The sequence below is a fragment of the Arachis stenosperma genome, chromosome 4 (genome assembly GCF_014773155.1).
Source record: "Arachis stenosperma cultivar V10309 chromosome 4, arast.V10309.gnm1.PFL2, whole genome shotgun sequence".
Lineage (NCBI taxonomy): Eukaryota > Viridiplantae > Streptophyta > Magnoliopsida > Fabales > Fabaceae > Arachis > Arachis stenosperma.
In genome coordinates this window covers 3,020,336-3,092,424 of record NC_080380.1, presented here as the reverse complement: position 1 = coordinate 3,092,424, position 72,089 = coordinate 3,020,336, and the positions used below count along the sequence as shown (strand labels likewise).

General features: G+C 34.9%; 3 protein-coding genes across 3 annotated transcripts; 1 reads left to right on the top strand and 2 right to left on the bottom strand.

The window, feature by feature from the left end:
- Positions 1 to 6,411: 6,411 nt before the first annotated feature.
- Positions 6,412 to 7,278, bottom strand: LOC130974407 (uncharacterized). Its single transcript, XM_057899295.1, has one exon. It carries the CDS (start codon positions 7,276 to 7,278, stop codon positions 6,412 to 6,414), a length of 867 nt encoding a protein of 288 aa, XP_057755278.1.
- Positions 7,279 to 32,699: 25,421 nt separating this feature from the next.
- On the bottom strand, positions 32,700 to 33,602 carry LOC130973985 (uncharacterized). Its single transcript, XM_057898685.1, has one exon. It carries the CDS (start codon positions 33,600 to 33,602, stop codon positions 32,700 to 32,702), a length of 903 nt encoding a protein of 300 aa, XP_057754668.1.
- A 12,035-nt stretch (positions 33,603 to 45,637) lies between these two features.
- LOC130973983 (protein DETOXIFICATION 16-like) lies at positions 45,638 to 48,742 on the top strand. Its single transcript, XM_057898682.1, has 7 exons — positions 45,638 to 45,706; positions 46,058 to 46,118; positions 47,266 to 47,334; positions 48,072 to 48,174; positions 48,232 to 48,318; positions 48,428 to 48,484; positions 48,592 to 48,742. Exons 1-7 carry the CDS (start codon positions 45,638 to 45,640, stop codon positions 48,740 to 48,742), a joined length of 597 nt encoding a protein of 198 aa, XP_057754665.1.
- The last annotated feature ends 23,347 nt before the right edge of the window (positions 48,743 to 72,089 follow it).

The following is a 72,089-nucleotide window of genomic DNA, read 5'->3' as shown; positions in this document are numbered from 1 at the left end:
TCGGGTGTTGGAAATCGACCCGTCAGACTCTTCCTGTCGTGAGGGATGGCTTGGGCCTAGGTCAGGGGTGGCGCCCCGACCCGACGACTAGTTGGGCTGGACTCTGGTCCGTAACAGTGTCCCCAACGCACCAGCCTTGAGGTTTGGGGCTCGTGGCTGGGCGCATTTGTCCTACTCGCCGAGATGGAATGTGCTCTTCTTCTCGGGAGCTCGTTGATAGCGTTTCATGTTTCTCACGCGTGGTCATCTCGTCTCTGACGCTGCCTCCTTGGCGTCTGCGCTGGGCATTAAATGCCCATCATTTCGTGATTTGAAATTTGCGTGAAATGACTGGTATGCCCCTGCCTTTTGGCGCTTCTTCCTTGACGGTTACACTCTTCGCCCCCTTTTTTATTTTCACAACCTCCTCATTTCCCCATTCTTCTTTTTTCCCTTTTCTGTTTCTTTGAACTGCTGCTGTTTCTACTCTCTTCTTTTGCTGCTGCTTCGATTCCATTCGCGCTTCCAGATTTCTTCATTTCTTTCGGATTCCTTCCTCAACTTCTGCACTTTCCTGGTATGTTTTTTATAGTTTTCATTGCTTTTTGGTTTTCTTTTGGTATTCCTTTTGTGCTTTTTTCGTGCGTTTTTTCCTATGCATGCTTGGGTTTTTGTTTGCTTTTGCTGCTTCTTCTTTTAGAGGGGGTGCCACTGGGTTTTCTTAGGTTTTGCTTGAGTTCTGGGTTAGTGTAGGGGTACCTAGGGGTGGTTTAGGGAGTTGTAGTTTGTTTATACTGATTTTAGGGTTCCCGACCTCGCGTTCTAACTAAGTGGTGCCCCCCGCTGTAGGTATGGCTGACCGCCGTGTGCTCCCGAACATGGCTCAGCGGCCGCTAGCCGATTTTGTCGATCACTACGCCTGGGTTACTTCCGATGTAAAGGACGCCCCTTCTAAGGTCACCCGTGAGAGCCTCCAGGATCTTCGCCAGGCCGGGCTCTTGTGCGGAGGAGAACCCGAGGAGGCGTTGTACCAGGTTTACGTTCCTGTCGATCAGGAGCGTGTTTGTCAAAAGAACCTGGCCTCCCCTCGAGTTGTTGATTGGTTGTGGGTTTATAAACCCATGTTCACAACCTTGGAAGTTCGCCTTCCCTTCTCTTCCTTCGTCATGGGTTTGCTAAATCGGTGCGATGTTGCTCCATCACAGCTGCACCCGAATAGCTGGGCTGCTATTCGTTGTTTTGAAATGGTCTGCGAATATCTGGAGATCTCGGTATCTGCAACCTTGCGAGGTGGATCTATCGTAGTCTTCTCCGTGCTGCTGCTATCGCTAAAAAGGTGGAGCCTGTCTTGGGAAATATTCATTCTATAGAAGGGAAGCTTCGGAACTCCCAGAAGGATTTGACTGATTCGAGGTCCCAGGAGGAGTCTCTGAAGAAGAAGTTATCTGAGCAGGAGGAGAAGGTCAAGGAAGATGCCAAGGAAATCAATAGGTTGGTGGAGCGAGACATCACCTTGATGAAGGATTTGAATACTTCCCGTGGTGAGACCGCTGCTGCCGAGAAGAAGATCAAAGACTTGGAGAAAAAGCTGAAACTGGCGGAGAGCTCGGCAACGGCTGCCCGAAAGAAAGCAGCCGCTCTGAAGAAGAAAAATAAGGAGATCGCTAAGGGGTCCCGGGAGGCCGTGAAGCTGACTGAGGAGGGGATTAAGCTTCAGGTTGCTGTGCTAGCTCCCGACCTCGACCTTTCTCAAGTGGGCGCTCTCAAGACTGTTGAGGACGGGAAGATTGTTGACATCCTCAAGATTTGAGATGGATTCTTCTTCTTTTCAGCTTTTATACTCCTTGCCTTTGTTCTTGTAATTTTGCTTTTTTTCTTTTGGGCCTTTTAAGGCACCTTTGGTTGTAATGAATATTTTGATACTTCGTTTTAATTAAGCCATTTTATGATAATTGTTCGCTTGCTCGGGCCGTCGTGGATTTTGCCTACTTTATTGATTTTGCTTATCCAGGCCGTCGTGGCCTTTTAATTAAGCCGTTTTATGATAATTGTTTCGCTTGCTCGGGCCATCGTGGCTTTTGCCTACTTTATTGATTTTGCTTATCCGGGCCGTCGTTGCCTTTTGGTTTACCGCTTTTATGGTATTTACCGTTTTAATTGCTTGTTGCTTTTTTACATTTGGGTCCCTTTGGTTCCTGGGGTGATCAGTTTCGGGTTTCCGTTAGATCGACCGCTCGTAGTTTTTGTCGTTTCGTCGTATTTGGCGAAAATCTTGCAAAAGACAGAGTTGTTATATATGTATATGTAGAACTTAAAATAAAGGGGTAATGTGATACATAATTAAAGAAAATGGAAACGAAGGAAAATGGAAAAAATTAAAGTGGATGTGAAGGGGTCGTCAGCCCGTCAGGTCGCTTTTTCCTACGAGTAAAATCTTTTTAGGTTTGCCATGTTCCATGTCCTCGACACCTCACTTCCATCTAGATTTTCTAGCTTATATGCGCCTTTTCCGAGGACTTATCTGACCCTGTAAGGTCTTTCCCAATTTGCGTCCAACTTGCCTTCTCCTGGGGTTGGCGGTCCTATGTCGTTACGTCGTAAGACCAGGTCGCCTTCCCCGAGACTTCTCCTTAGCACTTTGCCGTTGTATCTTAGGGCTATCCTTTGCTTGATTGTTGTCTCTATCAGGTGTGCCATCTGTCTTGTTTCGTCAACTAGGTCTTTCTCGATTGTCTCGTTTCCTCCCCCCAAGAAGTAATCTTGGACTCGGCTCCCCTATTTCGACTGGGATGACCGCGTCGACCCCGTATGTGAGTCGAAATGGGGTTTTGCCGGTAGATGACTGGGGAGAGGTTCTGTAAGACCATAAGACTGAGGCTAGCTTGTCTGCCCATGAGCCCTTCTTCCATACGAGTCGCTTCTTTAGCCTTTTTAGGATAACTTTGTTGGCTGCTTCTACTTGTCCGTTGCTTTGAGGGTGCTCGACTGAGGAGAAACTTTGCTTGATCCCTAGTCCTGAGAGGAATTCTTTAAATTTCTTGTCAGTGAATTGTGCCCCATTATCTGATATGACAAGACTCCGGGATTCCGAACCTGGTGACCACTTGCCTCCACATGAATTTTTGACAATTTGCTGAGGATATGCTGGCTAGTGATTATGCCTCTACCCATTTAGTGTAGTAGTCTATAGCTACTATCAAGTATTTCACTTGTCCTGGCCCGGGTGGGAATGGACCCAAGATGTCGACTCTCCATTGAGCGAAAGGTCGGGGTGCCATCATCAAACTAAGTTCCTCAGGTGGAGCTTTGTGGAAGTTGGCATTTTCTTGGCATTTCTTGCGAACCCCTGAGCGTCCGACATCATCGTGGGCCAGTAATACCCTGCTTGGATGATCTTTCTTGCCGGCGACCTTCCTCTAATATGGTGACCACAACACCCCTCATGGACTTTGCTTAGGACGTAGTCCGTCTGGTCGAGGTGTAGGCATTTGAGCAAGGGTTGGTGGAGCCCTCGCTTGTACAACTGCCCTTGTATGATCATATATTTTGGGACTTCCCTCCTGGTGGCTTATGCTTCCTTCTCGTCTTGGGGTATTTCGCCGTGTTCCAGGTATCGGAAGATAGGGTCTATCCATCAGGTGGGACTTGGGGTCTGGGTTGCACATAAGATGATTGCTGGTTCAGTTGCCAGTCCTTGGATTAGAGACCTGTTCCCTGTCCCAGGCTTGGTGCTCACTAGCTTGGAGAGGAGGTCTGCTCGGGCGTTCCTTTCCCTAGGAACATGCTGGATTATGACTTTCTCGAAGTTTTTGCACAACTCTTTTACCTTTTCTAGGTATTTTTGTAGTAGTGTGTCCCTGGCCTGGTAGCTGCCGTTTATCTGGGATGTGACGATCTGGGAGTCGCTACTAACTTTTACCCTGGATGCTCTGACTTCTTTAGCTAGGATTAGCCCTCCTATCAGTGCTTCGTATTCTGCTTGGTTGTTGGAGACGGGAAAATCGAACTTGATTGACTGTTCGTAAGCTACCCCTGCCGAGTTCTCGAGAATGATCTCGGCCCCTCCGGACGTTTGGTTGGATGCTCCATCAACGTGGAGCTTCCACCGTGTGTTCGATATGTCGGGTGCCTCTCCTGTGACCTCTACCAGGAAATCTGCCATTGCTTGGGCTTTGATTGCTTGTCTGGGCTCGTATTGCAAATCATATTGGGACAGCTCTATTGCCCATGCCATCATCCTCCCTGCGAGGTTGGGTTTCTGGAGAGCTTGTCGAATGTCCTGGTTGGTTCTTAGGATGATAACATGCCCTTGGAAGTACTGTTTGAGTCTTCTTGATGAGGTTAGCAGGGCATAAGCCAGCTTTTCCAGCTTGGTGTACTTCAACTCCACTTCTTGGAGTCCTTTGCTGATGAAGTATATTGGGCACTGGGTCTTATCTTCTTCTCTGACAAGAACTGCCGCCATGGCCTGTGTGGTCACTGCTAGGTATAGGTACAGAGGTTCTCCTTCTCTTGGTTTGCTGAGCACGGGTGGTTCTGAAAGTATCTTTTTGAAATGGCTAAACGCTTCTTCGCATACCGGGGTCCACTCGAAGGCGATTTCTTTCTTCATTAGGTTGAAGAATGGGAGGGCCTTTTCCGCCGAAGCTCCGAGGAACCAGGATAGAGCCGTAAGCTTCCCGGTGAGTCGCTGCACATCTTTGACACACCCTGGGCTTGTCATTTTGAGGACGGCTTCACACTTGTTTGGGTTAGCTTCTACCCCCCGTTGTGTTATCATGAAACCTAGGAACTTTCCGGCCTCCATAGCAAACGCGCACTTGAGTGGATTGAGCCTCATTTTGAATTTCCTTAGCGCTTCGAAGACAGCTTGGAGGTCGTCTATAAGGCTGCTTGGCTCTGTTGTTTTTACCAAGATGTCGTTAACGTAAACCTCTAGTATCTTGCTGATGAGGTCATGGAAGACTCTGCTCATTAGTCTTTGGTAGGTGGCCCTCGCGTTCTTCAATCCAAATGGCATTACCTTGTAACAATAAGTGCCTCATGGTGTTATGAACGCCGTCTTCTCCTCATCAGGCCGGTGCATCGGGATCTGATTATAGCCGGAGTACGCGTCCATGAAGCTAAGAAAACGATATCCTGCCGCCGAGTCTACCAAGGCGTCGATGTTGGGGAGGGGGAAAGAGTCTTTAGGACATGCTTTGTTTAGGTCGGAATAATTGACACACATTCTCCATCTTTCACTAGCTTTTTTTACCAGGACGACGTTGGATAGCCATGTCGAGTATTCGAGCTCTTTGATGAACTCGGCTTCAAGTAGCCCGGCTGTTTGTTTGGCGACCTCATTGGCCCTTTCTTGGGACATTTTCCTTCGTCGCTGTGCTACTGGCTTTGCGTTTGGTTTAACGGCTAGTCGGTGGGATATGACCTCGGGATCCAAGCTCGACATGTCTGATGGTGTCCATGCGAAGAGGTCGCGTTTGCCCTTACGACCTCCATGAGGGGGCCCTTGAGTTCAAGGGACAGATTTTTGTTTACGAAGGTAAACTGTTCTGCCGACTTCCCTATCTGGAACTTCTCCATGTCCCCCACTGGTTTTGGTCTCGGCTTGTCTTCTATCCTTACATCCAGGTCTGCCAAAAACACGCCAGCTGCCTTTTTAGACTCTTTTCTTAGGGAGAGACTGGCGTTGTCGCAGGCAACCGCCGCTTCCAAGTCTCCCCTAATGGAGCCAACAGCTCCTTTGTCCGTCACGAACTTCATTGCTAGGAATTTAGTACATTTCACAGCTGAAAATTCGTTGATAGTCTTTCTTCCTAGAAAGATGTTGTAGGCCGTGGAGTCTCTGAGGACTACGAAGTCTGCCATAACCGACCTCCTAGTGTCACCGGCTCCGAGGCAGATTGGGAGAGAGATCGTCTCGTCGGGTTTTATATAGTTGTCGCCTAACCCCATGACCCCGTGTTGATGGCTCTTGAGGTCAGATTCCCTGAGTCCCATGGCGTCAAACACGTTCCTGAATAGGATGTTGTAGTCAGCTCCAGTATCGACAAGGATTCGCCTGACTAACCCGGTCCCGACCATTGCCGTGATCACCATGGGGATTTTCAGGGAGATCGTGAAACCACTGATCTTCTGGGCTAAAGGATATCACGGGAGGTCTTCCTCTTGAGGCGATGGGGTCTCCTGTCGAGATTGAAAGGATCCGAGTATCCTTTTTTACTGCCGACTTGGATTTTGGGGGGGGGGGGTTGGGGTATCGCATCCGACCACAACATTAACCATAAAAGTTGGGGGGTTGTTGGTGTTCCCTGTGGGCTCTTGTCTAGCCTTGACGGTTTGGCTACGGTCTTCTTCTGAGCACTCGCGTTCCCGTCTCCTTGGTTCTCGAATAAGTCAGGAGAACTCACTCAATTTTCCTTCCCGGATGGCCTACTCTAGAGCATCTTTGAGGTCAAAACAATCTTGTGTCTTGTGACCAAAGCCCTTATGATAATCGTAGTAGAGGCTTTTGTTACACCCCGTTCTCTCTTTCAGAGGTCTGCGTCTGGATAGGTTTCCCTTGTCCGCAATTTGTTGGTAGACTTCCACTATGGGCGCCGTGAGTGGCGTGTAGTCGGTGAATCTTCCTACCCGTGGGGGTTGCTTGGGTTGCTTGGCTAGGATGCCGTCCCTGGGAGTTTCTCTGTATCTGTCGACCTGGGGGGCCTGCCGAGCTGGGGGGTTAGCGAGCTGCCGTTTATTAGTTGCTACAACCTGATTAACTTCCTCATCATTGATGTATTCCTTGGCCACTCTTTGAATTTCCTGCATGGTCCATACAGGCTTAGTTGTGAGGTGCTTCCTAAAGTCCTCGTTTAGCAGGCCGTTTGTTAGGCAAAGACTGGCGACCGAGTCCGTAAGGCCGTCGATCTCTAAGCATTCATCGTTGAATCTGTCCAGGAACTTCTTGGTCGGCTCTCCGGGTTTCTGTGTAACCCCTAATAGGTTAATCGGGTGCTTTGCCTTGGCTATGCGTGTCGTGAACCAAGCTAGAAAGCTTTGGGAGATGTCCGCGAAGGCCACGATGGACCCCTGTGGGAGTGCGTTGAACCATCGGATCGCTGGGCCGGCCAGCGTCATAGGGAATGCTCGGCATCTGACCGCGTCGCCTACTCTTTCCAGATTCATTGTTGCTTCCAAAGCCGTGAGGTGCTCCTGGGGATCCTTGGTCCCGTCGTACCTCATGTCTATTGGCTTGTCGAAATTCTTCGGAAGCTGGGCCTTGAGGATCGAGGGGTGGAAGGGGGTGGCTCCCATGATGACGGGTTCCTGCTGTCTCTTGGCCTTCCCTCTTTGGGACTCCCCGTGGCTCTCGGACTTGTCCTGGTGAGGTCAAGAGGTCGCCTGAGCACGTGTCTCATCGCACTTTGTTGGGCTCCTTTCTCGGCTCTCATGTCTTCAGGACGGGGAGCGGGTGCGAGATCGGCTGGCGTCGCCGCGGGAGTGGCTGACGTCTCCGGGGGATCGGCTCCTCGGTGCCAGCTCCCATTCAAGGTTTTATACTCTGTGTCTGAGTTCCTGCATGATCTTGGCGCTATCGGCTCCCGTCCCCCCGAAGGGACGCCTTTCGGGAGTTTTGGTGTAGATCTGTTGGTTAGGTTGAACGGAGGACTGCGGGTGTTCGGTGGCACGAGCCGTCGAACTCGCCCTACTCAGGCAGGTCCCTCCTCCTTCGCGAAGCTCTTCCGACGTGGGAAGTCGCTCCATGTCTACTCCAGGGTCCCCACAGATGGCGCCAATGTTCGTTACCGTGGGATCTCGAGTGCTCGATGGATCGGGTGGTGATGAGAAGGTTAGAGATGGAAACCCCGGGTTGATCTGGAACGGGCTGAGGTGTGCTCAGTGAGTTGATGGTGCCGGAGGAGAGGAGCACGAGGGGGGTGGCCGCCTGCAAAGACACTCCGACGGTCAAGTTAGTGTCCGTACGAGGGGATGACCAAATTAGGTAAGATGTGACGTACCTTGGGGGGAGAGGACAGCTCTCCCCTTATATACTGTGCAGGGCGGGCCCATGGATGACCTAGCCCACTGGCCAAGGAGCTTCTATGAGCTGTCCTAGTCCACGTGGGAGAAAAAGGTCGTTCCGGACTTTGGATCGGGGACTCGGGGGCGGCCCCAAGGATACCGACTTGACTGGTGACCTGGGTCGTACGGAGTGTAAGCCGGGCGTGCCCCCGGTCGGGTGTCGGAAACCGACCCGTCGGACTCTTCTTGTTGTTAGGGATGGCTTGGACCTGGGTCAGAGGTGGCGCCCCGACCCGTCGGACTCTTCTTGTCGTTAGGGATGGCTTGGGCCTGGGTCAGAGGTGGCGCCCCGACTCGACGACTAGTGGGGTTGGACTCTAGTCCGTAACAATACTAATTTGGCATAAGGACAATCACGTAACACAGGAAGGACGTCCTCTATGAGGTAGTTGCAGCGCAGGCAGCTAGTAGAGGCAGATAAATGTCTTCTTCTACTGATTGACATTTGTTAAAATAACATCATTGGCGACTAACCAAAGGAAGGAGCGAATTCGCTCCGAACCGCTCCACTTCCAAATCAGTTTGAAGACTCGATCTGGCGTGCTTTGATCCTCACGAGGCGAGTTGTTGGCTGATTTAAGGTTGAAGCCTTCTTTCTTTCTTTTTTTTCTCCTCCTCCCTCTACTGGAAAGTTTAGTTTTTTTTTTTAAAGTATTATTGAAAGACTCTCATTGTAAGGGTGTGACCAAAGTTTCTTAAAGCCCTAAAGATTAAAGAAACAAAGGCCTTCTTTTATTTGTTTGCCCATACTCCTATCTCTATAAGTGTATGTAATGACAATGACAATGAAATAATGATCAATTGCCCTAATACCCAAAAAAAAAGATCAATTTCCTTCATTTTTCCTGATGTCATTTCTCTGATTTACTCCAACAATTAGTTACTAATCTTGTTCCTTGATTTTTTTTGGTGACAGTATGAAATGAAACCAAAGCCATGAAATTAAGATTCAATTAATTTGTTTGGCAGAATTTCAATTATTATTAATTAAGTTAAAGCTGAGTTGTGCTGACCAAATGCAAATGAACAATGAAGAAAAATAAAATGTTCATTAATTTAATTTGTGAGTGGTTGACAGTACTTCCTCCTCTTTTTTTCTTCCCTTTTTCCATTCGTTTCTTCTTCTTATTCCTAATCTAAGTTGGAGATGGAGGTTATAAAGTTTATGTACTCACTAAGGCAGAGGATGTCATTATACCTGATGGCTCTAACCTTCAAGGGAGTCATCGCAGTGGAGCAATGCCAGCGGTGGTGGTCGGGTTATGGCGGTGGTGGTCGGGTTATGTTTTATCCAAATTTTTATTTAATTTTTGAAAAATATACATGAGAATTAGGTTAGATTAAGTGATTAACTTCGTTGTCCAATCCTTAAATATCACATATCACAAAAATGTAAAAGTGATGATTTTTATCTTATACTACAGGTCAGTAAAAGTCAACAGAAAATTTAACTTTGTTAATATTTAAATATATCTTTAATTAGAAAAAAATTAAACATTAAATATTTAAAAAATTAAGTTAAATTATATGTGTTTAAAGACCACTTTAAATATTAATCTCTAAAAATATTAAGAGATCATATATATAATATGTACATATTTTTTAAAGGATATATACGATTCATATAAAACTGAGTTAAAGGTGTAAAGTATAATTTTTATTCATTGCTCTTCTTGTTAAACAAAACGGTTTTTTCAAATTATTTTTAATGCCTTTTATAATTATATAATGTATTTAAAATATTTTTTGTTTTAATAAATAATAATATATACTATTTTAAAATTCAAATATCCAAATCAAAACGACGCCGTTTACCAAAAAAAAAAAAAAAAAACCAGCGCATAACACCTCCCACCCTACCCCTTTCTCTCTCTCACCCAGCGCATAACACCTCCCCCCACAATACCCTCATTCAGTAGAAGGTGAGAAAACCCTAATCTTCTCTTGGAATCGAAGAACAGCCACCACCCATAATTCTCTCTTCTCCTTGAAGAATAGCCACTTCCCACCATTCCACTTCAGAGCTAAAACTCATCGCCGAACCCTTCTCTCCCTCCTCTCTCTCTCTCTCTCGCCATCTCTGTCCGAGCTCTCTCTGTCGCTGCTCCTCGCCGTGGGTCGTCGCTGCTTCTCTGCTCCTCGCCGTGGGCCGTGGGTCGCCGCTTTTCTGCTCCTCGCCGTGGGTCGTTGCTGCTTCTCCCCTCCTCCCCGTGCGTCGTTTCTGCTTCTCCCCTCCTCTTCGTTTCTGCTTCTCTGCTCCGCACTGTGTCTCGCCGTCGTTGCTTCTCTTCGCGTGGAGTTTCTAGTCTCTGCTACAACCCTCTCAGGTCTCAAGTCTCTTCTTCTCTGCTTCAAGCCTTCAACCCTCTCAGGTCCCAAGTTTCAGTCTCTAACTCTCCCTGATTCTATCTCCCTGACTCTATAACTTTGAAATTTGAAATTTATTCTGAACATGCATATGATGTATTATTGATGATTCTGCTGGATTTTTGAGATATTAATATTTTGAATTTTTATTTGAATTCAGTCCGTTGATCTTGAATTAATTCTGCTGAGATTGATTTATAAATTCAATTGTATAATTTATTTATTCTGCTGAGATTGATTTTTAAATCCAATATTTTATATTTGTTTTGGTGAATTGTTGTTTTGCTGTTATTGATTCAAAATCAAAACAGTGCCACAATTCTGCATTGAAATTACTATATGGCTTCCTATGATTTGGTTGAGTATGATTCTTAGGTTGGGTACCTGTTTTGGATGTTCTGAAGAGTGACTTGATTGATTTACAGAAGTTCACATATGGGGGAGTTAATTTTTTAAAAAAAATATTTTATATTTAATTAAACCGGTTGAACCCCGGTTGAACCAGTAAACCATTAAACCAGTTACTTAACCGGTTCAATGACCGGTCCGGATCTCGCAACCTTGGTTTTTATTTGTTGTGCATCTGTTATACTGAGTTACATATTTTTTAAACACATCTATATTTGGATAATCCCTCAACTACCTTTAGTTATTTCATTGTTAGATCACACATAATATGCTCAACTACCTGTATCTATGATAAAATAGTGTTAAAGTTTCTGGTGTTTTCATGATAGGTTGAATGGTTAATCTAAATAGAGCAGGGCACCTTTGCTTGAGATAGTTTCCAAGCCTTATATAAAAACTGGTATTGAAGCAGGAGAGCATGCAACAGAAATACGTTGATCAATGGCAATATGTAAGAAGGATCTCTTTGTTTTGATCTCTTTGTTACATTATTATACTCCTTGCAATTGAAATAAATTTTGTGATCTTAGCCATCGTGATTTTTTTTAAATAAATTGGTTTGGGGTGCAAAGTGGAGGAGCAACTTGGATCCGTTGATTTCAAAGTATAAACATGATGGTATTCTTCATTTACCATCTAATTAAGTTTTATTTATTTTAAAAGATGACAGTCTATATTTACATAGACTTTTTATTCAAATTTTATGTTTTCTTAGAGTTTAAGGATAGACATGGGATGCACCCTATACATGTAGTCAACTTATATGTTAACCATGCATTGGACATCAATTTATATAGTATTAATGATAATAGAGTTGAAGACTTAAATTCAGCCGAGTATGTTTTCTTATTTTAGTTCACTCTTTTTCTTTTAGGAAAACTTTTTCTATACTAACAGTTCGTGGGTGTCTTCAGTATCTAAATCTACTACCAGCAAAAGTACATAATTCAAGGTGTAAATTTCAATTCACTTCTTAATTATTTTACTAATGTCAATCTTAGTACATGTACTATCTAAATATCTTACTAGATATAGCAAATTTCTCTTCTCTATATAAGGATCTAATTAAATAAGAAGCTAATTTATTTTTTTATTTCAATCCAGTCCCCCAAACATATATCACCAACGTAGAAAGTGCAAATGTATGGACCACTCGCAAATTAACTTTTTCATACTAAGTATAATATGTATTTGTGTGGACTTGGCATTTATACATATATTTTTTCCCTCTAATTTTGGTTAACTTAATTATGACTTGATGCCTAAAAGATTGAAAGTCTCAATATTTATTCTTAAGTTTTTGAATATCACAAATTGTATTGCAGGGTCAGCAGGTAGTACACTAAAATTTTGGGATTTAGAATCCTTTGAACTGATTGGATCTACTAAACAAGAGGTTTCTCATTTAGTGTCGTGTGAGTCATGGTGTTAGCAATAGCAATTATTGGTGGGTTTGGATTGTGCAGTTTCTCTCTTTTAAATGTTCTTATTGTGCATTATTTTCTTTTTTCAGGTTCACCCCATCATGTACAAGCACACATATAGTAGAGGTCATGGTTCTCTATGAATTTTGGTAGATATTTTTGCTTAATGTTTCCTTTATGGTTCCTTTTTTATATGTTGATTTTACTAAAATTATTTGAGATCTGATTTCTAACAACCAGAACTTACCAACAATAGAAATGGGCACATTACCAGACAGCAAAGCTGCAAAGGCTTCTCGATAGTGCAATATGAAGACAAGATCCATGGGTGTGAAGAATTCCACTAAGAAAACTATTAGAAGGAATCACAAATAAGTGGTAATTCGTTTTTCCAATTAATCTACTGATAGTTGTCATTTACTTATGGGGTTTTTCTTAGGCTTTAGTATGAGATTGGGTTCTATTTTGATATGAAGTATTTCGAGCACATCGCTTGATAGTAAATTTGATGATGTTGATAAGTTCCTTTCTGCATTCGCAAGGATTGATGAGAATGAACATTAAACCTATATCTACATTAATTTGAATAAACAAGTAAGTTTCCATAAGATTCCTTAGTGATGTCACTTTGTGAATGTTCTATTATGTTGTCATTAATTATTCATTTTAATTATCCCGGTCTAAATATTTTATATCTGATTTGGTTAGTAACCATGGTACCAAGACTATAAATGTCCTCATGAAGGAACCGTAGATCATTCTAGATTATCAAGGGAAAAAAAAAGAAGAAAAATTGCTTTCTTTAGTGTGCATGCAGAAAATCTTTTAATATCTCATTCATACGTAAGCAAGATTCTACTTTTTAAAGAGGAAAATAAAACAGAACGAAGAACAAATAAAACACAAAATTTAACAGTCTTTAGTTTCTTTTTCCTCACTTGAGAGCAGATGCATGAAACAGGACATAGTTGAACTTATTAATAAAATTAACAGATCCTCCATTACCATTCAGTTTATTAATAAGATTTGAAAAATCACCAATGGGGCCACTATTTTATTTGTGGGTGAGTTCGTTCTGGTTTGTTTCCTTTTTAGATTAATGGTATGTATCAATTGCTTCGCAACATTAGTATTTGATATTCTTCTTTCAGTGGTTATGTTTTAGTTCGATTAGGTGGATTTAACTGGCGCAAAGTTTGAATATTTATGGTTTGGAGTAAATATTTATGGTTTGTTGAGATGGTAAATTTGTCTCTTTGTCTTGAAAAATTTATATGTTTGGCAAATATATGCATTTAAACCATTTTTAGAATTTTTCTTTCTAAAGTCTCTGTTCCTATAGAATTAAGATAGTTCTTTCTTAGACTTTTTCATTTATGAGAATCTATTGTTCTACATAATAAGAGTTTAGAGATTAACTATTTTGCATTGCATGCATTGTGCATCCTGTTTTCTAGAAAAATAACTATTTATATTTCTTAAATGATTTAGGGTCATGAAGTTCTCAAAAAACTTGCTTATGTGATTGATAAATTTGATAGGAAATCCCTCGAACAATTACGTGAGTAAGAAGATTCAGTACTTCGTTGTACTTAATGTTCTAGCTCTTGTTTTTCCTTTGTACTTAGTGTTCAATGCTTTTTTTCTTTTTCATTTTCGTTGATGTGCCTTCTCCTGCTTATTTGCTTTTCAAATAGTTGGGTACTGATTTGCCTATATATTATGACTTATTTTTTTCTATTTGAGGGATATAATTTTGCTTTTAAAATATTGGGTTGCCATTGTTTGATTGAGTTCTTTGTTTGTTACAGAGGATTCTGCACCACAATTCCTAATGATTTTAGATTCAGAAAAATTAAGCTCTCTTTCCCACACGTTTTTTTATCCACTTAGTCATTTATCAATTTATTCTATGGTTGAAATCATAATTGTGAATTTCTGACACCTGATAGTGGATCTTGTATACTTTATTCTCCAATTGGTTTCCTTTTATATTAATGGTATGTATCAATTGCTTCACAACATTAGTATTTGGTATTCTTCTTTCAGTTGTTATGTTTTAGTTGGATGAGGTGGATCTGGCTGGTGCAAAGTTTGAATATTTATGGTTTGGAGTGCATATTTTTTATTTTAAAAAAAAATCATGAAGCTTTTTAAATAAATAAGTGTGATATCTCACCTTTAATTCTATAAGTGGGACCAGAAATAAATAAGAGAGAGAACAATGAACCGTAAGATTAAATATTGGATACCATCTAGTTTTTTTCACGGGAGCGGATCCACTCCCATCTTGTTGAGTCTGATTTTTATTTATTGGACCAAAATATGAACAGTTAGTTAAAGTTAAAAACTTAAAATTCACGTATAATTGTCTTGATGTGAAATTGATAATTAAAAATGATTAGATCATAATTTAATTAAATCTATCAAATTATTTAACGATTCTAAACTATCCATTTTATATAACGATAATTACATATTAGTTTTTGTCATTAGCTAAACCCATTATAAACAATAATCTTATTTTTTACTAAAAAAATACTTTGCAATATGATTTTAGTACTTACATTAGGGCCATTTCATGGCACATTCCTTTTTTTTTTCCAGGAACAATTACTTTACAGAAATAATATAATTATTATTATATAGGTTTTTCATAAAGCGGAAAGAGAAAACATTTTGAAAAAGTTCCCTTTTTTTTCCCTTGAAGAGTAAAAGAAAGCAAGCATTGTTTGCTCATTGGAATTTTTTCTCACGGTCAAACCCATTGCCTTCAATCGTTTAACTCGTCACCTCCATTCTCTTTTTTTTGTTGTTGTAGTATCACTTGTATGTAGTATTGTGTAATTTATTTATAAATGATCTTTTTGTCTTGTTAACAATTTTTTGTACTTGATTCATCGTCTTCCTAATTAAGTATTTATTTGGCTATGAGATCAAATAAATGTCAATTAAGTGCTTCGATTCACTCTTTTTGGTATGGGTATAAGACATGTCTTGAGATGATTGTGATTCTAGCGAAAACTTTACATTTCACATTTCTTTTGAAAAATAAATACACCAGATTAAACAGGGCTATGTAGCCTCTTTTGTCAAATGCCATCACATCTGAATATCTAATCTAATGGCCCTATGAGTCTATGACTCCACTCACTAGCTTATCTCCTCCTCCTGTCCTGCTCGCTGTTTTAAACTCTTATTTTTATTCTATGATGGCCTCTTCTTTGTAGGGGTGGCAAGCGGGGAAGCCCGTCCCGCCAGAAGCCCGTCCTTTGGCGGGTTGGTCCGTCCCGCTCCGCCTAGTGAGGCGGTCTCAGAATTCCAGCCCGCCCCGCCTAATGGCGGGCTGGCGGGTCCGCGGGCTAAGCCCGCCAAATATCCTCCTTTTTTTTTTACTTTTTACTATTAAATAATATATATAAAGGCATAAAAAAACTCTTCTATTTTTTATTTTTAACTATTATAATTTCTAAAAATATAAATAAATTATAATTTTTATATTCACAAACATTAAAGTCTTTGTAATTATAAATATTATTCCCAAAGCAAAATAAACATAATCCAAAACATAATTATAAATATTGTCTCTAAAACAAAATAAACATAATCTAAAATATTCAATTTTCATCTTCATTCTCTTGTAAGTTGGGTTGGAGGCAAAAAAAATTATAAAAATACCCCTCGCCAAAAAATACTAAACCCAGCGGGGAAGCCTGCCCCGCCAATGCCCACCAAAGCCTGTGGTTTAGGCGGATTTTTGCTATTTGGCGGTCCTAATTTTTTAGCCCAGCCCACTTTTTTTGGCGGGTTACGCGGGCCGGCTCGACGGATTTAGGCCCGTTTGTCACCCCTACTTCTATGCCTTCAATTGAAATTGAATTAGAAATTGGATATGCAAATTTCACCCTTTCACTTCATAGATGCGCAATTTCATCCTCTTTGCATACAGGATATAAATTGAAAATGAGTTACGCAAACATATATTAATTAATTTGGTAGATGATTTTTATTGGGTACATAGCTTTTTTTTCTCTAATTAAAAATATTAAAATAAACTACTAAAATTGTCTTTAATTTTTAAAGAGCTCAACAAAAATAATTAGATCATTATTTAAAAAATACATTAAAAAATTAAACCAAAATTCGATCTCAATAATTTTTCATCTTTTTAAAGTATTTTTTATTAACAAAAAAATTGTAAAAAAAAATTATTTGGTGTAATCACTTAATTTTAAGTATAAAATGTGATTTTTTGAATCATATTTGTAAAAAACATATTAAAATAAATTTTCTTTAATTAATAAATTTTATTAAATTTAAATTTTTATTCTTTTAACCCAATGATATTTGTAGAAAAACCAATAAAAACCATTTACAAACATACGCATAAAATCATACAATTTTGTTTGATGGTAATCAGTGGCTAAAAAAAAGAGGGTTGAATCTTAGCCCTTTTTCGTTTAATATTGATTTCTGATTTTTCAAGGAATTTTACGAGATATTTCTACTTTTTGGTCTCGTGTCGAGTTGAGAGACACTTTTGTTTTGTCTCGTACCGAATTGAGAGATATTTTTGTTTTTGTCTCTTGATAAACAGAAACAGAAAAATGAGTAGGGAAGAAGACACCAATTTTTTTCTAGGAATTACCCATTTCTATTTGGGACAAATCCAAATTCTACACCCAATCTGAATTTGACTAGGACTCAAAACTGCAAGGGAATTCCCATAGGATCATGGCACACAACAGAAAGATGTACAAAGAAACTCTGAGACATCTATAACTTTTTCTATAATATTGATCACTGTCTTTTTTCTCTCAGTGGCTTTTTCTTACAAACTTCACCATGTTTGCCTTTTACCATGAGACTCAGACAGATAATACTAAGAAAAAGAAAATAAAATAAACACCATTGAAGGAGAAGAACTCATAAAGCTTCAGGGTAGCTATGAGAACTCTGTGCTTACTCTCCTTGATCTCAACCCTTGGCCGTTCACCCTTATTATAGAAGGGGAAGCTTTCAAGGTTGAAACCGGTTCAATCAAGCAACTTCTTCTCTAACCAAAAACAGCAGCGGTTCGGACAAAGAGAAGAGAGAGAAAAAACCAAAAATTAACATGCATGTATCTCTCTCAACCCTTTTTATCAAGCTCCTTCCATCTGTACCCTTGATCTTGTCTCTGGCTCCAAGAAAGAATTTGGAATCCTTGATGATCTTCTGACCCAGGACAACTTCTTGCCTTCCATTTTTGCTTCTTCTTACGTGTAGCTCAACGGCTATCTTCTTTCTTTAATGAACAAAAATAGAACTAAACTTCTTTACCTCATATTTGCTTCTTCACCGAGGCAGATTGTTTCTTTTCTTGGCATCAAAATCTTGAGGCCATCTTCCAAAATCTTTCCTTCTGAAGTAAAGATCTTTCTTTCTTCTTCATAACTTTTTTTCTGTAAGCTTTTTCTGATAACTTCTACAATCTTTTTCTCTGATGGATGTGTCGAAAGACAAAGAGAGGAGAGAGAGAGAAGCTTTCAATGCACATAAACTCAATTTAATTTTGAGTTTCGGTTACCAAGGAGTGCATTTAACCAAATTGAATTTTGAATTCCAATCACAATGGGAGTAAGTAACCGAGGCTTGCTTTGAGAACCTTTGGATTCCTTTCCTTGATCCTTCAATATTGGTCTAGAGCTTGTGATATGGGCCACTTTCATTTCAACATAAAGCCACTTATGTTTAAATTAATTTTTGCACAAAGTTTAAATTCAAATACAGTTGGGCTTATGTTACTTCTCGCCCAATAGAAAATCTGCACAATAACAAATATATCAACCAACAATTAAAATAATATTACATAAAATTAAAATTGCTGAGACTGAAAATTAATGTATTATGTATAAATATATGCTAACATGCTTAATTCATTTTTTTGGTAATTATCAGTGTAAAAATAATTGAAATCAAATTAGTAAAGATAAATTGCCAATAAGTAATGCTTTATTTTTTTTTTATCTTTTTTTTTATTTGTCACAACTCTTTCACTTTATTAGTATTCTTAAAACTAATTTTCTTTTTTATTATGCATTTCTAAATTGTGATTTCAATATATATATATTGGTGTCTAAACATGGAAAGAAACAAAGCAAACACTATCTTATATCCGAGCGGATATTTGCTGGAGATCACACAAAGCTCAGATCAATAACATGATTAGAGTTACTCTTGGCACCATATCTAGCCATCCAATCCGCAGCTCTATTTGCTTCTCGGGACACCCACTCAACGTGAACAAGCCAAGGATGAGATAAAAGCTCCTGAATCTTGTGAACCAAATCTGTTACTTCAGATGAATACCCACTTGTAAGCTCATGCATGATGGGCATAATGTCAAGGCAATCCGTTCACATATATCCCTCAAACCGCAATCCCAAGCTAAAACCAGCCCCCTCCAAGCAGCCAATAAATCACATCTGATAATAGACCACGGAGATGCTTCCAGAACAGCCCGAGATCCAATCTCCCTTAGAATCTCTAATAATACCCCCAAATTCCGCTAAATTTGAATCTAGATACAAGCTTGAATCACAATTAACTTTAAAACTATTGCCTACCGGTGTTTCCCAACACAGGTAATTTCGGAGAGACCTAAAGGCATTGTTTCGATTCCTGTAAACCTGTAAGTCCTTGGCGGTAATTCTGGCCAAGCAACAACCTTGTGGTCTGTCCAAGGTTGTCAGTAATAATATGTCATTGCACCTATGTCTCCATACCCACCAAAGCCCTGCACCAAAAGACGCCTCATTATTAGCCAAGGCCTTCCGAAACCACTCTTCGAGCAGTACCCGCCGTCGAGTCCAGAATACTAGGATCCATATGCCAAATTGCTTTTGATCGTTCACAGTCTCTAAGGCAATGCTCCATATCTCCTGTGCCTTGTTACATTTCTTACACATATCTGAAGAAGCTAATGCCGTTTGAATTGAAAGGTCTCGGTTGGTAGAGCATCATGTAAGCCAAGCCACATAGTATGTGAACTTCTCCGGAATTTGTATTCCACAACCAATTCCACTTACTATTGGCATTCCAATTTAATGTTTTCTCTAATAACCATCTATAACCCTCCTTTGCACTATACTTTTTTGTTGCTGCAGGCCACCACTCCCATTGTGGCTCTCGTCGAACTAGGATATCTCGGACCACAATAACTGCTTAATCTCATGCGGAATAGGTGTGGTAACTATCAACCTTCCAAGACACTCATTTCCACAAGTCAGCCACTATGAAATCTGATTCAAAATATGTACATAAGGAACAAGTTGCAAAGCTTACCAAAGGACTATTATTGATATTTATACTTTATAGGCACTAAAACACATAAAACTCTCGAACTTTAAATTTCGCACAAAAAATTCAATAAAATACTAAATAAAAATATTTCTACAAATATAATTGGTCAAAAGAATAAAATTTTTTAAATATAAAATTCAATAATTACAAAAATTTCTTATTTAACATAATAAAAAAACATCCAAGTGAAATTCAAATTTTAAAATACCATATGTATAAAATTGTGATTTAATTTGATAATATTTGAAAATTTTATTAAATTTTAATGATTATTTTTAATTATGTCAACGATAGATTTTGAAGCCAATGAGCTATAATATTCAAATGGCATAGTCTCTTCATGCTCATTTAGAGGTCATCTCAAATTCTCAATCCTATCTTTGGTATAAAAAATAGATTTTGAAAAAAAATATTTCAAACAGGGGATTAACCTAATGTCATCCACTCATCCTTAGCCACCATTTGTTACAACTTACACACACTCTTCATAAGTTCTATCATCTGACACTGACTTGTTCTTCCTTATAAACTTCTTAACTCCACAACTTATGTAAGAATATATAAATTAGTCCTTAGAGGGAGAATACAAAAATACCCGTGTCTCTATTGAGCCTAATGTATCCAAGCAAAATAAGTTAAGATCTGACTAAAGAAGTGAGAAAGCAAATATGTCTGACAGAACATTTAATTATGGTGAATATATAAAATTCAATAATTACAGAAAATTTTTTATTTAACAATAATTAAAAAATCAAAATGAAATTCAAATTTTAAAACAAAAAAATTATTTTTAACAGGGGATTAATCTAATGTCATGTTTAGCCACCATTTTTTTTACCTCTATAAAACTCAACTAAATATAAACCTAATCTACAATGTTACAACACATTCTTCATAAGTTCTATCATCTGAGACTAACTTGTTCTTCCTTATAAACTTCTTTATTCTACAACTTATGTAAGAATATATAAATTAGTCCATGGAGGGAGAATACAAGAATAATACCGTGTCTCTATTGAGCCTAATGTATCCAAGCAAAATAAGTTAAGATCATGGTTAAAGAAGTGAGAAAGCAAATATGTCTGGCAGGACCTTTAATTATGATGAACCTTCTTAATTTTGCCATTGAGCTTATTTTCGTAATGTTTGTGGGTCATGTCAGCGAGTTGGCTCTCTCCGGCGTTTTCATGGCCACCTTCTTTTCTTCTGTCATTGGCATTGGTTTAGTGGTCAGTTCCTTTTATATCTCTTAACATTCTTTTTACGGTTTCACTAATCGGATTTTTCTCTTCTTTTTTTCCTTTATAATTTGAATTTATTAAAAAATATCAAATAAATATAATCCGAACTGAACCATCCCAACATTTTGTTCGGTGTTAGTTATGAAAATATTTCAACACCAAACCCGATTATTCCCCTCCATTGCATGGAAACTAGAAGCGATTACTAATTCATTGCCAACTGTTTCTATTGAATCGACTAACCTTGTGTTTCAACTCTTTGTTGGTTTCATATAATGACAGATGGGAATGGTAGGGTGCCTTTACCTTTTATGACCAATCATATGGAGTAGGACAGCAGGCATGTTACTCTACACGTTCAAAAAGCCATGCTTAATAAATTTCTTAATGGTGACGCTAAAATATTTAATTTTAATACAAAAATTTCTTAATTTTGCTATTAAAATTTTTTAAGATTCTAAATTTGATGAGCATTTTTATACTTAATAGTTGAATTTTTAATTAATAAATTTAATTAATACTTTCTTAAATTAATTAAATTGTCATTTATTTTATTTTGTTTTGTTTATTTCTTTGAAAAAAAATTACATAAAATTAAAATTGCTGAGACTGAAAATTAATGTATTATGTTTAAATATATGCTAACGTGCTTCTTAATTCGTTTTTTTTTGTAATTATCAGTATAAAAATAATTGAAATCAAATTAGTAAAAAAAAATTTGCCAATAATAGTAATGCTTTATTTTTTTATTTATCTTTTTTTTTTAATTTTATTTGTCACAACTCTTTCACTTTATTAATATTCTTAAAAACTAACTTTCTTTTTTATTATGCAATTTCAATCTAAATATTGTGATTACATTTTAATATTATATTTAAAATAGACTATTATTGATATTTATACTTTTATAGACACTAAAACACATAAAACTCTCAAACTTTAAATTCTGCACAAAAAATTCAACAAAATGCTAAATAAAATATTTCTACAAATATAATTGGGTCAAAAGAATAATTTTTTAAATATTATAAATTCAATAATTACAGAAACTTTTTATTTAACAATAATAAAAAAAGCATCCAAATGAAATTTAAATTTTAAAACACAATATATATATATATATATATATATAATTTTTGATTTAATTCGAGTCTCATCCTATCTTTGATTAAAAAAAAAGAAGAAGAAGAGAGTAGATTTTGAAAAAAAATTATTTCAAACAGGGGATTAACCTAATGTCATCCTTATTTACTATTTTTATGCCTCCATAAACTCAACTAATTAAACCCAATCTATTGTGTTACACACTCTTCATAAGCTCTATCATCTGAGACTAACTTGTTCTTCTTTATAAGCTTTTTAATTCCACAACCTATGTAAGAATATAAATTAGTCCATGGAGGGAGAATACAAGACTAATACCCGTCTCTGTTGAACCTAATGTATCCAAGAAAATAAGTTAAGATCAATGGTTAAAGAAGTGAGAAGCAATATGTTTGGCAGTACCTTTAATTATGGTGAATCTTCTTAATTTCTCCATTGAGCTTATTTCCATAATATTTGTGGATCATATCAGTGAGTTGGCTCTCTCCGGCTCTCCATGACCACCTCCTTTCTTCTGTCACTGGCATTGGTTTAGTAGTCAGTTCTTTTTATATCTCTCAACACTCTTTTTACAGTTTTACTATTCGGATTTTTCTCCTCTTCTTTTCTTTTATAATTTGAATTTATTAAAAATATCAAAAATGCAATCCGAACTGAACCATCCCAATATTTTGTTCGTGTTAGTTATGAAAATATTTAAACACCAAATCCGATTACTCCCCTTCATGGCATGGAAACTAGAAATGATTACTAATTCATTGCCAATTGTTTCTATTGAATCGACTAACCTTGTGTTCAACTACTTGTTAGACGGGCTGCAAGGTGTTGTTTCAGAAATTGTCAGAGAACAGTTTGCAAAAATGGGTACTTTTATTAACTTAGGGTCATATTATGTAGTTGGAGTTTCGTCAGCTATTGTGTTAACTTTCTCCTTACATCTTGAAGTAAAGGTATATAAATATCAAATTGAAATCTATTGTTTTTATTTGTGGACGGTCTTAATTATTTTAGATTGAGATATGTCAGATACACAAAAAGGTAAATTAATTATATTATAGTGTGTTTTTAATAAGTATTATATTATTTAAAAATTAATTAATAATATAAATTAATGTTAAATTTAAATTATTTTATATTAAAATATTTTATAGAATATTTATTAATAATTTGTATATAATTTTATATAATTATTCAATTAAATATAATATAAATTAAATATAATTTGTTATTTAAAAAATTTGAATATCTATTTTTAAAAAAAGACATAGACTTTTTATATTAGAGTTATGCAAAATTATATCTTCATTTGTTGCTTTTATTTTTATATTATTTTAGTTGTCATACTTTGTCTTTTTATATGGTGTTTTTTGAGTTGTAAACAATTAAAAAATATTTTAAAAATAAATGAGAATAAAAATACCAAAAGTGTAAATTAGTTTTATAATTATGATAGATTTGAATATACCTATTAAAAAGATGTGTTAAATTTAAACTTATTTGGGTTTAAAAAAAATGAATGAGAATAAAAAATATTTAAAATAAATATAAAATTATGAATTAATTTTATAATCATATATTTAAATATATTTAGTAGGAAAATACGATAAATTTAAATTTATTTGTAGAAATTTTTACTAATTAGTACGAGAGATTAAGAAAGAAAGAGTAGCATAGTCTTATAGTATGCATAAAAAGATTAAATAATATAGTAGTAAGACTATTAATATGTTTAAGTTGTCAAATTTTAATATTCGTAACTAAAAGTTTTTATAATTATTATTATAATATTTTTAATATATATTTATTGTATTTAATTAATATTTTATGTTTTAATTAAATAAATGTAGTTAAGATTTTTTTTTTAATTTTTTTTTAAAAGATAATTAGTTAATTTGTAGGTAAGTAAAATTACTAATATAAAATTATTAAAAAATATAATTTAAATATAATATAAAAGAATTTAAATATCAATTTTTATATAATAAGAATAAATATTCTGCAGGGACATTGGCTTGGAATTATTGTGTCCTTGTCGTTCAAGTATTTGGTCTGATGATCATAACTGTTCGGATTGATTGGAAGAAAGAGGTGTCTACTCTTTTGTCTTTTTAGTTTTTCTTTCAAATTTTAGTTTTGCGTATTAATTACTGAAATGGTTAAATTTGTTTCTTTTTGTAGGCAAGGATAATTAGCGAAAGAGTTAATAATTTAGGGCAGAGAAATATTGAAAGAGTTAATAATTCATTTATCTAAAAGTTTGAGTTTATAGTATATTACTTTTTTTTTTTAAGTTTTTTCATGTAAGTAATTTTGTGTAAGTGATAATTTTGAACATATATTTATTTATCTATTTATATAAAAATTGAGTTTATAGTATATTATTTTTTTTATTTATATAAGGTGAGATTCAAACTCTCGACATTTGTTTAAGTAAATTAGTGATCTAACTACTAGATTAATACAACTTGATTGCAATATAAAAATAATAAAATTCACATAAAAAACAAAAATTTTTATCATGTTAGTCAATTAAATTTAATATCTATTATTACTCAATTAAATTAAAAAATAACGGTTATATATAATTAACTTTTACATAAAATTATAATAATAAAAATTTTTTAGTTACAAATACTCAAAATATATATTATTAGACCTACTTAATCATATTATTAATTTTCTTTTTAGAAAAGGGGGTTAATATGAATACCCCAAACAGAACAAACAAAACAAGGCTAATTAGCTTTTCTTAGGTTTGGTTTGATAAAATTTTTTGAAGAGGTGGTTGTGTTTTTTAAAAACTCAAGTTTTTCATTTTATATTTGGTAAATAAAAAAGACCATATGCTTGTGTTTGCAGATTTTTAAAAGATTAGGATATTTTGAAAGCACATAAGATAAAACTTTTTAAAATTGGCTTGTACTTTTCAAAATTTAAAAGTCTAATATAACCTCATATGTTAACTAATTTTTAAATTTAATGCTTGCATTTATGTTTATTATAATATTTTTAAATTCTAAAAACTATTTTACCAAATACAATTATTATTACTTGTGTTTATTAAAAACTATTTTTAATTTGCTTTACCAAATATAAATATTACGATTTTTAAAAAATTATTTTTTAAAAATTAACTTTACTCTTAGAAAATAAAAATTTTAGCGAGCCTTATTCTAAGAGTTCCACGAGAATCAGAAAGTAGAGCATGTGTAACATCAGAAGGTGGCCTCTCAAACAAATGAAGACCTATGGGGAGCTCCTGACCTTTTTTAGCCAAGGTGTCGGCTACAACATTAGCTTCTCTAAGAATATGGATCCACTCCACCTTCTGAAGACGTCTCTCCAAGATTGCTATGTCTTCCAACAGTGGTTTGCACAGATGAGAGGCTGGACACCCATCTTTAATAAACTTAATGGAAAGACCAAGAATCAGATTCAACAATAAGGTGTTGGAAATTATGTGTATTAGCAATCTGAAGGCCTTCAACAATCTCCCAAAGCTCGGCATGAGTGATGGAACAACTTTTCAAATTACACAAAAATCCAACAATATATCTGCCCAAGTAATTTCGGAACACCCCCACAGGCCGCACTATTATTGGAGGAGAGGAAAGAACCATCCACATTAAGCTTCACACAATCTTGGTGGAAAGACCTAACATATGAGCTGCCCGGAGCTTCTTGTAGTAGAATTTCGTTTGAAGTTATTCTTCAATGCAGTTTGAATGTCTTCAAACCGAGCTTGAATAGTACTAACAGTTGCAACGGGAAGAAAACTCTTTCCTTCAAAGATGAGGAGATTTCTATATATATAGTACCACAAAGAAGAAGCTGCAACACCAAGTCGGCAATTCCAATCACTCTTTTTTGAGAGATTACTAATGAGTCAATCTCTAGCATTGAGGTTGTAAAAGTTTTGAACAAACTGATGCGAATGATGTAGATTCCATACTTGTTCGTTACCGTGGGATCTCGAGTGCTCGGTGGATCGGATGGTAATGAGAAGGTTAGAGAGGGAAACCCCGGGTTGATCTGGAGCGGGCGTTTGAGGTGTGCTCAGTGAGTTGATGGTGCCGGAGGAGAGGAGGACGAGGGGGGTGGCCTCCTGCAACACTCCGACGGTCAAGTTAGTGTCCATACGAGGGGATGGCCAAATTAGGTAAGATATGACGTACCTTGGGGGGAGAGCTGTCCTCTCCCGTTATATACTGTGCAGGGCGGGCCTATGGATGACCTAGCCCACTGGCCAAGGAGCTTCTATGAGCTGTCCTAGTCCACGTGGGAGGAACAGGTCGTTCCGGAGTTCGGGTCGGGGACTCGGGGCGGCCCCAAAGATACTGACCCAACTGGTGACCTGGGTCGTACGGAGTGTAAACAGGGCGTGCCCCGGGTCGGGTGTTGGAAATCGACCCGTCAGACTCTTCCTGTCGTGAGGGATGGCTTGGGCCTAGGTCAGGGGTGGCGCCCCGACCCGACGACTAGTTGGGCTGGACTCTGGTCCGTAACAGTGTCCCCAACGCGCCAGCCTTGAGGTTTGGGGCTCGTGGCTGGGCGCATTTGTCCTACTCGCCAAGATGGAATGTGCTCTTCTTCTCGGGAGCTCGTTGATAGCGTTTCATGTTTCTCACGCGTGGTCATCTCGTCTCTGACGCTGCCTCCTTGGCGTCTGCGCTGGGCATTAAATGCCCATCATTTCGTGATTTGAAATTTGCGTGAAATGACTGGTATGCCCCTGCCTTTTGGCGCTTCTTCCTTGACGGTTACACTCTTCGCCCCCTTTTTTATTTTCACAACCTCCTCGTTTCCCCATTCTTCTTTTTTCCCTTTTCTGTTTCTTTGAACTGCTGCTGTTTCTACTCTCTTCTTTTACTGCTGCTTCGATTCCATTCGCGCTTCCAGATTTCTTCATTTCTTTCGGATTCCTTCCTCAACTTCTGCACTTTCCTGGTATGTTTTTTATAGTTTTCATTGCTTTTTGGTTTTCTTTTGGTATTCCTTTTGTGCTTTTTTCGTGCGTTTTTTCCTATGCATGCTTGGGTTTTTGTTTGCTTTTGCTGCTTCTTCTTTTAGAGGGGGTGCCATTGGGTTTTCTTAGGTTTTGCTTGAGTTCTGGGTTAGTGTAGGGGTACCTAGGGGGTGGTTTAGGGAGTTGTAGTTTGTTTATACTGATTTTAGGGTTCCCGACCTCCCGTTCTAACTAAGTGGTGCCCCCCGCTGTAGGTATGGCTGACCGCCGTGTGCTCCCAAACATGGCTCAGCGGCCGCTAGCCGATTTTGTCGATCACTACGCCTGGGTTACTTCCGATGTAAAGGACGCCCCTTCTAAGGTCACCCGTGAGAGCCTCCAGGATCTTCGCCAGGCCGGGCTCTTGTGCGGAGGAGAACCCGAGGAGGCGTTGTACCAGGTTTACGTTCCTGTCGATCGGGAGCGTGTTTGTCAAAAGAACCTGGCCTCCCCTCGAGTTGTTGATTGGTTGTGGGTTTATAAACCCATGTTCACAACCTTGGGAGTTCGCCTTCCCTTCTCTTCCTTCGTCATGGGTTTGCTAAATCGGTGCGATGTTGCTCCATCACAGCTGCACCCGAATAGCTGGGCTGCTATTCGCTGTTTTGAAATGGTCTGCGAATATCTGGAGATCTCGGTATCTGCAACCTTGCGAGGTGGATCTATCGTAGTCTTCTCCGTGCTGCTGCTATCGCTAAAAAGGTGGAGCCTGTCTTGGGAAATATTCATTCTATAGAAGGGAAGCTTCGGAACTCCCAGAAGGATTTGACTGATTCGAGGTCCCAGGAGGAGTCTCTGAAGAAGAAGTTATCTGAGCAGGAGGAGAAGGTCAAGGAAGATGCCAAGGAAATCAATAGGTTGGTGGAGCGAGACATCACCTTGATGAAGGATTTGAATACTTCCCGTGTGAGACCGCTGCTGCCGAGAAGAAGATCAAAGACTTGGAGAAAAAGCTGAAACTGGCGGAGAGCTCGGCAACGGCTGCCCGAAAGAAAGCAGCCGCTCTGAAGAAGAAAAATAAGGAGATCGCTAAGGGGGCCCGGGAGGCCGTGAAGCTGACTGAGGAGGGGATTAAGCTTCAGGTTGCTGTGCTAGCTCCCGACCTCGACCTTTCTCAAGTGGGCGCTCTCAAGACTGTTGAGGACGGGAAGATTGTTGACATCCTCAAGATTTGAGATGGATTCTTCTTCTTTTCAGCTTTTATACTCCTTGCCTTTGTTCTTGTAATTTTGCTTTTTTTCTTTTGGGCCTTTTAAGGCGCCTTTGGTTGTAATGAATATTTTGATACTTCGTTTTAATTAAGCCATTTTATGATAATTGTTCGCTTGCTCGGGCCGTCGTGGATTTTGCCTACTTTATTGATTTTGCTTATCCAGGCCGTCGTGGCCTTTTAATTAAGCCGTTTTATGATAATTGTTTCGCTTGCTCGGGCCATCGTGGCTTTTGCCTACTTTATTGATTTTGCTTATCCGGGCCGTCGTTGCCTTTTGGTTTACCGCTTTTATGGTATTTACCGTTTTAATTGCTTGTTGCTTTTTTACATTTGGGTCCCTTTGGTTCCTGGGGTGATCAGTTTCGGGTTTCCGTTAGATCGACCGCTCGTAGTTTTTGTCGTTTCGTCGTATTTGGCGAAAATCTTGCAAAAGACAGAGTTGTTATATATGTATATGTAGAACTTAAAATAAAGGGGTAATGTGATACATAATTAAAGAAAATGGAAACGAAGGAAAATGGAAAAAATTAAAGTGGATGTGAAGGGGTCGTCAGCCCGTCAGGTCGCTTTTTCCTATGAGTAAAATCTTTTTAGGTTTGCCATGTTCCATGTCCTCGACACCTCGCTTCCATCTAGATTTTCTAGCTTATATGCGCCTTTTCCGAGGACTTATCTGACCCTGTAAGGTCTTTCCCAATTTGCGTCCAACTTGCCTTCTCCTGGGGTTGGCGGTCCTATGTCGTTACGTCGTAAGACCAGGTCGCCTTCCCCGAGACTTCTCCTTAGCACTTTGCCGTTGTATCTTAGGGCTATCCTTTGCTTGATTGTTGTCTCTATCAGGTGTGCCATCTGTCTTGTTTCGTCAACTAGGTCTTTCTCGATTGTCTCGTTTCCTCCCCCCAAGAAGTAATCTTGGACTCGGCTCCCCTATTTCGACTGGGATGACCGCGTCGACCCCGTATGTGAGTCGAAATGGGGTTTCGCCGGTAGATGACTGGGGAGAGGTTCTGTAAGACCATAAGACTGAGGCTAGCTCGTCTGCCCATGAGCCCTTCTTCCATACGAGTCGCTTCTTTAGCCTTTTTAGGATAACTTTGTTGGCTGCTTCTACTTGTCCGTTGCTTTGAGGGTGCTCGACTGAGGAGAACCTTTGCTTGATCCCTAGTCCTGAGAGGAATTCTTTAAATTTCTTGTCAGTGAATTGTGCCCCATTATCTGATATGACAAGACTCCGGGATTCCGAACCTGGTGACCACTTGCCTCCACATGAATTTTTGACAATTTGCTGAGGATATGCTGGCTAGTGATTATGCCTCTACCCATTTAGTGTAGTAGTCTATAGCTACTATCAAGTATTTCACTTGTCCTGGCCCGGGTGGGAATGGACCCAAGATGTTGACTCCCCATTGAGCGAAAGGTCGGGGTGCCATCATCAAACTAAGTTCCTCAGGTGGAGCTTTGTGGAAGTTGGCATTTTCTTGGCATTTCTTGCGAACCCCTGAGCGTCCGACATCATCGTGGGCCAGTAATACCCTGCTTGGATGATCTTTCTTGCCGGCGACCTTCCTCTAATATGGTGACCACAACACCCCTCATGGACTTCGCTTAGGACGTAGTCCGTCTGGTCGAGGTGTAGGCATTTGAGCAAGGGTTGGTGGAGCCCTCGCTTGTACAACTGCCCTTGTATGATCACATATTTTGGGACTTCCCTCCTGGTGGCTTATGCTTCCTTCTCGTCTTGGGGTATTTCGCCGTGTTCCAGGTATCGGAAGATAGGGTCTATCCATCAGGTGGGACTTGGGGTCTGGGTTGCACATAAGATGATTGCTGGTTCAGTTGCCAGTCCTTGGATTAGAGACCTGTTCCCTGTCCCAGGCTTGGTGCTCACTAGCTTGGAGAGGAGGTCTGCTCGGGCGTTCCTTTCCCTAGGAACATGCTGGATTATGACTTTCTCGAAGTTTTTGCACAACTCTTTTACCTTTTCTAGGTATTTTTGTAGTAGTGTGTCCCTGGCCTGGTAGCTGCCGTTTATCTGGGATGTGACGATCTGGGAGTCGCTACTAACTTTTACCCTGGATGCTCCGACTTCTTTAGCTAGGATTAGCCCTCCTATCAGTGCTTCGTATTCTGCTTGGTTGTTGGAGACGGGAAAGTCGAACTTGATTGACTGTTCGTAAGCTACCCCTGCCGAGTTCTCGAGAATGATCTCGGCCCCTCCGGACGTTTGGTTGGATGCTCCATCAACGTGGAGCTTCCACCGTGTGTTCGATATGTCGGGTGCCTCTCCTGTGACCTCTACCAGGAAATCTGCCATTGCTTGGGCTTTGATTGCTTGTCTGGGCTCGTATTGCAAATCATATTGGGACAGCTCTACTGCCCATGCCATCATCCTCCCTGCGAGGTTGGGTTTCTGGAGAGCTTGTCGAATGGCCTGGTTGGTTCTTAGGATGATAACATGCCCTTGGAAGTACTGTTTGAGTCTTCTTGATGAGGTTAGCAGGGCATAAGCCAGCTTTTCCAGCTTGGTGTACTTCAACTCCACTTCTTGGAGTCCTTTGCTGATGAAGTATATTGGGCACTGGGTCTTATCTTCTTCTCTGACAAGAACTGCCGCCATGGCCTGTGTGGTCACTGCTAGGTATAGGTACAGAGGTTCTCCTTCTCTTGGTTTGCTGAGCACGGGTGGTTCTGAAAGTATCTTTTTGAAATGGCTGAACGCTTCTTCGCATACCGGGGTCCACTCGAAGGCGATTCCTTTCTTCATTAGGTTGAAGAATGGGAGGGCCTTTTCCGCCGAAGCTCCGAGGAACCAGGATAGAGCCGTAAGCTTCCCGGTGAGTCGCTGCACATCTTTGACACACCCTGGGCTTGTCATTTTGAGGACGGCTTCACACTTGTTTGGGTTAGCTTCTACCCCCCGTTGTGTTATCATGAAACCTAGGAACTTTCCGGCCTCCATAGCAAACGCACACTTGAGTGGATTGAGCCTCATTTTGAATTTCCTTAGCGCTTCGAAGACAGCTTGGAGGTCGTCTATAAGGCTGCTTGGCTCTGTTGTTTTTACCAAGATGTCGTTAACGTAAACCTCTAGTATCTTGCTGATGAGGTCATGGAAGACTCTGCTCATTAGTCTTTGGTAGGTGGCCCTCGCGTTCTTCAATCCAAATGGCATTACCTTGTAACAATAAGTGCCTCATGGTGTTATGAACGCCGTCTTCTCCTCATCAGGCCGGTGCATCGGGATCTGATTATAGCCGGAGTACGTGTCCATGAAGCTAAGAAAATGATATCCTGCCGCCGAGTCTACCAAGGCGTCGATGTTGGGGAGGGGGAAAGAGTCTTTAGGACATGCTTTGTTTAGGTCGGAATAGTCGACACACATTCTCCATCTTTCACTAGCTTTTTTTACTAGGACGACGTTGGATAGCCATGTCGAGTATTCGAGCTCTTTGATGAACTCAGCTTCAAGTAGCCCGGCTGTTTGTTTGGCGACCTCATTGGCCCTTTCTTGGGACATTTTCCTTTGTCGCTGTGCTACTGGCTTTGCGTTTGGTTTAACGGCTAGTCGGTGGGATATGACCTCGGGATCCAAGCCCGACATGTCTGATGGTGTCCATGCGAAGAGGTCGCGTTTGCCCTTACGACCTCCATGAGGGGGCCCTTGAGTTCAAGGGACAGATTTTTGTTTACGAAGGTAAACTGTTCTGCCGACTTCCCTATCTGGAACTTCTCCATGTCCCCCACTGGTTTTGGTCTCGGCTTGTCTTCTATCCTTACATCCAGGTCTGCCAAAAACACGCCAGCTGCCTTTTTAGACTCTTTTCTTAGGGAGAGACTGGCGTTGTCGCAGGCAACCGCCGCTTCCAAGTCTTCCCTAATGGAGCCAACAGCTCCTTTGTCCGTCACGAACTTCATTGCTAGGAATTTAGTACATTTCACAGCTGAAAATTCGTTGATAGTCTTTCTTCCTAGAAAGATGTTGTAGGCCGTGGAGTCTCTGAGGACTACGAAGTCTGCCATAACCGACCTCCTAGTGTCACCGGCTCCGAGGCAGATTGGGAGAGAGATCGTCTCGTCGGGTTTTATATAGTTGTCGCCTAACCCCATGACCCCGTGTTGATGGCTCTTGAGGTCAGATTCCCTGAGTCCCATGGCGTCAAACACGTTCCTGAATAGGATGTTGTAGTCAGCTCCAGTATCGACAAGGATTCGCCTGACTAACCCGGTCCCGACCATTGCCGTGATCACCATGGGGATTTTCAGGGAGATCGTGAAACCACTGATCTTCTGGGCCAAAGGATATCACGGGAGGTCTTCCTCTTGAGGCGATGGGGTCTCCTGTCGAGATTGAAAGGATCCGAGTATCCTTTTTTACTGCCGACTTGGATTTTGGGGGGGGGGGTTGGGGTATCGCATCCGACCACAACATTAACCATAAAAGTTGGGGGGTTGTCGGTGTTCCCTGTGGGCTCTTGTCTAGCCTTGACGGTTTGGCTACGGTCTTCTTCTGAGCACTCGCGTTTCCGTCTCCTTGGTTCTCGAATAAGTCAGGAGAACTCACTCAATTTTCCTTCCCGGATGGCCTGCTCTAGAGCATCTTTGAGGTCAAAACAATCTTGTGTCTTGTGACCAAAGCCCTTGTGATAATCGTAGTAGAGGCTTTTGTTACACCCCGTTCTCTCTTTCAGAGGTCTGCGTCTGGATAGGTTTCCCTTGTCCGCAATTTGTTGGTAGACTTCCACTATGGGCGCCGTGAGTGGCGTGTAGTCGGTGAATCTTCCTACCCGTGGGGGTTGCTTGGGTTGCTTGGCTAGGATGCCGTCCCTGGGAGTTTCTCTGTATCTGTCGACCTGGGGGGCCTGCCGAGCTGGGGGGTTAGCGAGCTGCCGTTTATTAGTTGCTACAACCTGATTAACTTCCTCATCATTGATGTATTCCTTGGCCACTCTTTGAATTTCCTGCATGGTCCATACAGGCTTAGTTGTGAGGTGCTTCCTAAAGTCCTCGTTTAGCAGGCCGTTTGTTAGGCAAAGACTGGCGACCGAGTCCGTAAGGCCGTCGATCTCTAAGCATTCATCGTTGAATCTGTCCAGGAACTTCTTGGTCGGCTCTCCGGGTTTCTGTGTAACCCCTAATAGGTTAATCGGGTGCTTTGCCTTGGCTATGCGTGTCATGAACCAAGCTAGAAAGCTTTGGGAGATGTCCGCGAAGGCCACGATGGACCCCTGTGGGAGTGCGTTGAACCATCGGATCGCTGGGCCGGCCAGCGTCATAGGGAATGCTCGGCATCTGACCGCGTCGCCTACTCTTTCCAGATTCATTGTTGCTTCCAAAGCCGTGAGGTGCTCCTGGGGATCCTTGGTCCCGTCGTACCTCATGTCTATTGGCTTGTCGAAATTCTTCGGAAGCTGGGCCTTGAGGATCGAGGGGTGGAAGGGGGTGGCTCCCATGATGACGGGTTCCTGCTGTCTCTTGGCCTTCCCTCTTTGGGACTCCCCGTGGCTCTCGGACTTGTCCTGGTGAGGTCAAGAGGTCGCCTGAGCACGTGTCTCATCGCACTTTGTTGGGCTCCTTTCTCGGCTCTCATGTCTTCAGGACGGGGAGCGGGTGCGAGATCGGCTGGCGTCGCCGCGGGAGTGGCTGACGTCTCCGGGGGATCGGCTCCTCGGTGCCAGCTCCCGTTCAAGGTTTTATACTCTGTGTCTGAGTTCCTGCATGATCTTGGCGCTATCGGCTCCCGTCCCCCCGAAGGGACGCCTTTCGGGAGTTTTGGTGTAGATCTGTTGGTTAGGTTGAACGGAGGACCGCGGGTGTTCGGTGGCACGAGCCGTCGAACTCGCCCTACTCAGGCAGGTCCCTCCTCCTTCGCGAAGCTCTTCCGACGTGGGAAGTCGCTCCATGTCTACTCCAGGTTCCCCACAGATGGCGCCAATGTTCGTTACCGTGGGATCTCGAGTGCTCGATGGATCGGGTGGTGATGAGAAGGTTAGAGATAGAAACCCCGGGTTGATCTGGAACGGGCTGAGGTGTGCTCAGTGAGTTGATGGTGCCGGAGGAGAGGAGCACGAGGGGGGTGGCCGCCTGCAAAGACACTCCGACGGTCAAGTTAGTGTCCGTACGAGGGGATGGCCAAATTAGGTAAGATGTGACGTACCTTGGGGGGAGAGGACAGCTCTCCCCTTATATACTGTGCAGGGCGGGCCCATGGATGACCTAGCCCACTGGCCAAGGAGCTTCTATGAGCTGTCCTAGTCCACGTGGGAGAAAAAGGTCGTTCCGGACTTTGGATCGGGGACTCGGGGGCGGCCCCAAGGATACCGACCTGACTGGTGACCTGGGTCGTACGGAGTGTAAGCCGGGCGTGCCCCCGGTCGGGTGTCAGAAACCGACCCGTCGGACTCTTCTTGTTGTTAGGGATGGCTTGGGCCTGGGTCAGAGGTGGCGCCCCGACCCGTCGGACTCTTCTTGTCGTTAGGGATGGCTTGGGCCTGGGTCAGAGGTGGCGCCCCGACCCGACGACTAGTGGGGTTGGACTCTAGTCCGTAACAATACTAATTTGGCATAAGGACAATCACGTAACACAGGAAGGACGTCCTCTATGAGGTAGTTGCAGCGCAGGCAGCTAGTAGAGGCAGATAAATGTCTTCTTCTACTGATTGACATTTGTTAAAATAACATCATTGGCGACTAACCAAAGGAAGGAGCGAATTCGCTCCGAACCGCTCCACTTCCAAATCAGTTTGAAGACTCGATCCGGCGTGCTTTGATCCTCACGAGGCGAGTTGTTGGCTGATTTAAGGTTGAAGCCTTCTTTCTTTGTTTTTTTTCTCTTCCTCCCTCTACTGGAAAGTTTAGTTTTTTTTTAAAGTATTATTGAAAGACTCTCCTTGTAAGGGTGTGACCAAAGTTTCTTAAAGCCCTAAAGATTAAAGAAACAAAGGCCTTCTTTTATTTGTTTGCCCACACTCCTATCTCTATAAGTGTATGTAATGACAATGACAATGAAATAATGATCAATTGCCCTAATACCCAAAAAAAAAGATCAATTTCCTTCATTTTTCCTGATGTCATTTCTCTGATTTACTCCAACAATTAGTTACTAATCTTGTTCCTTGATTTTTTTTTGTGACAGTATGAAATGAAACCAAAGCCATGAAATTAAGATTCAATTAATTTGTTTGGCAGAATTTCAATTATTATTAATTAAGTTAAAGCTGAGTTGTGCTGACCAAATGCAAATGAACAATGAAGAAAAATAAAATGTTCATTAATTTAATTTGTGAGTGGTTGACAGTACTTCCTCCTCTTTTTTTCTTCCCTTTTTCCATTCGTTTCTTCTTCCTATTCCTAATCTAAGTTGGAGATGGAGGTTATAAAGTTTATGTACTCACTAAGGCAGAGGATGTCATTATACCTGATGGCTCTAACCTTCAAGGGAGTCATCGCAGTGGAGCAATGCCAGTGGTGGTGGTCGGGTTATGGCGGTGGTGGTCGGGTTATGTTTTATCCAAATTTTTATTTAATTTTTGAAAAATATACATGAGAATTAGGTTAGATTAAGTGATTAACTTCGTTGTCCAATCCTTAAATATCACATATCACAAAAATGTAAAAGTGATGATTTTTATCTTATACTACAGGTCAGTAAAAGTCAACAGAAAATTTAACTTTGTTAATATTTAAATATATCTTTAATTAGAAAAAAAATTAAACATTAAATATTTAAAAAATTAAGTTAAATTATATGTGTTTAAAGACCACTTTAAATATTAATCTCTAAAAATATTAAGAGATCATATATATAATATGTACATATTTTTTAAAGGATATATACGATTCATATAAAACTGAGTTAAAGGTGTAAAGTATAATTTTTATTCATTGCTCTTCTTGTTAAACAAAACGGTTTTTTCAAATTATTTTTAATGCCTTTTATAATTATATAATGTATTTAAAATATTTTTTGTTTTAATAAATAATAATATATACTATTTTAAAATTCAAATATCCAAATCAAAACGGCGCCGTTTACCAAAAAAAAAAAAAAAACCAGCGCATAACACCTCCCACCCCACCCCTTTCTCTCTCTCACCCAGCGCATAACACCTCCCCCCACAATACCCTCATTCAGTAGAAGGTGAGAAAACCCTAATCTTCTCTTGGAATCGAAGAACAGCCACCACCCATAATTCTTTCTTCTCCTTGAAGAATAGCCACTTCCCACCATTCCACTTCAGAGCTAAAACTCATCGCCGAACCCTTCTCTCCCTCCTCTCTCTCTCTCTCGCCATCTCTGTCCGAGCTCTCTCTGTCGCTGCTCCTCGCCGTGGGTCGTCGCCGCTTCTCTGCTCCTCGCCGTGGGCCGTGGGTCGCCGCTTTTCTGCTCCTCGCCGTGGGTCGTTGCTGCTTCTCCCCTCCTCCCCGTGCGTCGTTTCTGCTTCTCCCCTCCTCTTCGTTTCTGCTTCTCTGCTCCGCACTGTGTCTCGCCGTCGTTGCTTCTCTTCGCGTGGAGTTTCTAGTCTCTGCTACAACCCTCTCAGGTCTCAAGTCTCTTCTTCTCTGCTTCAAGCCTTCAACCCTCTCAGGTCCCAAGTTTCAGTCTCTAACTCTCCCTGATTCTATCTCCCTGACTCTATAACTTTGAAATTTGAAATTTATTCTGAACATGCATATGATGTATTATTGATGATTCTGCTGGATTTTTGAGATATTAATATTTTGAATTTTTATTTGAATTCAGTCCGTTGATCTTGAATTAATTCTGCTGAGATTGATTTATAAATTCAATTGTATAATTTATTTATTCTGCTGAGATTGATTTTTAAATCCAATATTTTATATTTGTTTTGGTGAATTGTTGTTTTGCTGTTATTGATTCAAAATCAAAACAGTGCCACAATTCTGCATTGAAATTACTATATGGCTTCTTATGATTTGGTTGAGTATGATTCTTAGGTTGGGTACCTGTTTTGGATGTTCTGAAGAGTGACTTGATTGATTTACAGAAGTTCACATATGGGGGAGTTAATTTTTTTAAAAAAATATTTTATATTTAATTAAACCGGTTGAACCCCGATTGAACCAGTAAACCATTAAACCAGTTACTTAACCGGTTCAATGACCGGTCCGGATCTTGCAACCTTGGTTTTTATTTGTTGTGCATCTGTTATACTGAGTTACATATTTTTTAAACACATCTATATTTGGATAATCCCTCAACTACCTTTAGTTATTTCATTGTTAGATCACACATAATATGCTCAACTACCTGTATCTATGATAAAATAGTGTTAAAGTTTCTGGTGTTTTCATGATAGGTTGAATGGTTAATCTAAATAGAGCAGGGCACCTTTGCTTGAGATAGTTTCCAAGCCTTATATAAAAACCGGTATTGAAGCAAGAGAGCATGCAACAGAAATACGTTGATCAATGGCAATATGTAAGAAGGATCTCTTTGTTTTGATCTCTTTGTTACATTATTATACTCCTTGCAATTGAAATAAATTTTGTGATCTTAGCCATCGTGATTTTTTTTAAATAAATTGGTTTGGGGTGCAAAGTGGAGGAGCAACTTGGATCCGTTGATTTCAAAGTATAAACATGATGGTATTCTTCATTTACCATCTAATTAAGTTTTATTTATTTTAAAAGATGACAGTCTATATTTACATAGACTTTTTATTCAAATTTTATGTTTTATTAGAGTTTAAGAATAGACATGGATGCACCCTATACATGTAGTCAACTTATATGTTAACCATGCATTGGACATCAATTTATATAGTATTAATGATAATAGAGTTGAAGACTTAAATTCAGCCGAGTATGTTTTCTTATTTTAGTTCACTCTTTTTCTTTTAGGAAAACTTTCTCTATACTAACAGTTCGTGGGTGTCTTCAGTATCTAAATCTACTACCAGCAAAAGTACATAATTCAAGGTGTAAATTTCAATTCACTTCTTAATTATTTTACTAATGTCAATCTTAGTACATGTACTATCTAAATATCTTACTAGATATAGCAAATTTCTCTTCTCTATATAAGGATCTAATTAAATAAGAAGCTAATTTATTTTTTTATTTCAATCCAGTCCCCCAAACATATATCACCAACGTAGAAAGTGCAAATGTATGGACCACTCGCAAATTAACTTTTTCATACTAAGTATAATATGTATTTGTGTGGACTTGGCATTTATACATATATTTTTTCTCTCTAATTTTGGTTAACTTAATTATGACTTGATGCCTAAAAGATTGAAAGTCTCAATATTTATTCTTAAGCTTTTGAATATCACAAATTGTATTGCAGGGTCAGCAGGCAGTACACTAAAATTTTGGGATTTAGAATCCTTTGAACTGATTGGATCTACTAAACAAGAGGTTTCTCATTTAGTGTCGTGTGAGTCATGGTGTTAGCAATAGCAATTATTGGTGGGTTTGGATTGTGCAGTTTCTCTCTTTTAAATGTTCTTATTGTGCATTATTTTCTTTTTTCAGGTTCACCCCATGATGTACAAGCACACATATAGTAGAGGTCATGATTCTCTATGAATTTTGGTAGATATTTTTGCTTAATGTTTCCTTTATGGTTCCTTTTTTATATGTTGATTTTACTAAAATTATTTGAGATCTGATTTCTAACGACCAGAACTTACTAATAATAGAAATGGGCACATTACCAGACAGCAAAGCTGCAAAGGCTTCTCGATAGTGCAATATGAAGACAAGATCCATGGGTGTGAAGAATTCCGCTAAGAAAACTATTAGAAGGAATCACAAATAAGTGGTAATTCATTTTTCCAATTAATCTACTGATAGTTGTCATTTACTTATGGGGTTTTTCTTAGGCTTTAGTATGAGATTGGGTTCTATTTTGATGTGAAGTATTTCGAGCACATTGCTTGATAGTAAGTTTGATGATGTTGATAAGTTCCTTTCTGCATTCGCAAGGATTGATGAGAATGAACATTAAACCTATATCTACATTAATTTGAATAAACAAGTAAGTTTCCATAAGATTCCTTAGTGGTGTCACTTTGTGTATGTTCTATTATGTTGTCATTAATTATTCATTTTAATTATCCCTGTCTAAATATTTTATATCTGATTTGGTTAGTAACCATGGTACCAAGACTATAAATGTCCTCATGAAGGAATCGTAGATCATTCTAGATTATCAAGGGAAAAAAAAGAAGAAAAATTGCTTTCTTTAGTGTGCATGAAAAAAAATCTTTTGATATCTCATTCATACATAAGCAAGATTCTACTTTTTAAAGAGGAAAAGTAAACAGAACGAAGAACAAATAAAACACAGAATTTAACAGTCTTTAGTTTCTTTTTCTTCACTTGAGAGCAGATGCATGAAACAGGACATAGTTGAACTTATTAATAAAATTAACAGATCCTCCATTACCATTCAGTTTATTAATAAGATTTGAAGAATCACCAATGGGGCCACTATTTTATTTGTGGGTGAGTTCGTTCTGGTTTGTTTCCTTCTTAGACTAATGGTATGTATCAATTGCTTCGCAACGTTAGTATTTTATATTCTTCTTTCAGTGGTTATGTTTTAGTTCGATGAGGTGGATTTAACTGGCGCAAAGTTTGAATATTTATGGTTTGTTGAGATGGTGAATTTGTCTCTTTGTCTTGAAAAATTTATATGTTTGGCAAATATATGCTTTTAAACCGTTTTTACAATTTTTCTTTCGAAAGTATCTGTTCCTATAGAATTAAGATAGTTCTTTCTTAGACTTTTTCATTTATGAGAATCTATTGTTCTACATAATAAGAGTTTAGAGATCAACTATTTTGCATTGCGTGCATTGTGCATCCTGTTTTCTAGAAAAATAACTATTTATATTTCTTAAATGATTTAGGGCCATGAACTTCTCAAAAAACTTGCTTATGTGACTGATAAATTTGATAGGAAATCCCTCGAACAATTACGTGAGTAAGAAGATTCAGTACTTCGTTGTACTTAATGTTCTAGCTCTTTTTTTTCCTTGGTACTTAGTGTTCAATGCTTTTTTTCTTTTTCATTTTCGTTGATGTGCCTTCTCCTGCTTATTTGCTTTTCAAAGAGTTGGGTACTGATTTGCCTATATATTATGACTTATTTTTTTTTATTTGAGGGATATAATTTTGCTTTTAAAATATTGGGTTGCCATTGTTTGATTGAGTTCTTTGTTTGTTACAGAGGATTCTGCACCACAATTCCTAATGATTTTAGATTCAGAAAAATTAAGCTCTCTTTCCCATACATTTTTTTATCCACTTAGTCATTTATCAATTTATTCTATGGTTGAAATCATAATTGTGAATTTCTGACACCTGATAGTGGATTTTGTATACTTTATTCTCTAATTGGTTTCCTTTTATATTAATGGTATGTATCAATTGCTTCACAACATTAGTATTTGGTATTCTTCTTTCAGTTGTTATGTTTTAGTTGGATGAGGTGGATCTGACTGGTGCAAAGTTTGAATATTTATGGTTTGGAGTGCATATTTTTTATTTTTTCTTTAAAAATCATGAAGCTTTTTATTATTTGCTGCTTTAGCTTTCATTATTGTATATTCATGCTCAAACTACACAAACTATATCTTTTCCAGCTAATTTTTGTTGAGATAGTGAATTGTCTCTTATCTTGAAAAATTTATATTTGGCAAATATATGTATTTAAACCATTTTTTCAATTTTTCTTTTGAAAGCCTCTATTCCTATAGAATTAAGATAGTTGTTTCTTAGACTCTTCCATTTATGTGAACCTATTATTCTACATAATAAAAATTTAAAGATCAACCATTTTGCATTGCGTGCAATGTGCATCCTGTTCTTTAAAAAAATAGCTATTCATATTTCTTAAATGATTGAGTTATAAAGTTTTCAAAAAACTTGCTTATGTGATATATAATATTCTGTGCTCTTTTGAATGTCCATAATTGTATTTCTTTTATTATCATTATTATTTTGAATGCTGCTCTATTAATGTAATTTATAATTATACATGACTTTTGTGGTATTATGTAGTATATGAGGTTGGTCATTGGTGACAGTGCCGTTGCAATGTTAGACGATCTTAATAGTAGGAAATGGCTCTTCCTCTGTGATGTGTGTTATTATTATTATCTATGGGATGATGATTATTAACAAATTTTAGGGTCAAACATATGGGTCTATAATTGTAGACAGCATGTTTTTACATACTGACAACTTTATGTAAAGTAGTCCCTTCCAAAAGTAAAAATCAAAATCAAAATTAAGGGTATTAGTTTAGAATAATTATTCAAGGCAAAAGGTACAATCATAAATGTTGTTTGTAGACAAATTTAGTTGATTATGTATAATTTTAAAATTTATTTAATATGTAATTTTAGATATTTATATTTTTCTATAAATTTGTTACTTTTTTGTAGAAATTATTTTTGAATACTTATTCACTTTAGTTTACAATTTTCCTATCATGTATTTATGGTAATTAAACGATAATCTTAATCTTAATTTATATGTTTTTATAATTTTTTAAAAATAAAATTAGATCATTTTATTCTTACGATCTAATTTAAAATATAAAATTTATATTTAATTAGTTAAACCCTAAACCCTAAACTTAACATATCCGTCCATTGCACGGGCACTTTGCTAGTATTATTAAAGGGCAATGCTATGAGAGTTAAGGTTCTTGAATCACACTCTTGATACTGAAATTGCTATCCATCTATGATGTCAGAATCCGGAATCTGTCGCTCAGACCAAAAAAAGAAAGAGCAATGCTATGATGTAGATAATCAGTTTTCTCTACACCAGCACCTGGGGAAGGTATGTAGAGGGTTCTCGTAATGAACACGTGGTAATCATAATAGTTAGACTTTGCAAAGGTTCCCCATAATACATGTAAAATATGATTTTCGTGGAGAACTCTTTTGGGTAACCAACATTTAATTACTCAATTTATTATTAATTATTAATTTTAATTTCTTAAATTATTATTAATTAATAATTATTTATATTTTATTTTTTAAAGATATAAAATTAATAATTATTAATTACAATTATTTATATCTGACTTAATTGACTAGAAATTATTTATCTATATTTTTTTGTAGATTATTTTTTTATACTATTAAAGATGTGAGATAAGAATTAATGATATAATTTAAAAAAAGATAATGATAAAAAATGACAAAAATAGCAATTTCTTTTATTTTTCTCTATTACGTATCATGTTTTTATTTATTTTTTATTATAGAGTTTAATTAACATATATTTTTAAAATACTTGTTAAATTTTTAATATATTTATTTTATAATCATTAAATTAAAGTATTTAAGACATATGTTAGTGTTTTAATGGTTATCTGAAAGTTGATTTGTTTTTAACGTGAAGTTTAGGTTCCTTAGTTTAGCAAGGATTTTAAGCAGATTTTTAGTAGAGTAGAACGTAAGTTATACCTGGTTCCAGTGTATTTATAATAGAGCTGTTAACCACTTTTGTTGGAGTCATTCTATTTTTTCTGATAGATAATTATTTTTTTTATCTTGAAAATCTATTAAGATCTTTCTTCCAGGTGGTGTAGTGAACTTTTTGTCTTGTTGGAAAATGGATCCTCTCCATTTTTTTTATTGGAGACAATAAAGTGTGATCTCTCACCTTTAATTCTATAAGTGGGACCAGAAATAAATAAGAGAGAGAACAATGAACGGTAAGATTAAACACCGGATACCATTCAGTTTTTTTTCCACTGGAGCGGAGCGGATCCATTCCCATCTTGTTGAGTTTGATTTTTATTTATTGGACCAAAATATGAACAGTTAGTTAAAGTTAAAAACTTAAAATTCACGTATAATTGTCTGGATGTGAAATTGATAATTAAAAATTATTAGATCATAATTTAATTAAATCTGTCAAATTATTTAACGATTTTAAACTATCCATTTTATATAACGATAATTACATATAAGTCTTTGCCATTAGCTAAACCCATTATAAACAATAATCTTCATTTTTTACTAAAAAAATACTTTGCAATATAATTTTAGTACTTACATTAGGTCCATTTCATGGCACTTTTCTTTTTTTTTCAAGAACAATTACTTAACAGAAATAATATAATTATTATATAGGTTTTTCATAAAGTGGAAAGAGAAAACATTTTGAAAAAGCTCCCCTTTTTTTTTCCTTGAAGAGCAAAAGAAAGCAAGTATTGTTTGCCCATTGGAATTTTTTCGCTGCATTTTCCAATATTTTCTTTTTCGCTTCAATCGTTTAATTCGTCACCTCCTCTTTTTTTGTTGTTGTTGTATCACTTGTATGTAGTATTGTGTAATTTATTTATAAATAATTTTTTTGTGTTGACAATTTTCTGTAGTTGATTCATCATCTTTCTAATTAAGTATTTATTTGGCTCTGAGATCAAATAAATGTCAATTAAGTGCTTAGATTCACTTTTTTTTTTGTATGGGTATAAGACATGTCTTGAGATGATTTAAGATACCAGTTTATATCATGTTATAGATTGTATTAAAAATTTGAAATTGTTATATTTTTTGCTTATCTACTGACCAATTTATTCCTTAGGATCGCTTATTGTAATTCTAGCAAAAATTTTACATTTTTCACATTTTTTTTTTGAAAAATAAATACACCAGATTAAACAGGGCTATGTAGCCTCTTTTCTCAAATGTCATCTCATCTCTTTTCTCAAATGTCATCTCATCTGAATATCTAATCCAATGGCCCTATGAGTTTATGACTCCACTCACTAGCTTATCTCCTCCGGCCCATTCGCTGTTTTAAATTCTTATTTTTATTCTATGATGACCTCTTCTATGCCTTCAATTGAAATTGAATTAGAAATCGGATATGCAAATTTTACCTTTTCACTTTATGGATGCGCAATCCCATTCTCTTTGCATACAGGATATAAATTGAAAATGAGTTACGCAAACATATAATAATTAATTTGGTAGATGATTTTTATTAGGTACATAGCTTTTTTTTCTCTAATTAAAAGTATTAAAATAAACTATTAAAATTGTCCTTAATTTTTAAAGAGCTCAACAAAAATAATTAGATCATTATTTAAAAAATACATTAAAAAATTAAACCAAAATTTGATCTCAATAATTTTTCATCTTTTTAAAGTATTTTTTTATTAACAAAAAAATTGTAAAAAAAAATTATTTGGTGTGATCACTGAATTTTAAGCATAAAATGTGATTTTTTGAATCATATTTGTAAAAAACATATTAAAATAAATTTTACTTGTATAATTCTTTTTATCGTGGTTAAAATAAATTTTCTTTAGTTAATTAATTTTATTAAATTTAAATTTTTATTCTTTTACCCAATGATATTTGTAGAAAAACAAATAAAAACCATTTACAAACATACGCATAAAATCATACAATTTTATTTGATAGTAATCATTCAATAATTACAAAAAAATTTTTATTTAATAATAATAAAAAAACATCCAAGTGAAATTCAAATTTTAAAATACCATATGTATATAAAATTTTGATTTAATTTGATAATATTTGAAAACTTTATTAAATTTTAATGATTATTTTTAATTATGTCAACGAGTAGATTTTGAAGTCAATGAGCTATAATATTCAAATGGCATAGTATCTTCATGCTCATTTGGAGGTCAGTCTCAAATTCTCAATCCTATCTTTAGTATAAAAAAAATAGATTTTGAAAAAAAATTATTTCAAACAGGGGATTAACCTAATGTCATCCACTCATCCTTAGCCAGCATTTATTACAACTTACAACACACTCTTCATAAGTTCTATCATCTGACACTGACTTGTTCTTCCTTATGAACTTCTTAACTCCACAACTTATGTAAGAATATATAAATTAGTCCTTGGAGGGAAAATACAAGAATAATACCCGTGTCTCTGTTGAGCCTAATGTATCCAAGCAAAATAAGTTAAGATCACTTACTAAAGAAGTGAGAAAGCAAATATGTCTTACAGAACCTTTAATTATTGTGAATATATAAAATTCAATAATAAAAAAAACATCCAAATGAAATTCAAATTTTAAAACACCATATATATATATATATATATATATATATAAAAGTTTAATTTAATTCGAGTCTCAATCCTATCTTTGATAAAAAAGAGAGAGAGAGAGAGAGTAGATTTTGAAAAAAAAAATATTTTCAAGAGGGGATTAATCTAATGTCATCTTTAGCCATCATTTTTTACGCCTCCATAAAACTCAACTAAATATAAACCTAATCTACAATGTTACAACACACTCTTCATAAGTTCTATCATTTGAGACTAACTTGTTCTTCCTTATAAACTTCTTCATTCAACACCTTATGTAAGAATATATAAATTAGTCCATGGAGGGAGAATACAAGAATAATACCGGTGTCTCTGTTGAGCCCAAGTAACATAAGTTAAGATCAGTGGTTAAAGAAGTGAGAAAATAAATATGTCTGGCAGGACCTTTAATTATGGTGAACCTTCTTAATTTCGCCATTGAGCTTATTTCCGTAATGTTTGTGGGTCATGTCAGCGAGTTGGTTCTCCGGCGTTTTCATGGCCACCTTCTTTTCTTATGTCACTGTCATTGGTTTAGTGGTCAATTCCTTTTATATCTCTTAACATTCTTTTTACGGTTTCACTAATTGGATTTTTCTCCTCTTCTTTTCCTTTATAATTTGAATTTATTAAAAAATATCAAATAAATATAATCCGAACTGAACCATCCCAATATTTTGTTCGGTGTTAGTTATGAAAATATTTCAATACCAAACCCGATTACTCTCCTCAATTACATGGAAACTAGAAGCGATTACTAATTCATTGCCAACTGTTTCTATTGAATCGACTAACCTTGTGTTCAACTCTTTGTTGGTTTCATATAATGACAGATGGGAATGGCAAGTGGCTTGGATACCTTTTATGGCCAATTGTATGGAGCAGGACAGCATGGCATGTTAGGCGTACACGTTCAGAAAGCCATGCTTAATAAAATTTCTTAATGGTGAGGCTAAAATATTTTAATTTTAATACAAAAATTTCTAAATTCTGCTATTGAAATTTTTTAAGATTCTGAATTTGATAACCGTTTTTATACTTAATAGTTGAATTTTTAATTAATAAAATTTAATTAATACTTTCTTAAAATAATTGAATTGTCATTTATTTCATTTTGGTTTGTTTATTTCTTTGAAAAAAATTACATAAAATTAAAATTGCTGAGACTGAAAATTAATGTATTATGTTTAAATATATGCTAATGTGCTTCTTAATTCATTTTTTTTTGTAATTATCAGTGTAAAAACAATTGAAATCAAATTAGTAAGAGAAAATTTGCCAATAATAGTAATACTTTATCTTTTCTATTTATCTTTTTTTTAATTTTATTTGTCACAACTCTTTCACTTTATTAGTATTCTTAAAAACTAATTTTCTTTTTTATTATGCAATTTCAATCTAAATATTGTGATTTCATTTTAATATTACATTTAAAATAGACTATTATTGATATTTATACTTTTATAGGCACTAAAACACATAAAACTCTCGAACTTTAAATTCCATACAAAAAATTCAACAAAATACTAAATAAAAATATTTCTACAAATATAATTGGGTCAAAAGAATAAAATTTTTTAAATATTATAAAATTCAATAATTACAAAAAAAATTTATTTAACAATAATAAAAAAAACATCCAAATGAAATTGAAATTTTAAAACACAATATGTATATATAATTTTAATTTAATTCGAGTCTCAATCCTATCTTTGATAAAAAAAAAAAGAGTAGATTTTGAAAAAAATTTATTTTAAATAAGGGATTAACCTAATGTCATCCTTAGCCACTATTTTTTATGCCTCCATAAAACTCAACTAAATATAAACCCAATCTGTTGTGTTACAACACACTCTTCATAAGTTCTATCATCTGAGACTAACTTGTTCTTCCTTATAAACTTCTTAATTCCACAACTTATGCAAAAATAAGTTAAGATCAGTGGTTAAAGAAGTGAGAAAGCAAATATGTCTGGCAGGACCTTTAATTATGGTGAACCTTCTTAATTTCGCCATTGAGCTAATTTCCGTAATGTTTGTAGGTCATGTCAGCGAGTTGGCTCTCTCCGGCGTTTCCATGGCCACCTCCTTTTCTTCTGTCACTGGCATTGGTTTAGTGGTCAATTCCTTTTATATCTCTTAACACTCTTTTTACGGTTTCACTAATTGAATTTTTCTCCTCTTCTTTTCTTTTATAATTTGAATTTATTAAAAAATATCAAATAAATATAATCCGAACTGAACCATCCCAATATTTTGTTCGGTGTTAGTTATAAAAATATTTCAACACCAAACCCGATTACTCCCCTCCATGGCAAACTAGAAGCGATTACTAATTCATTGCCAACTGTTTCTATTGAATCGACTAACCTTGTGTTCAACGCCTTGTTGGTTTCATATGATGACAGATGGGAATGGCAAGTGCCTTGGATACCTTTTGTGGCCAATCATATGGACCAGGACAGCATGGCATGTTAGGCGTACACGTTCAGAAAGCCATGCTTGTTCTTATCATCTTATGCGTACCATCTCTATTATTTGGGCAAACATGAAATCCATATTGATTTTATTTGGCCAAGATCACGAAATCTCCACAGAAGTAGGAAGATATGCTCAATTAATCATTCCATACCTTTTTGCCTCTAGTGTTCTTCAGTGTCAAACTAGATTTCTACAGACACATAACATTGGAGTTTCAATGATGCTCAGCTCTGGAGTAGCTACTGCACTGCATGCTGCTTTGTATTGGGCGTTAGTGTTAAAATATGACTTAGGGAGTAGAGGAGCTGCCATATCAAATTGTATATCGTATTGGGTGAATGTGTTGATACTTGCGTTATATATTAAGTTTTCTCCAAAATGTTCACAAACTTGGACGGGTTTTCAGTGGAGGCATTCCATGACATTTCTTCTTTTTTGAAACTTGCTATTTCTTCTGCTGTTATGATTTGGTAAGTTTCTACTAACTATTGCTTTTCTCACCGTTTGGTTCCCATTGTGCTGAGCAGCTTGGAACTGTGGTCGTTTGAATTGATGGTTCTCCTATCTGGTCGTCTTCCAAATCCAAAGTTGCAAACATCAGTGCTTTCTATTTGGTTAGTTCTACATTTGATATAGTTCTCACAATTCTTAGCTACCAGCACTTTACATGTTATTGTGGATATTATTATTTGCACCTATATTAATTAATGTTGGAAATTACAGTGTGAATACAGCATTAACTATTTGGATGATCCCGTTTGGATTAAGTGGAGCTATAAGGTAACTTAATTACTGCTACGTGCTTATGAATATTTAGAATTCTGTGCCAACAAATGTCGAGATCAAAGTAACAATTGTAATTGCATAATTGTTTGTTTGTGTTACAGTACTCGTGTATCTAACAAACTTGGAGCTGGTAATTCTTGGTCTGCACGTTTAGCAGTGCGTGTAGTGGTAGTAGCGGCCATTATTGAGGGTATCCTGGATCAAAACGAATTCAGTTTCATCCGACCCATGTGTATCGTAGGAGAACTTTAAATTAATTCTAATATTATGTTATATTAATTATAAGCTTATTATTCTGTTTTTAATAACATTTGTTGAATTAGGAAATAGATCAAAGAAGAATAAAATTAGAATTTATGGAAAAATTCAGGTTTAAATGTGGATATCAACTCCTCGATATACAAGTATATTTTTTCTTTTTTATAAATAAGTGCATTATAATTTTTGACATAAAATTTATTAAGATTCAAACTTCACTTGATTCAGACTCAGTAGTATGATTTTATCAGATTTAGAATTGGATAAGAATCTCAAAAATAAATATAGTCATTATTTAGAGTCGAGTCGGATCAAGACGAATCTGATTTCATTCGGCCCTATGTGCACTACTAATTTTTCATAGGATGTATAATTTGGATATATTTTTCATTAGGTATATAATTGAGTAAAAATATGGGTGGATGAGAAGAGGAGTAATTGGGAGGTCATTTTGAACTAGTTTTAAAAAATTTTGACAAAAATTGGATACCCGTTGGAGGCGTCTCCTTCACAAGGATGGTTATTATTGTTATGATTGTTTTTTTTTCCGTAATTTATTGTTATGATTGTTATTGTTTTTCTTCTTCTTCTGCTTCTTTAGGTCCATATTAGTTTTTGTTGGTATATAACATTGTTATCATATCTTATGGATCACAAAATATTCAGACCAAACCAAATAACATGTACCAAAAAAATAGTAGCTAATTACACTTCTCTACACTATCGACTAAAGACCAATCTTTGGACCTCATTGTAAGTACCAAAATGATTCCAATTCCTCTCAAATGAATTGTTGATAGTCCAACTATGCGATACTCCATCATTTTTGAGTAGAAACGGTGTCTCTTTTGATCTTACCTTGTGCATATCGTGTTAGCATAACATAGTTATTAGCTAATTGCTTGTTATTTTCATGTACTAAAAGTTAAATGTCTCTTCATAAGTTAGCTCAAGAATATCATATTTATTACCTGTTAACTATTTTCACAAAATTTATGACTAATTCAATAATAATTTTTTAAAAATAATTTTTATTTTTTAATATAAACAAATTTAATATAATTGTCATGTATTATTATCAATTTTAAAATTATAAGACAATTTTTAAATTATTTATTAGCAATTTTAATTTTGTCAAATTCAACAGGACATTCTCATAATACTAAAAATATATATATATTAATTGAATTGGAATTTTTTTTTCACTTTGTTTGGACTGAAAATTCATTTCTGACATCATTGGATCTGTTTGTGACCATGACATAATATTATTCAAGCATTGAATCACGGGATTTAAATTTGAGTCACGGGATTAAAAGAAAAAATAAAATTCAAAGAAAATAATTTCTATGGTGAGCTCTTCTCCTCTCACTTATAAAAATATAAATAGTGAAAATAAAATCAGATGCACTGCATACATTTTACAATAATTGAATAATCATGTTTTAATGAATGAAGTTTTGTTATTAGAATTACTGAAATTTTTAATTTTAATTTATTAACTCTTGAATTTTATTCATCATTTATTTTTTGTAATTTTTTAATATGAAATAAGAAATGCTATGACATGATATGTTAAATAAAAACTAATGTTAATGATATGTTATATTTTTCATTTAAGTTTGTAAGTATGAAATATGGATACTTTGTTAAGATGTTGTATTTATATGTCGGAAATATTTTGGATACTACACTACTTATCAATACTCATATTTTTTATTTTTTGTGGCCAACTGTAACTTAATAAAAAATAAAAGAATTTTTTAAATACATATTAATACTATGTCAGTATGTCCAGTCTTATTTTTAATATATATATATATATATATATATATATATATATATATATAATATGGAATGAATTTTAAAATAGTATATATTATTATTTATTAAAACAAAAAATATTTTAAATACATTATATAATTATAAAAGGCATTAAAAATAATTTGAAAAAACCGTTTTGTTTAGTAAGAAGAGCAATGAATAAAAATTATATTTAAAGAAAAAAAATTATACTTTACACCTTTAACTCACTTTTATATAAATAGTATATATCCTTTGAAAAATATGTACATATTATATATGTGATCTCTTAATATTTTTAGAGATTAATATTTAAAGTGGTCTTTAAACACACATAATTTAACTTAATTTTTTAAAGATTTAATGTTTAAGTTTTTCTCTAATTAAAAATATATTTAAATATTAACAAAGTTAAACTTTCTGTTGACTTTTACTGACCCGTAGTATAAGATAAAAATCATCACTTTTACATTTTTGTGATATGTGATATTTAAGGATTGGACAAAAAAGTTAATCACTTAATCTAACCTAATTCTCCTGTATATTTTTCAAAAATTAAATAAAAATTTGGATAAAACACATATATAAACCAAACCAATACCAATATTATATAAATTATCTAAATAGAAAAATGTTACATGAATATCTCAAACTATACTTTTATATAAATCGATTTAAATTAATTCAAATTATATAATATAGTAGTAAATCGAAACACGTTGATTTCAATTACATAGGAATATTGTTTGAAGTATAAATTGAATTGGTTAAATTTGAATTATACACTATAGTACTAAATCAAATCAGTTTTATTCGAATTAGTATAAAATAGTGTAAATCGAATCAGCTTGATTCGATTATTACTTGTATCAGATTATTGATATTTACTACTTTAAATTTAATTATTTATTTATTTTATATTAATTTTAAAATATAAATGTCAATAAGGAAGTACCTCATTTAGATTTAAATAAAATATCAAAAAATCAAAACGAATAAGAATAGAAATCCAACTTTTGTGTTTTAGTTCAAATTTTAGAAAATCTACATTTTTATAAACTTATGAATTTAAAACAGAATATTAAACGATTTCTAAAAATTCATTAAAATTATCCTTTGACTTATTAGCATAGAAAAAATCATTACCGAGACTTTTGATATTGAAAAAAATTTAATATAAAATATAGCCCTCCAAGATAGCATAGGAGTTAAAACTTGAATTTTTTTCGGAATCAGAAGTAACAAATAGTTATAAATTATAAAATGACCAATTATATTTATACAATACGTAATTTGAGAAATAAATAAATAAAATATAATTGGTCAAATTACATATTATATAAATATAGTTGGTCATTTTATAATGTATAACTAGTTGTTACTTCTGACTCTCAAAAAATTTCAAGTTTTAACTCCTATGCTATCTTGGAGGGCTATATTTTATATTAAATTTTTTTCAATATCAAAAGTCCCGGTAATGATTTTTTCTATGCTAATAAGTCAAAGGATAATTTTAATGAATTTTTAGAAATCGTTTAATGTTTCTGTTTTAAATTCATAAGTTTATAAAAATGTAGATTTTCTGAAATTTGAACTAAAGCACAAAAGCTGGATTTCTATTGTTATTTGTTTTAATTTTTTTGATATTTTATTTGAATCCAAATGGGGTACTTCTTTATTGACATTTATGTTTTAAAGTAAATATAGAATAAATAAATAATTTATGTCAATAATCTAATACAAGTAGTAAATCGAATTAAGCTGATTAGATTTACACTATTCCATGATTCGATTTAGTACTATAGTGTATAATTCAAATTTAACCAATTCGATTTATACTTCAAACATTGTTTCATGTAATTCAAATTAAAGTGTTTTGATTTACTATTATATTGTATAATTAGAATTAATTTAATTTGATTTATATAGAAATATGATTTGAGATATTCATTTAACGTTTTTTTATTTGAGTGATTTATGTAATATTAGTATTGATTTGGTTTATATAAGTGTTTTACCCTAAAAATATTAAATTTTTAAAAGAAAGAAAAAACAAATTAAATTGTATATATTCTTTCAAGATCAAAATCAACATACATTATTCTTATTATAAACTATGCAAAAATTGACCCTTATTAAATAAGGGAGAATAATATCGTTACTAAAATTAATAGATAAAGTACATATACACTATAATTCAGGGGAAATGGATCCTCTCCTGTTTTTTCAACAATTGACAAAATACAGTGCAATCTCTCACCTTTAATTTTAATAGTGGGACCAGAAATAAATAAGAGAGAGAGTGTGGTGAATGGTTAGATTAAACACTGCACACCATCCAGTTTTTTATTCACTGGAGAGAATCCACTCCCTAATTCAGGAGGAGTAATAAATTACAAAATTTTCTATGAAATACCAATAATAATGCAAGTATCCTGGTCCTGCTCGAAAAATTATGCCATGGACAACATAGTTGACAACATAGACACATTATCACTTTTAATATATCTTTATTTAATTATGTTGATCTATAATTAGTATCTATTAAATGCTCATAATTTTGATAGTTTGATCAGTTGCTTAAATTTTAAATATAACAGAAATTTTATTTAACACAATTTTATTTCAAACTCTAGAATCTATACATATTTTTTCACGGTAATAAAACATTGATAGGGAGAATCCGCTAATTACCCATGTGAAAGTCTTATTAAATTTTTTGGTTAAATAAAATCTTTAATATCTGCATATATATATAAGAAAAATATTATTAAAACTTTTTTTTATACATATTATGAATTTCACTGAAAATACTTTATATACACCACACCATATACTAATTAGGGACGGACCTACACTTAATAAAGAGGAAACATTTGCCTCTACAAAATCTAAAAAAAAAAACTAATAGTTATATATATATATATATATATATATATATATATTATTATATTATATTATTCCAAAATAAAATATAAATATTTTTTATGTGTTTTACGTTAAAAAAATATTTTGTTAAACTCAATATTTAATAATAATTGTATTGTTAAATTTGATTTAGTATAAAAATAAATAAATAAATAAATAAACTTAAAAAATAATGATAATTAATTTTATTATATTAGTTAATTAGTTGATAATTAAATTAAAACTTAGTTTTTTAATTAAATACAACTTAAATTATTAATGACTTTTAAAAAATATTTAAGATATAAAAAAAACATGTTATCTATATATTAATATACTCTATTAGTATTTATTATTAAAATGGTCTTGATTATAGTAATTATTTTGGTTAAAAAATTTATTTATACCATAAAGACTATAATAAGTAGATTTTATAATTAAATATGAGATAATAAAAAATAAAATAATTGTTTAAGAATATATAGAAAAATAATATTTAGTTATGATAAAAATAAAAAGAATTTATTATAAATTATTTTTTTATTATTTTAAATATTATACTGTGTGAAATTATCTTTTGATTATTTTAAATACTATAATAAGTGATTGTGTGTATATTTCTAATTCTTATTAATATGTATAAATAGTTCTAATTTAAAATTTAAATATATCTAAACAAATTTTGATTAGCCGAGTGATTATTTATTAGTCGTTTGCTTAAGCAAAGGTTGGAGGTTCGAATTCCGTCTTGTATGTATAGCAACTTATTGGCCCTCTTAAATGATACTCAAATTTAGAGTAGATTAATCTTTAACTTGTTAGATATCGTAAAAAGCAAAAAAAAATATCAATACCTAAATTTTATTATATTTTTGCCTTTACACCTAAATTTTTTTGAATCCGACACTGATATATATTAGTCATTATAATCAATCATTTACGGTAACTGGTGATAGTTCATTGTGTGGTATACGTGTAGCTTTTATTCTTGATAATCAAACACAAAATTTTTATATCAATAATTATATAAATAAATAGGTGATTAGTTTCAGCTGCTATATTTTAAAACAAAAATACATGTATATACTAAAAATAAATCATCAAATAAGATATTATATATATATATATATATATATATATATATATAAAATGTGTAATTTTTATTTTTTAATATGTATTTTATATTAATAACTGATTTAATAACTATTTTATACACATAATATAATTGATTTTGAAATAATATTATATTAAAATAAAATATATGATGAAATAAAAAATAGCTTCTAAATTCTAAATAATTGATTTATTCTGACAAACAATAATGTTATAAATCTCCATACCATTAGTAATAAGGTTATTATTATTGATAATATAAATTATAAAATTTAATACACATTTAAATGAATAATTAGATCATTTCATAAAAGGAAAAAAATATCATCACAAAATTATTTATTCTAAAAATTTAAAATAATAATATATTTAAATAGTTATATATGTAATATGTTGTTGTCTCATATAAGAAATTAAGTGTTCATTTGATTTGTATTTTTTAAATATTTTTTATATGAAAAAATAAAAAAATAAAAATAAAAAATAAAAATAGTTATTTTTATTATTTTTTTATCTTTTCTTTTCAATAAAATCCTAAATAAAAAAGCAGGACACATACATCACACCGTTATTAATAATATAACAAATTTTAATTATTATTCTTATAACATTCTAGCAAGATTATTCTCTCAGTGTATTGGAATATGCTTTGTGCACTAATTAAAAGAATAACTTAAAAATTTTATTGTGTTCTAATAATAGAAAGCTATGAAAATGCATAATGGGTAGTTAATGCTATTTTTTTATAATAATTTAATCTTTGATAACTAGTCTTATTAGATTGATTAATTTTATTCATAATTCACTATGGCAGAGGCAAAGAGTAGCAGCGGGTAAATAGCGGCCGTGCTCATAATCGCCACAAATTGGAAGGATTACGACAGAGGTGAGCGGCGGTCTGGTAGAAGGCACAAAACGACCCTGGATAGCGGCTGGGCAGTGAAAACCGCTACGAAATTGTGTTACAACACACTCTTCATAAGTTCTATCATCTGAGACTAACTTGTTCTTCCTTATAAACTTCTTAATTCCACAACTTATGTAAGAATATATAAATTAGTCCATGGAGGGAGAATACAAGAATAATATCCATGTCTCTGTTGAGCCTAATGTATCCAAGCAAAATAAGTTAATATTAGTGGTTAAAGAAGTGAGAAAGTAAATATGTCTGGCAGGACCTTTAATTATGGTGAATCTTCTTAATTTCGCCATTGAGCTTATTTCCATAATGTTTGTGGGTCATGTCAGCGAGTTGGCTCTCTCCGGCGTTTCCATGGCCACCTCCTTTTTTTCTGTCACTGGCATTGGTTTAGTGGTCAGTTCATTTTATATTTTTTAACACTCTTTTTACGGTTTCACTAATCGGATTTTTCTCCTTTTTTTTCCTTTATAATTTGAATTTATTAAAAAATATCTAATAAATATAATCCGAACTGAGCTATCCCAATATTTTATTCGGTGTCAGTTATGAAAATATTTCAACACCAACCCGATTACTCCCCTCCATGGCATGGAAACTAGAAACGATTACTAATTCATTGCCAACTGTTTCTATTGAATCGACTAACCTTGTGTTCAACTCCTTGTTGGTTTCATATAATGACAGATAGGAATGGCAAGTGCCTTGGATACCTTTTGTGGCCAATCATATGGAGCAGGACAGCATGGCATGTTAGGCATACATGTTCAGAAAGCCATGCTTAATAAAATTTCTTAATGGTGAGGCTAAAATATTTTAATTTTAATACAAAAATTTCTTAATTTTGTTATTGAAATTTTTTAAGATTCTGAATTTGATGACCGTTTTTATACTTAATAGTTGAATTTTTAATTAATAAAATTTAATTAATTCTTTCTTAAAATAATTAAATTGTCATTTATTTCATTTTGGTTTGTTTATTTCTTTGAAAAAAATTACATAAAACTAAAATTGCTGAGACTGAAAATTAATGTATTATGTTTAAGTATATGCTAACGCTCTTTTTAATTTGTGTTTTTTTTTTGTAATTATCAGTATAAAAATAATTGAAATCAAATTAGTAAGAGAAAATTTGCCAATAATAGTAATGCTTTATTTTTTCTATTTATCTTTTTTTTTTAATTTTATTTGTCACAACTCTTTTACTTTATTAATATTCTTAAAAACTAATTTTCTTTTTTATTATGCAATTCCAATCTAAATATTGTGATTTTATTTCAATATTATATTTAAAATAGACTATTATTGATATTTATACTTTTATAGGCACTAAAACAAATAAAACTCTCAAACTTTAAATTTCGCACAAAAAATACAATAAAATACTAAATAAAAATATTTCTACAAATATAATTGGGTCAAAAGAATAAAAGTTTTTAAATATTATAAAATTCAATAATTATAGAAAATTTTTTATTTAACAATAATAAAAAAAATCCAAAATAAATTCAAATTTTAAAACACAATATGTATATATAATTTTAATTTAATTCGAGTCTCAATCCTATCTTTGATAAAAAAAAGAGTAGATTCTGAAAACAAAATTTAAACAGGGGATTAACCTAATGTTATCTTTAGCCACCATTTTTTATGCATCTATATAACTCAACTAAATATAAACCTAATCTATTCTGTTACAACACACTCTTCATAAGTTCTATCATCTGAGACTAACTTGTTCTTCTTTATAAACTTCTTCATTTCATAACTTATGTAAGAATATATAAATTAGTCCATGGGGGGAGAATACAAGAATAATACCGGTGTCTCTGTTGAGCCTAATGTATCCAAACAAAATAAGTTAAGATCAGTGGTTAAAGAAGTGAGAAAGTAAATATGTCCGGCAGGACCTTTAATTATGGTGAATCTTGTTAATTTCACCATTGAACTTATTTCCATAATGTTTGTGGGTCATGTCAGCGAGTTGGCTCTCTCTGGCGTTTCCATGGCCAGCTCCTTTTCTTCTGTCATTGGCATTGGTTTAGTGGTCAGTTCCTTTTATATCTCTTAACACTTTTTTTACGGTTTCACTAATCAGATTTTTCTCCTCTTCTTTTTTTTATAATTTAAATTTATTAAAAAATATCAAATAAATATAATTTGAACTGAACCATCTCAATATTTTGTTCGGTGTTAGTTAAGAATATATTTCAATACCAAACCCAATTACTCCCCTCCATGGCATAGAAACTAGAACCGATTACTAATTCATTGTCAACTATTTCTATTGAATCGACTAACCTTGTGTTCAACTCCTTGTTGGTTTCATATAATGACAGATGGGAATGGCAAGTGCTATAGATACCTTTTGTGGCCAATCATATTGATGAGCGGATAATTTATACGCTTTTTGGCATTGTTTTTAGTATGTTTTTAGTACATTTTAGTTAGTTTTTAGTATGTTTTTATTAGTTTTTATTTAAAATTCACTTTTCTGGACTTTACTATGAGTTTGTGTATTTTTCTGTGATTTCAGGTATTTTCTGGCTGAAATTGAGGGACCTGAGCAAAAATCTGATTCAGAGGCTGAAAAAGGACTGCAGATACTGTTGGATTCTGACCTCCCTGCACTCGAAGTGGATTTTCTGGAGCTACAGAAGCCCAATTGGTGCGCTCTCAACTGCGTTGGAAAGTAGACATCTTGGGCTATCCAGCAATTTATAATAGTCCATATTTTTCCCGAGATTTGATGGCCCAAACCGGCGTTGCAAATCAGCTTCAGAATTCCCGGCGTTTAACGCCGGAACTGGCACAAAAATTGGAGTTAAACGCCCAAACTGGCATAAAAGCTAGCGTTTAACTCCAGAAAAAGTCTCTACATATGAAAGCTTCAATGCTCAGCTCAAGCACACACCAAGTGGACCCCGGAAGTGGATTTTTACGTCATTTACTCATTTCTGTATATCCTAGGTTACTAGTTCACCATTAATAGAATCTTTTGACATTGTATCTGTACCTCATGACACATTACACGTTTCTTATTGTACTTTCCACGGCATGAATCTCTAAACCCCATGGTTGGGGGTGAGGAGCTCTGCTGTGTCCTGATGGATTAATGCAATTACTACTGTTTCTCATTCAATCACGCTTGCTTCTATTCTAAGATATCACTTGTTCCTAAACTTGATGAATGTGATGATCCGTGACACTTATCATCATTCTCACCTATGAACATGTGCCTGACAACCACCTCCGTTCTACCTTAGATTGAGTGAATATCTCTTGGATTCCTTAATCAGAATCTTCGTGGTATAAGCTAGAATTGATGGTGGCATTCAAGAGAATCCGGAAGGTCTAAACCTTGTCTGTGGTATTCTGAGTAGGATTCGAGGATTGAATGACTGTGACGAGCTTCAAACTCCTGAGGGCTGGGCGTTAGTGACAGACGCAAAAGAATCACTGGATTCTATTCCAACCTGATTGAGAATCGACAGATGATTAGCCGTGCTGTGACAGAGTACGTTGAACATTTTCACTGAGAGGATGGGAGGTAGTCATTGACAACAGTGAAACCCTACATATAGCTTGCCATGGAAGGAGTCTTGCGTGCATGAAGAAGAAGACAGTAGGAAAGCAGAGATTCAGAAGATAGAGCATCTCCAAAACCTCAACCTGTTCTCCATTACTGCAAAACAAGTATTTATTTCACGTTCTTTTACTTTTCACAATTAAACCTGAGAATTATTGATATCCTGACTAAGAGTTACAAGATAACCATAGCCTGCTTCAGGACGACAATCTCCGTGGGATCGACCCTTACTCACGTAAGGTATTACTTGGACGACCCAGTGCACTTGCTGGTTAGTTGTGCAGAATTGCAAAGTGTGATTGCAATTTTGTGCACCAAGTTTTTGGCGCCGTTGCCGGGGATTGTTCGAGTTTGGACAACTGACGGTTTATCTTGTTGCTTAGATTAGGACTGTTTTATTTTTGTTGGTTTAGAGTTTTTTATTTGAGTTTAGTTTCATATTTTAAGTTTGGTGTCAATTGCATGTTTTCTGTCCTTTCTTGATCTTTAAAATTCTAAGTTTGGTGTCTTCTTTGTGTTTTCCTTTAAAATTTTCGAAAATTTGTGTTTGATTTTCAAAAAATTTTAAGTTTGGTGTCATTTTGTTGTTTTTCTCTTTTCTCATTTCAAAAAAAATCAAATCTTTTTCAAAGTAATTTTCAATCATATCCTTTCAATTGCTAATTCCAAAATCTTTTTTTTATTAATTGATTTAGTTTTCAATTTGCTGTGATCTTATTTCCTTTTAGTTTTCGAAGTTTTACTTTATTTTCCATTTATTTTATTTTATTTTTTTCGGCCACTTTTAAAAAAAAATTACTTTACTTGGAATTCATATCATATTCCCTTTCTCCATCATGGACTTAAGTGGAATTGAGCAGTCCAGAAGGACTCTGGGGTCATATGCTAACCCCATTACAGCTGCATATGGGAGTAGCATCTGTATACCTCCCATTAAGGCAAGCAGCTTTGAGCTAAATCCTCAACTCATTATCATGGTGCAGCAAAATTAAGGCATAATTGAGGACATGATTGTCAAGGTTGGGCCATTTGCCTTTCCAACTGACTTTGTAGTGCTGGAAATGGAGGAGCACAAGAGTGCATCTCTCATTCTAGGAAGACCCTTCCTAGCAACTGGACGAACTCTTATTGATGTACAAAAAGGGGAAGTAACCCTGAGAGTCAATGAGGATGAGTTCAAGTTGAATGCTGTCAAGGCTATGCAGCATCCAGACACATCAAATGACTGCATGAGCACTGATATTATTGACTCTTTGGTAGAAGAGATCAATATGGCTGAAAGTATGGAATCAGAGCTAGAAGACATCTTCAAGGATGTTCAGCCTGATCAGGAGGAACCAGAAGAAATAAAAGAATTTTTGAAAATTTCTCAGGAAGAGGATAAGCCTGCCAAACCTGAGCTCAAACCACTACCACCATCCCTGAAATATGTATTTCTGGGAGAGGGTGACACTTTTCCAGTGATCATAAGCTCTGCTTTAAATTCACAGGAAGAGGAAGCACTAATTCAAGTGCTAAGGACACACAAGACAGCTCTTGGGTGGTCCATAAGTGATCTTAAGGGCATTAGCACAGCAAGATGCATGCACAAGATCCTATTGGAGGATGATGCCAAACCAGTGGTTCAACCACAAAGGCGGCTAAATCCAGCCATGAAGGAGGTGGTGCAGAAAGAGGTCACTAAATTACTAGAGGCTGGGATTATTCATCCTATTTCTGATAGCCCCTGGGTAAGCCCTGTCCAAGTTGTCCCCAAGAAGGGAGGCATGACAGTGGTTCATAATGAAAAAAATAAACTGGTTCCTACAAGAACAGTTACAGGGTGGCGTATGTGTATTGACTATAGAAGGCTCAATACAACCACCAGAAAGGATCATTTTCCTTTACCATTCATAGACCAAATGCTAGAAAGACTAGCTGGTCATGATTATTACTGCTTTTTGGACGACTATTCAGGTTACAACCAAATTGCAGTAGATCCTCAGGACCAAGAGAAAACAGCATTCACTTGCCCTTCTGGCGTGTTTGCCTACAGAAGAATGCCTTTTGGTCTGTGTAATGCTCCTGCAACTTTTCAGAGATGCATGCTATCCATCTTCTCTAATATGGTGAAAAAATTCTTGGAAGTCTTCATGGATGACTTCTCAGTATATGGAGACTCATTCAGCTCCTGTCTTAACCATCTAGCACTTGTCCTGAAAAGGTGCCAAGAGACTAACCTGGTCTTAAACTGGGAGAAATGTCACTTTATGGTGACTGAAGGAATTGTCCTTGGGCACAAAATTTCAAGGAAGGGAATAGAGGTGGATAAAGCAAAGGTAGAGGTAATTGAAAAATTACCACCACCTGCCAATGTTAAGGCAATCAGAAGCTTTCTGGGGCATGCAGGATTCTACAGGAGGTTTATAAAGGATTTTTCAAAAATTGCAAAATCTTTAAGCAACCTGCTAGCTGCTGACACACCATTTGTGTTTGACACATAGTGTCTACAGGCATTTGAGACCCTGAAATCCAAGCTGGTCACAGCACCAGTCATCTCTGCGCCAGACTGGACATTACCATTCGAACTAATGTGTGATGCCAGTGACCATGCCATTGGTGCAGTGTTGGGACAGAAGCATAACAAGCTTCTGCACGTCATTTATTATGCCAGCCGTGTTCTAAATGACGCACAGAAGAATTACATAACCACAGAAAAAGAGTTACTTGTAGTGGTCTATGCCATTGACAAGTTTAGATCCTACTTAGTAGGATCAAAAGTGATTGTGTACACTGACCATGCTGCTCTTAAGTACTTACTAACAAAGCAGGATTCAAAACCCAGGCTCATAAGATGGGTGTTGCTTCTGCAAGAGTTTGATATAGAAATAAGAGACAGAAAAGGGACAGAGAACCAAGTAGCTGATCATCTGTCCTGAATAGAACCAATAGCTGGGGCGTTCCTCCCTTCTACTGAGATCTCTGGGACCTTCCCAGATGAGCAACTCTTTGCCATTCAGGAAGCTCCATGGTTTACAGATATTACAAACTATAAAGCTGTGAGGTTCATACCCCAGGAGTACAGCAGGGTGCAAAGAAAAAAATTAATTTCAGATGCCAAGTACTACCTATGGGATGAGCCATATCTCTTTAAGAGATGTGCAGACGGAATGATTCGCAGATGTGTACCTAGAGAGGAAGCACAAAGGATCCTGTGGCATTGTCATGGATCACAGTATGGGGGACATTTCGGAAGTGAGCGAACAGCCACTAAAGTCCTCCAATGTGGCTTCTACTGGCCTACTCTCTATAGAGATGCCCGAGAGTTTGTGCGTAACTGTGACAGTTGCTAAAGAGCTGGTAACTTGCCTCATGGTTATGTCATGCCTCAACAAGGGATCCTAGAGATTGAACTGTTTGATGTATAGGGTATTGACTTTATGGGTCCGTTCCCACCATCATACTCAAACACTTACATTCTGGTGGCAGTGGACTATGTATCTAAATGGGTAGAAGCAATTGCTACACCCACTAATGATACTAAGACCGTGCTGAAATTCCTCCAGAAACACATCTTCAGCAGGTTTGGTGTTCCCAGAGTACTAATCAGTGATGGGGGCACTCATTTCTGCAATAAACAGCTGTACTCTGCTATGGTCCGATATGGAATTAGCCACAAAGTAGTAACTCTGTATCATCCACAGACAAATGGGCAAGCTGAAGTCTCTAACAGAGAGCTAAAAAGAATCCTAGAACGGACTGTAATTGCCCGTAGAAAGGATTGGGCAAAGAGCTTGGATGATGCTCTGTGGGCATACAGAACAGCATTCAAGACTCCTATAGGAACCTCTCCATACCAACTTGTGTATGGCAAGGCCTGTCATCTGCCCGTGGAACTGGAACATAAAGCCTACTGGGCAACCAGATTCCTAAACCTGGATGCTAAGTTAGCTGGTGAAAAAAGATTACTCCAGCTAAATGAGCTAGATGAATTTAGACTCAGTGCCTTTGAAAATGCAAAAAATTATAAGGAAAAGGCAAAGAAGTGGCATGACAAGAAATTGTCATCCAGAGTCTTTGAGCCAGGACAAAAAGTTCTGCTCTTCAACTCTAGACTCAGACTATTCCCAGGAAAACTTAAATCCCGGTGGAGGGGTCCGTATGTGATTACAGGAGTATCACCATATGGATATGTTGAGCTTCAGGATATTGATTCTGACAAAAAGTTCATTGTTAATGGACAGAGGATCAAACATTATCTTGAAAGTAATTTTGAGCAAGGATGCTCAAAACTGAGGCTTGAATGATTCTCAGTGAAGGTCCAGCTAAAGACAATAAAGAAGCGCTTGCTGGGAGGCAATCCAGTCATTAGCAGGGTATCTGTTTTGTTTAATAAAAATGTGATACATATTCTCAAAAGGCGATTATCAAAATTGAAGGAATTCACAGAGTTACAGAAGGATTCAGTGTAAAAAGCAGAGAAAAGGAGCTTGCTGGCAAAAAAAAGGCCAGTAAGGGGTACTCTGGGCGTTAAACGCCAGAATGGGCACCATTCTGGGCGTTTAACGCCAGGTGTGCAGCATCATGGGCGTTTAGCAAAACGCCCAGTGATGAAGGGATTTCTGGCGTTTAACGCCAGCCAGGGTACCTGGCTGGGCGTTAAATGCCCAAATTGGCCAACATTTGGGCGTTAAACGCCAGATAGGTGGGGGACAGAGATTTTGCTTTCCACTTCAAATTTTTTCAAACTTTCCTGTTTTGATCCATAATTTTCTACATAAACACATTTCAAACTTTCATCATTCACCTTCAAATTTTCAAAATTAAAATCATTCTTCAAATCTCTTTCAAATCTTTTCCAAATCTTCTTCAAAAACTCAAATATCTCTCAAATTCTTTCCATATCTTCTCAAATTTTCTTTAAAATTTTCGAAATCTCTCCCCCTCCTTTATAAATATAAGTTCGGCCACCCCCCATTCCACACCATTCGAATTTGCTCTCCTCCTCTCTCTCCTCTTTCTTTTCTTTTACTTGAGGACAAGCAAACCTCTAAGTTTGGTGTGTTTTTCTGTGATCACTAAGCTAAGGCTCATCAAGATCATGGCTCCCAAAGGAAAACAAACCACTTCAAGAGGCAAGAAAGAGAATGCTCTAAAAGACCTTTGGAGTCAAGAGAGGTTCTTAACCAAAGAACATGCAGACCATTACCACAAAATAATGGGTATAAGGTTAGTGATCCCGGAAGTTAAATTTGATCTGAGAGAAGATAAATATCCGGAGATCCAAGAGCAAATTTGAAACAGAGGATGGGAAGTTCTAACCAACCCTGAGACAAAGGTTGGAAGAAACATGGTTCAGGAATTCTACTCAAATCTGTGGCTGACAGATAAGCAGAGGATGACTGGAACCGCTTTTCATACCTACAGAACCATGGTCAGAGGAAGAATTATTTACTTCCATCTGGACAAAATAAGAGAGGTCTTCAAATTGCCTCAACTACAAGATGATCCTGAATCCTTTAATAGGAGAATGGTGAGAGTAGATAAGGGGTTGGATCAAGTTCTAGAGGACATATGCCTCCCTGGAGCCAAGTGGATGACCAATTCAAAAGGTGTCCCAAACCAACTCAAGAGGGGAGATCTCAAACCAGTTGCAAGAGGCTGGTTGGACTTCATAGGGCGTTCTATATTGCCCACTAGTAACCGTTCTGAGGTTACTATCAAGAGAGCAGTGATGATTCATTGCATTATGCTGGGAAAAGAAGTGGAGATTCATCATCTGATTGCTTGTAACCTACAAGGCTGTTTGCCTGTTTGCTGCCTCTATTTACACAATTGCAAACAAGAATTCCACTGAAGCCAAATTGGCTTACCCAAGCTTAATCTCCTTGCTATGTAAAGATGCTGGGGTGAGAATGGGAGTAGATGAATTCATCCCAATTGAGCACCCAATCACCAAGAAGTCAATGGAAGGACAAATGCAAGACAACTCTATCAAAAAGAGGGCGCAAGAAAATTCGGAAGGTCTAAACCTTGTCTGTGGTATTCTGAGTAGGATTCAAGGATTGAATGACTGTGACGAGCTTCAAACTCCTGAGGGCTGGGCGTTAGTGACAGACGCAAAAGAATCACTGGATTCTATTCCAACCTGATTGAGAACCGACAGATGATTAGCCGTGCTGTGACAGAGTGCGTTAAACATTTTCACTGAGAGGATGGGAGGTAGCCATTGACAACGGTGAAACCCTACATATAGCTTGCCATGGAAGGAGTCTTGCGTGCATGAAGAAGAAGACAGTAGGAAAGCAGAGATTCAGAAGATAGAGCATCTCCAAAATCTCAACCTGTTCTCCATTACTGCAAAACAAGTATTTATTTCACGTTCTTTTACTTTTCACAATTAAACCTGAGAATTATTGATATCCCGACTAAGAGTTACAAGATAACCATAGCTTGCTTCAGGCCGACAATCTCCGTGGGATCGACCCTTACTCACGTAAGGTATTACTTGGATGACCCAGTGCACTTGCTGGTTGGTTGTGCGGAATTGCAAAATGTGATTGCAATTTTGTGCACCACATATGGAGCAGGACAGCATGGCATGTTAGGTGTACACATTTAAAAAGCCATGCTTAATAAAATTTCTTAATGGTGACGCTAAAATATTTTAATTTTAATACAAAAATTTTTTAATTTTGCTATTGAAATTTTTTAAGATTCTGAATTTAATAACCATTTTTATACTTAATAGTTAAATTTTTAATTAATAAAATTTAATTAATGCTTTCTTAAAATAATTGAATTGTCAATTATTTTATTTTGGGTTGTTTATTTCTTTGAAAAAAAATTACATAAAATTAAAATTGCTGAGACTGAAAATTAATGTATCATATTTAAATATATGCTAATGTGCTTTTTAATTCGTTTTTTTTTGTAATTATCAGTGTAAAAACAATTGAAATCAAATTAGTAAGAGAAAATTTGCCAATAATAGTAATGTTTTATTTTTTCTATTTATCTTTTTTTTTAAGTTTATTTGTCATAACTCTTTCACTTTATTTGTATTCTTAAAAGCTAATTTTCTTTTTTATTATGCAATTTTAATCTAAATATTGTGATTTCATTTCAATGTTATATTTAAAACAGACTATTATTAATATTTATACTTTTATATGCACTAAAACACATAAAACTCTCGAACTTTAAATTTCATACAAAAAATTCAACAAAATACTAAATAAAAATATTTCTACAAATATAATTGGGTCAAAAGAATAAAATTTTTTAAATATTATAAAATTCAATAATTACAAAAAAATTTATTTAACAATAATAAAAAAATATCCAAATGAAATTGAAATTTTAAAACACAATATGTATATATAATTTTAATTTAATTCGAGTCTCAATCTTATCTTTGATTAAAAAAAAGGAGTAGATTTTGAAAAAAAATTATTTTAAATAGGAAATTAACCTAATGTCATCCTTAGCCACTATTTTTTATGCCTCTATAAAACTCAACTAAATATAAACCTAATTTATTGTGTTACAATACACTCTTCATAAGTTCTATCATCGGAGACTAACTTGTTATTCTTTATAAACTTCTTAATTCCACAACTTATGCAAAAATATATAAATTAGTCTATAGAGGGAGAATACAAGAATAATACCCATGACTCTATTGAGCCTAATGTATCCAAGCAAAATAAATTAAGATTGGTGGTTAAAGAAGTGAGAAAGCAAATATGTCTGGCATGACCTTTAATCATGATGAATTTTCTTAATTTTGCCATTGAGCTTATTTCCATAATGTTTGTGGGTCATGTCAGCGAGTTAGCTCTCTCTGGAGTTTTCATGGCCAACTCCTTTTCTTCTGTCACTGCCATTGGTTTAGTGGTCAGTTCCTTTTATATCTCTTAACACTCTTTTTACGGTTTCACTAATCGAATTTTTCTCCTCTTCTTTTTCTTTATAATTTGAATTTATTAAAAAATATAAAATAAATATAATTCGAACTGAACCATCCCAATATTTTGTTTGGTGATAGTCATGAAAATATTTCAACACCAAACCCGATTACTCCCCTCCATGACATGGAAACTACAAGCGATTACTAATTCATCGCCAACTGTTTCTATTGAATCGACTAACCTTGTGCTCAACTCCTTGTTGGTTTCATATAATGACAGATGAGAATGGCAGGTGCCTTAGATACCTTTTATGACCAATCATATGGAGTAGGACAGCATGACATGTTAGGCGTACACGTTCAGAAAGCCATGCTTAATAAAAATTTTTAATGGTGACGCTAAAATATTTTAATTTTAATACAAAAATTTCTTAATTTTTCTATTAAAATTTTTTAAGATTTTGAATTTGATGACTATTTTTATACTTAATAGTTGAATTTTTAATTAATAAAATTTAATTAATACTTTCTTAAAATAGTTGAATTGTCATTTATTTCATTTTGTTTTGTTTATTTTTTTAAAAAAATTACATAAAATTAAAATTGCTGAGACTAAAAATTAATGTATTATATTTAAATATATGTTAACGTGCTTTTTAATTCGTTTTTTTTTGTAATTATCAGTGTAAAAATAATTGAAATCAAATTAGTAAGAAAAAATTTGCCAAGAATAGTAATGCTTTATTTTTTTCTATTTATCTTTTTTTTTTAATTTTATTTGTCACAACTCTTTCACTTTATTAGTATTCTTAAAAACTAATTTTCTTTTTTATTATGTAATTTTAATCTAAATATTGTTATTACATTTTAATATTATATTTAAAATAGACTATTATTGATATTTATACTTTTATAGACATTAAAACACATAAAAATTCAACAAAATTTTAAATAAAAATATTTCTACAAATATAATTGGGTCAAAAGAATAAAATTTTTTAAATATTATAAAATTCAATAATTACAGAAACTTTTTTATTTAACAATAAAAAAAAACATCCAAATGAAATTCAAATTTTAAAACACAATATGTATATATAATTTTAATTTAATTCGAGTCTCAATCATATCTTTGATAAAAAAAAAAGAGAGTAGATTCTGAAAAAAAAATTTAAACAGGGGATTACCCTAATGTTATCCTTAGCCACCATTTTTTTTGCCTCTATATAACTCAACTAAATATAAACCTAATCTATTGTGTTACAACACACTCTTCATAAGTTCTATCATCTGAGGGAGAATACAAGACTAATATCCGTGTCTCTGTTGAGCCTAATGTATCCAAGAAAAATAAGTTAAGATCAGTGGTTAAAGAAGTGAGAAAGCAAATATGTCTGGCAATACCTTTAATTACGGTGAATCTCCTTAATTTTGTCATTGAGCTTATTTCCATAATGTTTGTGGGTCATGTCAGTGAGTTGGCTCTCTCCGGCGTTTCCATGGCCACCTCCTTTTCTTCTGTCACTGGTATTGGTTTAGTAGTCAGTTCCTTTTATATCTGTTAACAATCTTTTTACGGTTTCACTAATCAGATTTTTCTCCTCTTCTTTTCCTTTATAATTTGAATTTATTAAAAAATATCAAATAAATGTAATCCGAACTGAACTATCCCAATATTTTGTTCGGTGTTAGTTATGAAAATATTTTAACACCAAATTCGATTACTCCCCTCCATGGCATAGAAACTAGAAGCGATTACTAATTCATTGCCAACTGTTTCTATTGAATTGACTAACCTTGTGTTCAACTCCTTGTTAGACGGGCTGCAGGGTGTTGTTTCAGGAATTGTCAGAGGATGCAGTTGGCAAAAAATAGGTACTTTTATTAACTTACGGTCATATTATGTAGTTTGAGTTTCGTCAACTATTGTGTTAGCTTTCGCCTTACATCTTGAAGTAAAGGTATGTAAATACCAAATTAAAATCTATTGTTTTTATTTGTGGACGGTCTTAATTATTTTAGATTGAGATATGCCCGATACACAAAAAGGTAAATTAATTATATTATATAATGTGTTTTAATAAGTATTATATTATTTAAAAATTAATTAAATAATATATAAATTAATGTTAAATTTAAATTATTTTATATTAAAAATATTTTATAGAATATTTATTTAATAATTTGTATATAACTTTATATAATTATTCAATTAAAATATAATATAAATTAAAATATAATTTATTATTAAAAAATTTGAATATCTATTTTTAAAAAAATACATAGACTTTTTATATTAGAGTTATGCAAAATTATATCTTCATTGTTTACTTTTATTTTTATATTTATTTTAGTTGTCATACTTTGTCTTTTTATATGGTGTTTTTTGAGTTGTAAACAATTAAAAAATATTTTAAAAATAAATGAGAATAAAATTACTAAAAGTATAAATTAGTTTTATAATTATGATAGATTTGAATATACCTATTAAAAAGATGTGTCAAATTTAAACTTATTTTGGTTTAAAAAATGAACTAGAATAAAAAATATTTAAAATATAAATATAAAATTATGAATTAATTTTATAATCATAATATATTTAAATGTATTTAGTAAGAAAATACGACAAATTTAAATTTATTTGAAGAAATTTTTATTAATTAGTACGAGAGATTAAGAAAGAAAGAGTAGCATAGTCTTATAGTATGCATAAAAAAATTAAATAATGAAATAGTAAGACTATTAATATGTTTAAGTTGTCAAATTTTAATATTTATAACTAAAAGTTTTTATAATTATTATTATAATATTTTTAATATATATTTATTGTATTTAATTAATATTTTATTTTTTAATTAAATAATTGTAGCTAAGATTTTTTTTAATTTTTTCTTAAAAGATAATTGGTTAATTTTTAGGTAAGTAAAATTACTAATATAAAATTATTAAAAAATATAATTTAAATATAATATAAAAAAATTTAAATATCAATTTTTATATAATAAGAATAAATATTCTGCAGGAACTCTGGCTTGGAATTATATGTGCTCTTGTCGTTCAAGTACTTGGTCTGATGATCATAACTGTTCGGATTGATTGGAAGAAAGAGGTGTCTACTCTTTTGTCTTTTTAGTTTTTCTTTCAAATTTTAGTTTTGCGTATTAATTACTGAAATGGTTAAATTTGTTTCTTTTTGTAGGCAAGGATAACTAGCGAAAGAGTTAATAATTTAGGACAGACAAATATTGAAAGAGTTAATAATTCATTTATCTAAAAGTTTGAGTTTATAGTATGCTACTTTTTTTTTAGTTTTTTTATGTAAGTAATTTTGTGTTAGTGATAATTTTGAACATACATTTATTTATCTATTTATATAAAAATTGAGTTTATAGCATATTATTTTTTTTATTTATATAAGGTGAGATTCAAACTCTCGACATTTGTTTAAGTAAATTAGTGATCTAACTACTAGATTATACAACTTGATTGCAATATAAAAATAATAAAATTCACATAAAAAATAAAATTTTTTATCATGTTAGTCAATTAAATTTAATATCTATTATTACTCAATTAAATTAAAAAATAACGGTTATATATAACTAATTTTTACATAAAATTATAATAATAACAATTTTTTAGTTACAAATACTCAAAATATATATTATTAGACCTACTTAATCATATTATTAATTTTTTTTTTTAGAAAAGGGGGTTAATATGAATACCCCAAACAGAACAAACAAAACAAGGCTAATCAGCTCTTCTTAGGTTTGGTTTGATAAAATTTTTTGAAGAGGTGGTTGTGTTTTTTAAAGACCATATGCTTGTGTTTGCAGATTTTAAAAGATTAGGGTATTTTGAAAGCATCTAAGATAAAAATTTTTAAAATTGGCTTATACTTTTTAAAATTTAAAAGTCTAATATAACCTCATATGTTAACTAATTTTTAAATTTAATGCTTGCATTTATGTTTATTATAATATTTTTAAATTCTAATAACTATTTTACCAAATGCAATTATTATTACTTGTATTTATTAAAAACTATTTTTAATTTGATTTACCAAATATAAATATTACGATTTTTAAAAAATTATTTTTTAAAAATTAACTTTACTCTTAGAAAATAAACATTTTAGCAAGCCTTATTCTAAGAGTTCCACGAGAATCAGAAAGTAGAGCATGTGTAACATCAGAAGGTGGCCTCTCAAACAAATGAAGACCTATCGGGAGCTCCTGACCTTTTTTAGTCAAGGTGTCGGCTACAACGTTAGCTTCTCTAAGAATATGGATCCACTCCACCTTCTGAAGACGTCTCTCCAAGATTGCTATGTCTTCCAACAGTGGTTTACACAGATGAGAGGCTGGACACCCATCTTTAATAAACTTAATGGAAAGTCCAAGAATCAGATTCAACAATAAAGTGTTGGAAATTATGTGTATTAGCAATCTGAAGGCCTTCAACAATCTCCCAAAGCTCGGCATGAGTGATGGAACAACTTTTCAAATTACACAAAAATCCAACAATATATCTGCCCAAGTGATTTCGGAACACCCCCACAGGCCGCACTATTATTGAAGGAGAGGAAAGAACCATCCACATTAACCTTCACACAATCTTGGTGGAAAGACCTAACATATGAGCTGCCTGGAGCTTCTTGTAGCAGAATTTTGTTTGAAGTTATTCTTCAATGCAGTTTGAATGTCTTCAAACCGAGCTTGAATAGTACTAACAATTGCAACGAGAAGAAAACTCTTTCCTTCAAAGATGAGGAGATTTCTATATATATAGTACCACAAAGAAGAAGCTGCAACACCAAGCTGGCAATTCCAATCACTCTTCGCTGAGAGATTACTAATGAGTCAATCTCTAGCATTGAGATTGTAAAAATTTTGAACAAACTGATGTGGATGAAGTAGATTCCATACTTGTTCGTTACCATGGGATCTCGAGTGCTCGGTGGATCGGATGGTGATGAGAAGGTTAGAGAGGGAAACACCGGGTTGATCTGGAGCGGGCGTTTGAGGTGTGCTCAGTGAGTTGATGGTGCCGGAGGAGAGGAGGACGAGGGAGGTAGCCTCCTGCAAGGACACTCCGACGGTCAAGTTAGTGTCCG

What these genes read in the sequence shown, in the direction of transcription:
- LOC130974407 (XM_057899295.1), bottom strand. Translation starts at nt 7,278, where the DNA reads ATGGGAGCCACCCCCTTCCACCCCTCGATCCTCAAGGCCCAGCTTCCG.
- LOC130973985 (XM_057898685.1), bottom strand. Translation starts at nt 33,602, where the DNA reads ATGGGAGCCACCCCCTTCCACCCCTCGATCCTCAAGGCCCAGCTTCCG.
- LOC130973983 (XM_057898682.1), top strand. Translation starts at nt 45,638, where the DNA reads ATGGTGAACCTTCTTAATTTCGCCATTGAGCTTATTTCCGTAATGTTT. An exon ending in TTCTTCTGTCACTGGCATTG is followed by an intron (nt 47,335 to 48,071) that starts GTTTAGTGGTCA and finishes TTATATATTAAG; the next exon opens with TTTTCTCCAAAATGTTCACA. An exon ending in TCTTCTGCTGTTATGATTTG is followed by an intron (nt 48,175 to 48,231) that starts GTAAGTTTCTAC and finishes TGTGCTGAGCAG; the next exon opens with CTTGGAACTGTGGTCGTTTG.